Here is a 72,089-nt window from a genome sequence, read left to right on the forward strand (position 1 = left end):
TCTCTGGATTGGGATCCCCTGGAGAAGGAAAAGGCCTTCAGGATTCTGGCCTGGAGAATTGCATGGACTGTATAGTCCACGGGGTTAGAAAGAGTTGGAGACGACTGAGCCACTTTCACTTACATAATTTTGAAAACAAATCAAATTATCTTATAACCATAATTATCTTTTAAAAATGCAAAAAAGCCAAAATACAACCTACACAGTAGACCTCAAACTTATGTCCAAACTATTATAAATGTTTTAGAATCCAATTTCAAGTGTCGAAAATTATTAACAGACGTTTTGTAGTGAAAAGCAGAATTGTGTAGGATGACAGTAACACAAAATGTAATCAAGATCTGAAACAGAAGTTGGTGTTTTTACATAAAGTAGGGGGAAAAAAAACAAAGAAATGTGATCAAGAAATGGAGGTTCATTTTGTACTAAAGATGATGTCCAGAACATTTTAAATATAAAGCAGGCAAATTATGAGAATACTTTTAAAGTTATATAGTCTCATAAGCTATAGTTAATGAAGTGCTTTAGTCGCTAAGTCCTGTCTGACTCTTGTGACCCATGGACTGTAGCCTGCCAGACTCCTCTGTTCATGGGATTCTCCAGGCAAGAATACTGGAGTGGGTTGCCATTTCCTTCTCCAGTTAATGAAGAGATGAGCTTATTTGGATGGTAACTATTGCTGTATATTAGTCTATAAATGGCAATCCACTCCAGTATCCTTGCCTGGAGAATCCCATGGACGGAGGAGCCTGGTAGGCTACAGTCTACAGGGGTCGCAAAGAGTCGGACACGACTGAGCTACTTCACTTTCATTTTCATGCTTATTACACACCAAGACAGTGACCATGTCTGTACATTTGGAATATTATTACGCATAATTTTCACCCTTTGTGGACTGTCTTAATACTCCTTGGTTTTAATTTTTTTATTGCTATTGTTGTTTGACTTAATGAAAGTATTTAACCAAACTTTGAAATACTAAGGCCTTTCATAAGAAATTCAAACTTGTCCAATTAAATATTGACCAATGTCAATATTATACATTTGTAGGCTTTTTATTTCTATTCTAAATATTCTCTGTAGCAAATTTTCCCATTTATTTTCCTTTTCTTATTTTTTCCTGCCCATGGTTTTTCCAAATTTTATAATAGTAATAAGCAATTAAAAATTATTTCTCCTGATATATTTATGTGAATTAACCTTAACTCACATTTAACTTAACTATTATCCACAATGGGCTAGAACATAACATAAAATACAATATGTATAGCAATTAACTTGACTGGTCTATTAAAATATTTGAAGAAAAAAAATCTAAGGTTTTTGTGTCTCTTGTTATTGTTGAGTCACTAAAGTCCTGTTCAACCCCTTGCCTGTCCTCCACTATCTCCCAGAGTTTGCTCAGATTCATGTCCATCGAGTTGGTGATGCTTTCTAACCATTTCATTTTCTGCTGCCCCTTCTCCTTTTACCTCCAATCTTTCCCAGCATCAAAGTTTTTTCCAATGAGTCAGCTCTTTGCATCAGATGGCCAAAGTATTGGAGCTTCAGCATCAGTCCTTCCAATGAATAGTCATGGTTGATTTCCTTTAGGACAGGCTGGTTTGATCTCTTTGCTGTCCAAGGGACTCTCAAAAGAGTCTTCACCAGCACAATTCAAAAGCATCAGTTCTTCAGTGTTCAGCCTTCTTTACGGTACAACTCTCACATTCATACATGACTACTGAAAAAAGCAATCTTTGACCACAGGGACCTTTGTGGGCAAAGTGATATCTCTGCTTTTCAATATGTTATCTAGGTTTGTCTTAGCTTTCCTTCTGAGGAGCAAGCATCTTTTAATTTCATGGCTGGAGTCACCATCTACACTGATATAGAGCCCAAGAAAAAAATCTGTCACTGCCTCCACCTTTTCCTTTTCTATTTGCCATGAAGTGATTCAAATAGATGCCATGATCTTAGTTTTTCAATGTTGAGTTTTAAGCCAGCTTTTTCACTCTCCTCTTTCACCCTCATTAAGAGACTTAGTTTCTCTTCACTTTCTGCCATTAGAGAGGTATTATTTGCATATCTGAGGTTGTTGACATTTCTCCTGGCAATCTTGATAATAGCTTGTTATTCATCCAGCCTGGCATTTTGTATGATATACTGCATATAAATAAACAGGGTAACAATATACAGCTTTGATGTACTCCTTTCCCAATTTTGAACCAGCCAGTTTTTCCATATTCGGTTCAGTATGCCAAACCTGGCATACAGGTTTCTCAGGAGACAGGTTCTGGTATTCCCATCTCTTTAAGAATTTTCCACAGTTTGTTGTGATTCACATAGTCAAAGGCTTTAGTGTAGTCAATGAAGCAGAAATAGAAATGTTTTTCTGGAATTCCCTTGCTTTCTCTAGATCCAACAAATGCTGGTGATTTGATCTCTGGTTCCTCTTTTCCTTAAACTCAGCTTGTATATTTGAAAGTTCTCAGTTCCCGTACTGTTTAGCTTGAAGAATTTTGAGCTTTACCTTGCATGTGAAATGAGTGCAATTGTATGGTAGTATGAACATTCTTTGGCATTGCCCTTCTTTGGGACTGGAATGAAAACTGACATTTTCCAGTCTTGTGGCCACTGCTGAGTTTTCCAAATTTGCTGACATATTGAGTGCAGTACTTTAATAGCATCATCTTTTAGGATTTTAAGTGATTTAGCTGGAATTCCATCACCTCCATTAGCTTTGTTCCTTCTAATGTTTCCTGAGGCCCACTTGACTTCACACTCCAGGATGTCTGGCTCTAGGTGAGTGACTCCACCATTGTGGTTTCCCAGGTCATTAAGATCTCTCTTGCATAGTTCTATGTATTCTTGCCACCTGTTCTTAATCCCTTCTACTTCTGTTAGGTCTTACTCTTTCTGTCCTTTATCATGTCCATCCTTGCATGAAATGTTCTTTTGATATCTCCAATATTCTTGAAGAGATCTCTATAGTCTTTCCCATTCTGTTTTCCTCTATTTCTTTGCATTGTTCATTTAAGGCCTTCTTATCTCTCCTTGCTATTCTCTGGAACTCTGCATTCAGTTGGGTTTATCTTTCCCTTTTTCCCTCGTCTTTCACTTTTCTTCTTTCCTCAGCTATTTGTAAAGTCTCCTCAGACAGCCACTTTGCCTTCATGCATTTCTTTTTCTTTGGGATGATTTTGGTCAATGCCTCCTGTACAATATTAGGAATCTCCATCCATAGTTCTTTAGGCACTCTGTCTAGTAAACTAGCCCTTCTGTTGTGTCCATTAACTAAGTTTTCTGTTTATAGGAACCAACTGCTTAGAGTAAGTTAAACATATGTATGATGAAACATTTGAATTTTACTGAATAAAATTTTAAGTAACATACATTCAAGAAATGCTTTTTCAAATATAATTTCATAATAAAGTTGTTTCTGATGGAGTGCAATTTGACATAAGATGGTGGTTCCATATTAGAGTCAATTCATGAAAGAGATCTAGTTTCTTTAGTTAAAATGAATTTTTATTATTAAAAATATGTATTTTCTGGGAAATTTATTAAACTGAAAAATTAAGGAAAAATCACACTAATTTTAATCACCAGGCCTATTCCCAGTTACAATGGTGATGTTAACAGTTCAGCTATGAAACACAAAACTGAAATCGTATTGCAATTTTTAATGTGCTTATAAATATATTTATTTCCGTGAAACTTGATGAGGTCATCTAAGGAAAGATTATGAATAAAAAAGATGGCGCCTAGAGCAGGAGTCTGTGGTATACAAATATTTAAAGAAAAATTAGAAGAACACCAGAGAAATGTGAAAGAATGGTCCAAGAGATAGGAAGAAAACACAAGATGTTCCACTGAAGGCAATAAAAGACGCGACTTTAAGAATGGATAGTCATCCACCCCTTCATCAAAGTCAAGTCATTCACTAAAGTCAAGTCAGAGAACTGTCCAGTGATTTTACTACATGAAGGTTAATGATGGCTTGTGTTGGTAAACAGCTTTAGAGGATCCCAAGACCAACTCGACCTATGTATCTCATGAGACTCAACTATAAAATTCCTGAGTTAATGAGCTAAACATGCCTTTCACAAAATAAATGTATAGCAATCAACAGTAGCTATTACAAAGCCATTTTGAAGCGATAAAAGCTATAATTAAAATGAAAAATTCATTCTCAATTACACAAAAATTTAGGCATATATATGAAATGTGATGAAATCTTCATAAAGAAAACTGTACAACTTTGCTGAAATTAAAAAAAAAAAAAAAAACTAAATGAGGTATGCCTGATTTCAAACTTGAAAGATTGACTACCTTAAGTTCATTAATTCACATCTATGCAACAAACTTTTTTTGAAGTTTTTTTTGATGGAGACCATATTTTAAAGCCTTTACTGAATTTGTTGCAGTATTGCTTCTGTTTTATGTCTTGGTTTTTTGGCCATGAGGCATGTGGGATCTTAGTTCCCTAACCAGAGATAGAACCTGTACACTCTGCATTGGAAGATGAAGTCTTATCCACTGGACCATCAGGGAAGCCCCTCAAGAAACTTTTGAGTGTTTACTTATATGATTCTAGGCACCTGGTTTGAATCAGCCCATGAGACACATAAAGGTCAAAGCTGGCAATCTTATCTGAACTGGCAGACTTCAATGGGAACATCAGGTACTGTTCACCGTTAAACATCAATTGGGGTTAAATAACAAAGATTTTATTGAAATATCCTTCTATTAATACTTACCCATTTTTATTTGCCTTTTTAAATAAGAATTTTATCAAAAGCCTTATTTTTTTGCATTGAACTACTAAAGTTTGCTATTAGCATATTTCCATACATCAATCCAGTACTGAATTTCATCTCTACTCTATCAGGGTGGATTTTTAAATTACTGTTGAATTCAGTAATGTGGCATTTTATTTAGGATTTCTAAATTTATACAGAAATGCTCATTTTCGGAGGGTATTTTTTTTAATTGAGATGAGTTATTAAAAATGAATTGGGTAGCACTCCAAATTTTAAGTTTTACTTCATGAAAATTTTAAAGAATTCATAGATAAACTGTATTGTTATGACGCCTTGTCAGAAGGTATCTTAGAAGTATTTTCCATTTCTTCCATGGTCCATTTAAGTTTTCCATCTTTACTCAATCATTTCATTTTTCAGGGGAAAATATCCAAGTTTGTTATATACAGTATCTTCTTGTCTATCTAGAGACTCCATCAAGTGTATTACTTTCCCTTTTCCAATTCTAAATGTTTTCTTTTTTCCTCTTGATTAGATTTGCTGGAACAGTAATTCTTTTCCTGACACTGGAGGGCTAGGATAAAGAATCAGTTATTGCATCTACTTGTCAAGTCTGTTCTCTCTTTCAATTCACTGTCTTCTACATTTAATTTTCTTCTGATTTTCTTTCATTTTTGAAAACTCTTTTAGCAAATACTGACTTTATTTCCTTACTGTAAATAAACACATAACATTATAAACTTGCCAATAAGTTTATAATGGCACTCGGAGAAGGCAATAGCAACTCTCTCCAGTACTCTTGCCTGGAAAATCCCATGGCAGGAGGAGCCTGGTGGGCTACAGTCCATGGGGTCGCTAAGAGTCGGGCATGACTGAGCGACTTCACTTTCACTTTTCACTTTCATGCATTGGAGAAGGCAATGGCGACCCACTCCAGTATTCTTGCCTGGAGAATCCCAGGGACAGAGGAGCCTAGTGGGCTGCCGTCTATGGGGTCACACAGTCGGACATGACTGAAGCAACTTAGCAGCAGTAGCAGCAGCAAGTACACTAGTAAGCAGGCTTCAAATATAAGACTGTAAAGCAAGGTTATGATGCTCTTCCAGAGTTGAGATTAGTAAACATTTCTTTGTACTTTATGTTTTATCTTTTAAAGTGTATGTGGCTTGCCCCATTCTACTCCATGTGCGTTACTAGAAAAATAGTTTTTCCAGGTATTAAAGCAAAGTAAGTTGACAACTGCAAAAAGAAGGTGGGTTATGTTTATTCAGTGATTCTCTTACATACCTTCGTGTATTCCTAGGAGTAAATGTATTCAAAATAACTTTGCCTATATCCAACTAGCTTTTATAGGTAGGGTTTGCATTTCAGTCTAAAGTTTTACTTGCACTAATACAATGCTTTCTTGCACAAAGCACAGGGAGGTCCATAGTCCAGATCATATAAAAGTACATCTGACAAAAATGAAAAAATTAGATAACTAGCTTTCACTTTTAGACTGTAATATAGCTCTAGAATTTTATATTGAATATTTGGTGTAAGCAATAACCATTTATGTTTATACTTTTACTTTCAAATGATTAGGTGTCTCCAATTTAAAACTATATTAGCAATTTCTGAATATATTGTGATGCAGAGTTCATGACTTGTATGATTCCTGTTTTTAAGAATTTCTGACACTTTCTGTGGTCTACTAAACAATTTTGTATACATATTCTATCACATTTTAAAAGATCTATTTTGTTTGTAAGATTAAAAATTTTATTAAGTCAAATTTATTAATTATTCCTCATTTTTAGTTACTTCAACTTCTTAAGACTAAGATTTACTTTAAGTAACATTTCACACACTGATTACAATCTGTAATACAAAATGACATTTTAACACTAGATCCTTTTTGTTGCCTTGAATTGTTTGAAATTATAGGTGCTCACCCTGCTTTATGCTTACTTTTGCCTAGTATGACTTTGTATACTCATTTATTCATTTTGAATTCTCTATTCATTGGTTCCTCTATTAAATCACGTGCTAATCAACTACATTTTTAATAAATTTGTAAGAGACTTGGATGTTCTGATATTTTTTCAACTGTCCTAACCTATCTATATATTGGGGCTTCCTAGGTGGCACTAGTGGTAAAGACCCGCCTGCCAACACAGGGAAGTAAGAGGCTCAGTTTCGATCCCTGGGTTAGGAAGATGCCTTGGAGAAGGAAATGGCAACCCACTCCAGTATTCTTGCCTGGAGAATCCCATGGACAGAGGAACCTGGCAGGCTACAGTCCATGGGGCTGCAGAGTCAGACATGGCTGAAGCAACTTAGCAGGCACAACATATTTATCTAGACTAGTCTAGATTTCTTCTGATGTAATGTTTCCCCCAGAAGTCTAAACAATGCTACATTGTTCCCTAATGTTCAGTGTTATATGCAAATGTGATACCAACTAGATTTTGTTTCTTAGTAAACAACTTTTTTCTGGAAATGCTTTTAGAAAACACCCAATTTGGGGTAAACCAAGTAAACACCCAATTCCCAGGTAAATCTTGAACTTTTCACCTTCATTCACAGATCTATCCACTTATTCTTCTTCCTGTTTTTGGAAAATGCCATCTATCAAGAACCAATTCAAATGCTATTTGCTCCAAGGAAAGCTCCTAGGATCCATGCCAGTCAGAATTAACATTTCCTGGGCTTCCCTGGTGGCTCAGACGGTAAAGTGTCTGCCTGCAATGCAGGAGACCTGGGTTCAATTCCTGGGTTGGGAAGATCCCCTGGAGAAGGAAATGGCAATCCACTCCAGCACTCCTGCCTGGAAAATCCCATGGACGGAGGAGCCTGACAAGCTACAGTCCATGGGGTCACAAAGAGTTAGACACCACCGAGCGACTTCACTTTCACTTATCTGAATTTATACCACTGATACACTTCTGTAGCACTGACTAGATCTATAGTGTATCTACCAGACCCTGGAGTCAGACCACCTTGGTTCAAATTCTAATCCTGTGTCTTTCTAGTTGTGTGACCTTCAATAAGTTGTTGTGCTCTCTGTGTAACACATCTGCAAAATGAGAATAACAGCACCTAGCTCCAAAAAAATTTTGATGATTAAATGAGCTGATACCAATAAAGTATCTAAATGATGCTCTAGAATATAGTAAGAGCTATATGAAGCCCTGACATGTATGCACAGGTGTGTTTGTGTAATATGTGTGTTCTACACCATTTGTAATGAGAAAAATTGTCGTGAAAGAGTAAAACATGTGCTACCACAGAGGGAGAAGTATGCAATGGATGGGACAATTAAATGCAATCTGTTTAGACAAGTTTGTGAGATTACTCTGTTTTATGGAAGCAGAAATCAAAGATGGTAACTCAAATTGTCCAAGGTTCAATTAGTTAGAAAGTGAGAGCCCAGACCAAGAGAAATTTTATTTGGAGCTTGCTAAGGCTGTGCCCTCTACATCTGCATTTTCTTTTTACATGAAGGATGAATGAGAATGCAATATCCAAGTTGGAATAAACAGGAACAAGGGTAGGAAACAATATTCCAAGCTTTGGAAACAGATTAAAAAATTAAAGTAAACCTGGAACACTTGGCACCATGTGTCACACAGTAGGCACTTGGCTGAAATGAATTATTAATACAACTTTCAAATATTATTCTTTCAGTTTAGCAATCATTTGCAGTAAATAACCCCTTCTAGCTGAGGCATCTGTTCCATATAACTTGCTCCATTTCCAAGACCTCTGTCTTGAAAGAATGGGAGGAAAGGAGGGAAGGAAGAAGAAAGAAAAAATAGTATTTGTCATTAACTACAGTAAAGAGGTTATATAAAATATTGTGTGTTAGCAAAGTTATACAAACGTTAACTAGGGGGAATTCCCTGGCAGTCCAGTGGTTAGAGCTCCATGCTTCCACTGCAGGGAGACATAAGTTCTACCCTGGTTGGGGAACTAAGATCCTGAATGCCACACAGCATGGCCAAAAAAACAAAAAGCAAAACCAAGAGCAACAACAAAGGTAATTTTTGGATGAACCTTAATTATTAGCAAGAATAACAATTTTACCAACTGACAACTGATTTTGAAACATAGCAAATCTAGTTTCCCAATCTTTGGGACAGAACAAATGCAACTAGCAGAAACATATTAATGTTACTTCTAAGGTCTAAGAACCTAGGTTGCATATAATTCATCAGGTGTATTACTCATCATCTGTGAAACCTTATTAATGTCAGTTTAACTCTCTTGAGTCGGTTTCCTATTTGTACAAAACATTGTTCATGTTTTGGAGGGTTTGTGTAGGGATCTAAAACTCTGTGCCATGTTATTACATAAATATTTAAAAAAAATAACAAAACATGTACATATTCTCAAGCATTTGAATGACTGTCTTTATATTACGTTTAAAACCACAGAAAATGCAGCAGGACCTGTGGAGTCTTCCAGGGAACAGAACTCCTGTATCCCCCATCTCTTATTTATAGAAAAAGCTTTAGTCTCCAAGGCCTTCCCTGAGTTCCAAACAGCAAATTCAATCAGAGAAATGAGACAATATAGAAACAAGCAAAAATAGTCAGACAAGACAATGCTCAAAATACCACACAACTGCACTCATCTTACACACTAGTAAGGTAATGCTCAAAATTCTCCAAGCCAGGCTTCAGCAATATGTGAACCATGAACTTCCTGATGTTCAAGCTGTAATTAGAAAAGGCAGAGGAACCAGAGATCAAATTGCCAACATCCGCTGGATCATGGAAAAAGCAAGAGAGTTCCAGAAAAACATCTATTTCTGCTTTATTGACTATGCCAAAGCCTTTGACTGTGTGGATCACAATAAACTGTGGAAAATTCGGAAAGAGATGGGAATACCAGACCACCTGACCAGCCTCTTGAGAAACCTGTATGCAGGTCAGGAAGCAACAGTTAGAACTAGACATGGAACAACAGACTGGTTCCAAATAGGAAAAGGAGTATGTCAAGGCTGCATATTGTCACCCTGCTTATTTAACTTATACGCAGAGTACATCATGAGAAACACTGGGCTGGAAGAAACACAAGCTGGAATCAAGACTGCAGGGAGAAATATCAATAACCTCAGATATGCAGATGACACCACCCTTATAGCAGAAAGTGAAGAAGAACTAAACAGCATCTTGATGAAAGGGAAAGAGGAGAGTGAAAAAGTTGGCTTAAAGCTCAACATTCAGAAAACGAAGATCATGGCATCCAGTCCCATCACTTCATGGCAAATAGATGGGCAAACAGTGGAAACAGTGGCTGACTTTATTTTTGGGGTCTCCAAAATCATTGCAGATGGTGACTACAGCCATGAAATTAAAAGATGCTTACTCCTTGGAAGGAAAGTTATGACCAACCTAGACAGCATATTAAAAAGCAGAGACATTACTTTTTCAACAAAGGTCCATCTAGTCAAGGCTATGGTTTTTCCAGTAGTCATGTATGGATGTGAGAGTTGGACCATTAAGAAAGCTGAGTACCAAAGAATTGATGCTTTTCAACTGTGGTGTTGGAGAAGACTCTTGAGAGTCCCTTGGACTACAAGGAGATCCAACCAGTCCATCCTAAAGGAGATCAGTCCTGGGTGTTCATTGGAAGGACTGATGTTGAAGCTGAAACTTCAATACTTTGGCCACCTGATGCTGCAAAGAGCTGACTCATTTGAAAAGACCCTGATGCTGGGAAAGATTGGGGGCAGGAGGAGAAGGGGACGACAGAGGATGAGATGGTTGGATGGCATCACCGACTCCATGGACATGAGTTTGGGTAGACTCCGGCAGCTGGTGATGGACAGGGAAGCCTGGTGTGCTGCAGTTTATGGGGTTGCAAAGAGTTGGACATGACTGAGAGACTCAACTGAACTGACGACAAAATAAAACAGTCATAAAACAAAGTCAAAGACCTTTAGTTCCTCCTTGAGGGTTATAGTTAATATTCTGAGACCCCAGCCAGGTTGGAATCAGGTTGATAATGTTGACTCCCAAAATACCACCTGATTATCTCATTACCATCCAATCAGAATAAGGTCCACAATCTGATCAGGCACCCTGCTTCCCTCCTCCTTCCCTAGCATAAAAACTAAAATTCTATCTCAAATTAAAATCATTCTTTAGGACATTAATTTGTCATCTTCTCAGCTTGCTGGCTTTCCAAATAAAGTCATTTTTCCTTGCCCCAACTCCTTGTCTCTCAGATTACTGGCCTATCATGCAGTGAATGGTATGCAGTAAGTGATATGCGCTTACACACAGAAACAAGTAACACCAAGTATTGAAGATTATTCTATTAGTCTCATCAGTTAGCCACATATGAATGAAATTATTTAAATCAACATACTGTATCTAAAATTAAATCTCTTAGTACTTTGAGCAAAATGAAAGGTCTAATCACAGGTTAACATAAAGAAACATTTGTCTCAAAATCAATGTATTTACTATTTAACAGAAGTCTCATTGCCAAAATTCCTTTTATTGTTCCTTCAGTGAAATTTAAGTATTCCCAAAGCAAATGTTTTTTCTTAATTTACCAACAGCTGTGCTTTGTCTTCTTCTGGTCTATTTAGTAGAAAGTGAACTAACTGAAGTAAAACGTCATCATTAAAACCTTTGACATCATTATCTTCAATTGTTTCATAAAGAGGCATACTTTGTGTTCCCCAACATATATTTTTACGAGGGTTGTTTTGATCAGCTTGCGCAGTCAGTGCTAAAGTGTTTAACTGGTAACAGAAAAAGGAGAAGTATTTTCCATCCGTGATCACACCCTGGGAGACAAAAGGTCGAGTAACGTCTGCTTCACTCCAGAATCCTGTAGAAGAAAAGTTATGCTGAAACTCATATACAGAATATATTTTACCAAAACAAAACACGCACACTAGAGGATATAAAATACCTCCTATAAACTGGATATTTTACCTGCCAAATTTCTAAAGATCTCAATGTTTTCGCTATCTTCTCCATCCTAATTCTATATTCCATTTCTGCATCAAGAACTATTTCCTTCCTTCCAGGAGCCACAAAGTTCATGATACACCTTTTCAACAACTTTGGACTTCATCAGATTTCAACCTTAACTCACTTCACCTAAGAAGAGAAGTGAGGTCCATTTATGCAGAGGTCTCCACGTCATTATTCACCAACCCTAAATACGTTCAAATTTCCCTTATACCAGCAGCATCTACCACCCAATAACCGGTACAGACATTTATTTCACCAAATCTACAAAAAAAAAAGCCCTCAGAAAAACCCTTGACTTTCTAAGAACTTCAACCATGTAGTTATCAGATGAATTCTATGTCTTAATTTATAATTCAAAATCGGTTTTATGAGTTGTTTTCATTCTGCCTAGTGTATTTTATGTCATCATAAGGTTCTAGGATATCTGAATATCTTTATTATTCAAATTTTCTGGCTGTTTCTTGGTCCAGGCTGACTAGCTTTAATACTTTTAAATTCAAGGGGCATGCAGTAAGTTGTACATTTTGCCACATATATATATCAACTTTAATGAAGGCAGCCAATAAACAGTATTGTTAAAATACAGAATTAATTATAATATAAAAAGAAGTACTTTATTTTTCATGAATAAACTATGCCATTCTAACATCTTCAATAAAGTTTCCTCTTAATTTTTCTGATTGTCTACTTGTATTCCTACTCTTGTCTAGTTAGTTCTATTATAAAGACATAAGTCAACAATTGTGAGTATGAGGTTAAAAATACATATACAAAGGAAAAAAAAGGTGAGCCTGGCAATAATTAAATCACTGTTAAAACTCCTCCTGGATGTTTATATAAGAGTAGCAGCACCACACTCCAGTACTCTTGCCTAGAGAATCCCATGGACAGAGCCTGGTAGGCTGCAGTCCATGGGTTCGCAAAGAGTCGGACACGACTGAGCGACTTCACTTTCACTTTTCACTTTTATGCACTGGAGAAGGAAAAGGCAACCCACTCCAGTGTTCTTGCCTGGAGAATCCCAGGGACAGGGGAGCCTGGTGGGCTGCCGTCTATGGGGTCACACAGAGTCGGACACGACTGAAGCGACTTAGCAGCAGCAGCAGCAACAACCTAGGTATGCATTCTATTACTTCTGGTTTTGTAACAAAAGTTAAGTGGCTCCCAATGGGCTCTGAAAGTCCTCTGTGACATGCCTCCAGCTCCCTCTATCTCACTCCAGCTCCCTATCTTCATTCTCCCACTCCCTTTCTTCATCAGCCTTCATGATGTTCCTTAAACACTTCAAGTCTGTTCCTACCTCAGAGCTACCTGTCATTCCCTTTGTCTGGAAGTGTCCTTCCTCCAAGTTTATGCAAAGAGGGCTCCTCATCCTCAGGTTTCTGTTCAAATGAAAATCTTTAGAGACCTCCCTTGAATTAACTAACTCTAAACGTCTAAAGTGATTCTACCCCATGCCTCATTTATACCTGTACCCTATGCACATTCTACCCTCCATCTAGTATATTCTCTTCAGAGCATCACCACTAATTGGAAGATTCCCTGAAGAAGGGAATGGCTATCCACTCCACTATTCTTGCCTGGAGAATTCCCATGGACAGAAAAGCCTGATGGGCTACAGTCCATAGGGCCACATAGAGTTGGACATGACTGAAGTGATTAATACTTTCTGAAACACTACATGTTTACTATCTTTTACTATCCCTACTATAATATAAGCTCCAGGAAAGCAGGATCTCTCTCATTCAACACTGTATCTCCAAGGCCAACAGTGCCTGGTACGTAAAAACCATAAGCCATTAACTGAATGAACTGTCTCCCAATCTACACCCTAGATATGGTCCTCAAAGAAATTATACATGATAACTGTGATTTAATCTAAAATTTAATCCATGAAAGCAGTTCATTTTCTAGTTTCAGAAAGCTGTTATCATCCAGAGTTGATTCAGTTAGCTAGTCTTTGAAATATTTGAGAATATCATCAGAAAAAAATGCATTCACACAAAAATGGTCAAAGTAAAAGATGATGGTAACTACCAAAGTGTCACTAACCAACTACAAATGTAAAATATTTAATTATGGATTTTAAAACAATTGCATTGTGTGCTAATGCAAGTTTTCAAAATGTTAAGATTCTACCTACATTTTAACCTAAAGAAAATAATTTGACCTGCTAAATTCTTAAAATGTTTCCCAATAACATTGATGCCATAAAACTAGTTTTACCTTGATACATAGCCTGTGCTCCAGTCCAAGCGAAAAGGCTTGCAATAGCATTAGCTCTAAAAATGACTTCTATCTGATCAGCACAGTTTTGTTTCAAAAGCCTTTCCCTTTTTAATTTGTCAGGTAGCAGATGAAACTGGGTATGTCCATAACAGAGTGGATCTGCTGTCTTTGTTCCTGAAAGCAAAATAAAAACATTTCAGATGAAACGCACAAGTAGGGAATCTAGAAACACGTCCTCAGTATTTACTTCAAATGCATATATCTCTACTCATTATGTGATCAGCACTCAAAATATACGAATAGAAAGCTTGGTTTACTTATTGTTTATAAAAAATTTCACCTGAAAGTAAAATCTGCCAGCTATCATCATCAATCCAAAGAATATATGTAAAATTTATAATTCCCTATTATGTCAGTTTTCTCAAACTCCTTGGTCATCATTGGGCAATTTGTTATTCTCCCGGTCATATTCACCAAAGGATGCAAACATTTCATAACTTTAAAAACTTTCTTTACAATGCTGACATTCTTGATTTTAGTGGAAAGTGTTTTCAACCAAAAGTTCCCCATAATTCACTCTCCAAGACCACCACAGTGATTGATATAGGACTGATAAAACAGTTCTGGAGGACCAGCATACAGCTGCTTTCTTAAAAATGTTTTTCAGTGAGCTAGGAATTAATAAACAGGGAAAAAATAGCCAAAGTGTAAGCTGCATGAGGGCAGAGACTAATTTTTATATTCCTGATGGTTATCATAGTTTGTTATACAAATAAGAGGTTTTTGTTGAAAAAATTCAATCACTACCTCAAATTCAGCTCTATACTTTTTCATTTTTGAAAAAACATACTTTTCCATATAAATAACAAATAAACAAAGCATAACATGTATAACTATTTTTTATGTTTTTTAAATTATGGTAAAAGTCACATTAAAACATACTATTTTAACCATATTTAACTGTATAGTTCAGTGGCACTAAAGGGATTAATCTCCAAAATAAACAATTAGCTCATGCAGCTCAATATCAAAAAACAAATAACCCAATCAAAACATGGACAGAAGACCTAAATAGACATTTCTCCAACAAAGGCATATAGATGGCCAAAAGTCACATGAAAAGATGCTCAGCATCACTGATTATTAGGGAAGCGCAAAAGAAAACTACCATGAGGTACCACTTCATACCAGTCAAAATGGCTATCATCAAAAATACACAACAAATGCTGAAGGTGTGGTGACAGGGCAACTTTCCTACACCGTTGGTGGGAATGTAAATGGATATATTCACTATGGGGAACAGCATGGAGATTCCTTTAAAAATTAAGAACAGAAATACCATGTGACCCAGCAGTCCCACTCCTTAGCACATATCTGGAGAAAACCAGAACTGCAAAAGATACATGAATCCCAATGTTCATAGCAGCACTATTTACAAAACCAGGATGTGCAAGCAACCTAAATATCCTTCAACAAAAGAATGGATAAAGAAAATGTGGTGTGTTAGTGTGTGTATATATATATATATATATACATGTATGTGTGTGCGCATGTGTGTGCAATGGAAAATTAGTCATAAAGAGGAAAAGAAATGTGTCATTTGCATGGACCTAGTGACTTTCAGGCAGAGTAAAGTTAAATCAGAACTATAACTGTTTTTTAACCTTAAATACTGTAATTGAATAGAAACATAAAATTTTAAATGATAAGTTAAAAGAATATTTTCTTTCAATTTTCATGTATATTGCAACCTGAGATGAGTTACATTGCTCATGGACAGGCTGAACTTCTCAGTCATCAAAAATTAATTATGCAAATTTGCACAGGACACTTTGAACACATTTATTAAACGAGAAACTTACCAATAAAGATGGCATTTTCATATTGCCGTTTGAATAATGGGAGTTTGTCTGGCTTACAATTTTTAACAGGGACTTCTACAGGTACAGAATAATCCAGTGGCACAAACTTAAAGAAAAAAGTCATAAGTAAATTCACAGCAACACTAGCATATATTTTACTCACATTCTTAATAGTTAAAAATCTTAAATGATTAAACTCTACCATCTAATGATGGGCCAAATCTAGCCAGCTAACTGTTTTTCCAAATAAAGTTTTACTGGAACACAGTCATGTAAATTCATTTATATATGGTACAGGGCTATTTTTACATGATAAGAACTGAGAATGCAACAGAAACTTATGGCCCCTAAAGCCTAAAATATTTACTATTTGGACCTTTGCAGAAGAAATGTGTCAACCTCTGACATGGACAAACAGATAATATTCAGAATACACTTGCTTTCTCCAAAAGAACTGGATACCTGTAAAATGAATACTTCTAGCTGTAAAAATGCGATTTACAATGAGATAGGATAGTTCACTATAAATTATAATCATAAACTATCATCAGCATTTTTATATTGAGAAAATGAAAAGATTTGTATGGTCCTAAAACCTGATGTCTTAACCTCACTTAAAATTATTACCTGACCTCTGCAGAATATACAGTTAAAAAGCTGAAAAAGCATTTCAGATGAGATGTACTCCAAATACACTTGAAAGGAAAGGGCTCTACCCAAAGCTTTTCACCCTTCCTAACCCATTACCTAGCACAGGGGTCCCCGACTCCTGGGCTGTGGACAGGTACTGGTCCACGGCCTGTCAGGAACCGGGCTGTAAAGCAAGAGGTGCGCAGCAGGTGAGCAAAGCCCTGTCTGTATTTACAGCTGCTCCCCGTGGCTCACAATACTGCTTGAGATCACAAACAACAGTGGTCTTAAAAATATGTTTGAGACAACTTCAAATCTCCATATGTTTAGGCAAGGCAGATTATCAAACCGCCACTTCCATTTTCCATATCAAAAGCCTACTTCCATTTCCAACATCCTATCTTTGTGAAGCAGGGTTTTCTGCAGTGACAGTAGGCAAAACGAAATTACAGACAGGACATAAGCAACATACTTCTGGTGTCACGGTCTCCCATCACCCCGATGGGACTGTCCAGTTGTGGCAAACAAACTCAGGGCTCCCACTGACTCTGCATTATGGTGAGTTCTATAATTATTTGATTATATATCACAACTTAATAATAATAGAAATTAAGTGCACAATAAATGTAACACACTTGAATCATCCTGAAATCATTCCCCACCAACTCCTGCCCCAAGTCCAGGGAAATACTATCTCCCACAAAAACCAGTCCCTGGTGTCAAAAAAGTTAGGGACCACTGACCTAGCATGCTGATACTTCCTCTTCAACTGTCCACAGACACATAAGCAATACATCCTTACCTCAGGGAGTTGTCTGGATATTCGAATCTGGTTGTGTGGTTTATCATTTATTTGGTATCGCACAGCATCAACTCGACCTTTCCGATGACCACCAGGAATAATTTCTTCACCTCGCAACCAGTAGAAGTGAACTGGGCGGTTACAATCTATCAAAAGATATTCAAAACATTTTTATCTGATAATCTGAATAAATCTAGTTATTCTCAGAATACCAGGCTCAGCAATACAGAATTTAAGAACAACTGTGCTAATTGAAAATACACCAAAAGTTACCCTTTGGTATAAATTAAAGTTTGAATTATGTGATAACTTAAACAATCACAACATAAACATAAGGCTTAAACTATTATTCTCTACCTGTGCCACAGTGCATTAAGCGTGGTGACCAAAGAAGTTTCTTTTTTTTTTTTTAATTTATTTTTTTAATTTTATTTTATTTTTAAACTTTACATAATTGTATTACAAAGCCACAGTTATCAAGACAGTATGGTACTGGCACAAAGACAGAAATATAGATCAATGGAACAAAATAGAAAGCCCAGAGATAAATCCACGCACATATGGACACCTTATCTTTGACAAAGGAGGCAAGAATATACAATGGAGAAAAGACAATCTCTTTAACAAGTGGTGCTGGGAAACCTGGTCAACCACTTGTAAAGAATGAAACTAGAACACTTTCTAACACCATACACAAAAATAAACTCAAAATGGATTAAAGATCTCAACGTAAGACCAGAAACTATAAAACTCCTAGAGGAGAACATAGGCAAAACACTCTCTGACATACATCACAGCAGGATCCTCTATGACCCACCTCCCAGAATATTGGAAATAAAAGCAAAAATAAACAAATGGGACCTAATTAAACTTAAAAGCTTCTGCACATCAAAGGAAATTATTAGCAAGGTGAAAAGACAGCCTTCAGAATGGGAGAAAATAATAGCAAATGAAGCAACTGACAAACAACTAATCTCAAAAATATACAAGCAACTCCTACAGCTCAACTCCAGAAAAATAAACAACCCAATCAAAAAATGGGCCAAGGAACTAAATAGACATTTCTCCAAAGAAGACATACAGATGGCTAACAAACACATGAAAAGATGCTCAACATCACTCATTATCAGAGAAATGCAAATCAAAACCACTATGAGGTACCATTTTACACCAGTCAGAAGTTTCTCAGTTAAGAATAAACACAAAATAAGAGCAACAGCAATCTCACTAACCAGATATAAAAAGTTTAGTAAGAGTTACAGCTGTCTCATGAATTACTAATTCAATCTTCACAATAATTCTCAAAGATATGTATAAGTTTTAGTATTAGTCACTCAGTCCTGTCCGACTTTTTGTGACCCCATGGACTGTAGCCCGCCAGGCTCCTCTGTCCATGGGATTCTCTAGGCAAAAATACTGGAGTGGGTTGCCATTTCCACCTCCAGGGGACCTTCCCAACTGTACATAAAGGTTGCCATCATCTCCATTACATACAAGAGGAACCTAGGTCTTGAGCAGATTAAGTCAACTTTCCCAGGCCATCAATCATGAGCAAAAGTCTGTGATGTTTCCCTGGAGACCACTTCATTCCCAACTGGCAGGGAAGTAACAAGCACACTACAAGACTCAGTTGAACATACACCTACAGTTATAGTAACATTAACTCAATAAATATTTATTAAGATACCTACAGGGGTAGCAGATACAAAATAATGAACGCTTCAGAAACACTGATCTTTAAAATACTATCCATTAATTATTTTTCAACCCTGCTTTTAACAGTAAAACAGAAGTTTTACTGTTTATTGGAAACCCAAAATGAATGGGTTTGAAGCCTGTCCTCCAAATCTACTAGCAATAGGTTCTTTGACTAAATGCACTTTATGACTCTGTGCTTTGGGTTTGTTTGGTTTTAATGAATACAGTGCTACCTACTGTAAAGTTATCGCAAGGATTAAATTTGGCACATATAAAATACAGAACAAGGTCAGGCATACAGAAAGTGCTGAATATACGTTAGGTATTTTAATCAATACCATCTTTAATCTTAACAGTTCTATAACCAAGTGGTACTATTATCGTATTCTCACCTTGAAAATAAGGAAAAACTAGGCCAAAATCGGTTTATAAACCGCCAAAAGGTCAGTAACTTGGTGGAAGAGCGAAAAGGCAACCAGAGGTCTGTCCCGCTCTCTAGGAGCCCCTTTTTTTAACCAACACTACTCTTCCATTTGGCTGGACCTTCACTAAGCACTACAGTTAGTAAGTGGAGGCACAGACACGGCAACCCAGTCTCCGGACGCGGCCCCTAGCTAGGAGCGAAAGGACTGGGAAAGAACTGACCAAGCAGAAAGAAATGAAGAGGGGGCAAATTTGGCCCAGAGAGAGACCTTACCAGGCTTCCCAGGTGGCGCTAGTGGTAAAGAACCCGCCTGCCAATACAGAAGACAGGAGAGCCGGCTCCATCCCTGGGAGGGGAAGATCCCCTGGAGCAGGGTACAGCAACCCACTCCAGTATTCTTGGCTGAAAAATTCCATGGACAGAGGAGGCTGGCGAACTACAGGCCATGAGGCAGCAGAGAGTCGGACACTACTGAAGCGACTTGGCACGCAACCACGCACCCACGGTCCCCTACTATCCCCACCTCCCCCGCCCCGAAAGGCGGCCCGAGGCTTACCGAGGGCGGCGGCAGCCAGGACGGGATTGTAAGCGCTGAGCAAGCCGGTGAGGGAAGGTACCAGTTGGTCCAAGAAGGGTGAGGCGACGGCGTAGCGTTCCTGGTAGATGGGCGCACGCTTCTTGCGCCGCAGAAAAAAATGCTCCTGCAGGAGACAGTCACAGACGGCCGCGCGCAGGGCAGCAAGGTCCACAACCTGCGCGGGCTCCCGATCTGGCTGGGCCTGCGGCGGCGGTAGCCCCGAAAGGAACACGGTCTTGGTGAAGCTCTGGTACCAGCGGTCAGCGTTCAGGGCGAAGGTCTGCGGGTAAACTACGTATTTCATGAACTGCATCTTCGTAAGAATTCGCAGCTTCTCGTCCACTGACTTGGCCGCGTGCACCGTGGCCTGCCATCGCTCCACTCGCCGCTGCCGTGCCGCCTTGCTGTCGGCAGTTAGGGAGGCCACGATCGGCGGGTAGCGCGCGACTGGGGCCGCCTTGACATCTGATCCGGTCACTTCTGGAGCCGTGACGGTGGCCTCGGCCGCGGTGTGCAATGACAGCCCTGGACTACGGAGCACAAACCTCCAGCACCTGGTCGCCGCCATCTTTTCCTGGGGTTCGGTCCCAGAGGTCAACTTTAGCAATTGTCCCTGCCTTCTTGCCGTAAGAACCAATCAAAAGGTGGAATCTGAGCCAGTTTGGGGCGGATGATTCTTAGTGGGCTTGAGAAACCTTACGTCATTCACTTCTTAGCCAATCATAGAGCTTCTACAGCTTGGTTTTTTTCGTGAACTTAGGAGTTTGTTGGTGAAAGGAAGAACTCGTGCACCGATAGGTTTTCCGAGATGTGGCGGGGAGGTGTGAAACTTTTAAATAGGGTATGCTGCCGGTGAAGGCAATGGCACCCCACTCCAGCACTCTTGCTTGGAAAATCCCATGGACGGAGGAGCCTGGTGGGCTGCAATCCATGGGGTCGCTAAGAGTCGGACGCGACTGAGCGACTTCCCTTTCACTTTTCACTTTCATGCATTAGAGAAGGAAATGGCAACCCACTCCGGTGTTCTTGCCTGGAGAATCCCAGGGACTGTGGAGCCTGGTGGGCTGCCGTCTATGGGGTCGCACAGAGTCAGACACGACTGAAGCGACTTAGCAGCAGCAGCAGCCTGTTTAGAAACAGGGCAAAATTTTGGCCAGAAACACTTTAGGAACATTCTTGAGCGAAACCTCTTTCCCTTGGCTAAATTTGCTCGTTTCATTTTTGGATATAATAACATCATTTTTCTATTTTAGTTCTTGGGGTTAAGACCTGTTATTGAAAATACTGATCTAACATGTTTTTTGATACATGCTTACTTTTCAAATGATGAAAGCATCCCTCATAGATGACTAGTGCTAATTTTTAGGAAAATAATTCCGTATCAATCTCTATGCTAGTTGATATGTAGTTTAATGATATAATTCACAAAAAGAGGAGTATACTTTTACTTGGGTTTAACTTAAAAAAAAAAAGGAAATAAAAACTATTAAGGAATTGTGTTTAAGTTTTGCATTGTGTTAAAAGCAGTGATTATTTCAACATAAGTTGGTCCCTACTACTCTGTGAGCTCCTTGAAGTAGGGACTGTTTTATTTTTGATTCTTCAGTGGCCAATTAATCTTGCATAGTGGGTACTTACCAAATATCTGCTGAAAAAATTCATTACAATCAGTAAAACTATTAATATAAGGTCATTTCAGGTGACTTATCTACTCGCATTCCTATCTTAATTAGGAGCTGGAATATTTATTTGGATTTACTGCAACAATCCTTGAGGGTATTAAAAACCAAACATTTTGTTACTAAAAGGAAGTTATAATTTGTATTCCTTTAAGCTATAACAGGTGATACAATTTAACTCTATAAAGTTGCGAGTGTATTAAACTGACAGATACCATAAATTAATTATTTTTTTCATTAAGTCTTTAATATTTGAGCAAAGGCTCAAAGGAAGTGAGAAGTGAATCATGACTTGAGAAAAGAGAATTCTGTCAGAAGGAATAGTTGGCACAGAGGCCCTGAGATGGGGATATGCCTGAGATGGGAATATGCCTGGTGGGTTGAAGAATAAGAGGAGGGCAGTGTGGTTGAAGGGAAGTGATGGAGGGGAGAGTAGTAGGAAATGGAATTAGGAAGGAAAGAAGCCAGAATTTATAGGTTCCTAAAGGCAATATCTAGGATCGCTAGGACTCTTAGCTAATACTCAGAGGAGTAAGAATCCAGTGGAGTGTTCCACTCAGAGGGATGCATGGTGTGACTTAGGTTTTTTTTTGTTTGTTTTTTTTTTAAATTACTCTATGCATTAGGCTTTTTAATACCATAAGCTGGGGACCTAACAACAGAAATTTATTTTCTTATGGTTCTAAAGGCTGGAAATTCAAGATGAAGGTGCCAGCATACTTGGGTTCTGGTGAGAGCTCTCTTCCTGGCATGAATTCAACTCCCCACTTGCTGTGTCCTCACATGGTAAAAACTGAGCTCTCCTGGGCCTCTTATTATAAGGAGAGAGGCCTATCATATTAGAGCCCTACCCTTAAGACCATGTTTAACATTAATTTCTTCCAAAAACCTCTCTCTCCAAGTACAGTTACATTGGAGGTTAGAGCATAAACGTAGGAATGCTAGAGAGACACAATTCAGTCCATATCACTCTGACTGATTTGGAAATAGATTATAAAATATCAAATTTGGAAGCAGAGAAATCAATTAGAAGACAGTTTGCCATATTTCAGGCAAAAACTCAGTGACTTTAAGAGACAATAGCAGTGAAGATAGTGGGAGTGATCATAGATCTTGAATTTAATGTAGGTAAGAGAAAGTATCTAAAATTTGGGGCCTAAGCAGTGGAATGAGAAAAGGCCAATGGACAAGAAATGCATTTTTCCTTTAATCTCTCATCTTTTTTTTGGAAGGAGAGAAGGCAGCAGGAAAGTGGATTTAAGATTTGGGGAAGGAATAGAATCTGTGAAACATATATTTATCTATATATGTTTATTTAGTTGACATTCTCCTGGAAGAAAATAGATATTATGATCTTCCCTACTAAGGTTGTTACTGGCCTTAGATTTTAACTATTATAGATAAGGGACTTCCCTGGTGGTCCAGTGGTTAATAATTCACCTTCCAATGCAGGGGAAGCAGGTTTGATCCCTGGTGGGGGAACAAAGAGCCTACATGCTGTGGTGCAACTAAGCCTGCCCTCCACAACAACTGAGCCTTTGCATCCTAGAGTCCACACACCACAGCCAGAGAGATGTCCATGTGCCGCAACCAAGATCCCGCAACTGGGACCTGCTGCAGTCTAATAAATAAATATTAAAAGAATACTAAATAAAGTATTATGGTCAAAAGCCACGGCATTCTCCAATGGCTTTTTGAAACCTGCTTAAGTTGTCACAGTCCTGGTGGTTCTATATATGTGCTTGTGATAAGTTGCTTTAGTTGTGTCTTGACTATTTGCGACCCCACGAACTGCAGCCCACCCACGAGGCTCCTTTGTCTATGGGATTCTCCAGGCAAGAATACTGGAGTGGGTTGCCATGCCCTCCTCCGGGGAAATCTTCCTGACCCAGGATTCAAACTCACGTCTCTTATGTCTCCTGCATTGGCAGGCGGGTTCTTTAGCACAGGGCCACCTGGGATTTCTAGTGAAATTGTGCCTGAACATTTTGTATTGAAATACAAATTATTTAATTAAATTGCTATGTTTTTATTTCCTCCTATATTATAGTGGGGTTATTAGATAGATATAACTTCATGGGTATAGTAGGTTATCTATAAATATTATTCCAGGACAGTAAAGTGAGGGTTATAAATTATTGTTATGAAGAGGGAGCAGCAGGTCTGATACGGTTGAGAAATTTTAACATAGAAAGTCTATATTTATAGTTAGATATGAGGAAAAAAATGAAAATAATGTTCTTTTCCCATAGGTCCAACATATGATACTTCCATGCATCTATGGAAGTATGTTGTCTTCCCTAAACCATTCTCTTTGCTGTTTTGAAATCTCTTGTTTGAGATTCAGGCTCAGCTCCAGCACTTTAACTTTCCTTATTTAGAAAACTAAGTTAATAAAACCCACCTTACAGGTTTGCTGTGGGGATTTAATGATGTGGCATATGTAAAATGATACAAAACATTTGCAAAGTACCAACCAGTTTATGTGTGCCAATGTTTTTAATTCCTTAAGCAACACTCTAAATCAGAGCCTAGATTTTCCCAAGGTAAGGGATCTATTTGCTCATGCTTATTAAGGGCCAGAACTGGCATTAAACCGTGATCTGTGACCATGAAGCCCATGCTCTTTACACCAGTGGTTTTGAAAACTAGAACGATGAGCTCCAGGAATTCTTAAAAGGTGAGAAATCAGCTTGCTAAGCTTATATGCACAATTCAGAAATAATAGGAAATTGAGATATATGAAATTCACTTAACACAATTGTTAAGTGAAGTTGAGATATATGTATCTACTTAACACAAAATGAAAGATTTCAGAATCTTGTGCATTTATTTTGACTAGTCCATGAATTTTCCCATCTCACAAATAAACAATGAGAGAGAAACTGAAATATTTCCTTGTGGCCTCAAAAATATCAGAGATACAGGAGCATAGCAGAGTTTTAAGTTTGAGAAACTACAGAACAGAAGGTCATAATGGACTTCTTAAAAATAATGTTGACTTGATCTCAGACTAAAACCTCAGTTCAGTCGTCCAGTCGTGTCCGACTCTTTGCGACCCCATGAATCACAGCACACCAGGCCTCCCTGTCTATCACCAACTCCCAGAGTTCACACAGACTCACGTCCATTGAGTCAGTGATGCCATCCAGCCATCTCATCCTCTGTCGTCCCCTTCTCCTCCTGCCCCCAATCCCTCCCAGCATCAGAGTCTTTTCCAGTGAGTCAACTTTTCGCATGAGGTGGCCAAAGTACTGGAGTTTCAGCTTCAGCATCATTCCTTCCAAAGAAATCCCAGGGCTGATCTCCTTCAGAATGGACTGGTTGGATCTCCTTGCAATCCAAGGGACTCTCAAGAGTCTTCTCCAACACCACAGTTCAAAAGCATCAATTCTTCAGCATTCAGCCTTCTTCACAGTCCAACTCTCACATCCATACATGACCACAGGAAAAACCATAGCCTTGACTAGACGAACCTTTTTTGGCAAAGTAATGTCTCTGCTTTTCAATATGCTATCTAGGTTGGTCATAACTTTCCTTCCAAGGAGTAAACGTCTTTTAATTTCATGGCTGCAGTCACCATCTGCAGTGATTTTGGAGCCCAAGAAATAAAGTCTGACACTGTTTCCACTGTTTCCACATCTATTTCTCATGAAGTGATGGGACCAGATGCCATGATCTTCATTTTCTGAATGTTGAGCTTTAAGCCAACTTTTTCACTCTCCACTTTCATCTTCATCAAGAGGCTTTTTAGTTCCTCTTCACTTTCTGCCATAAGGGTGGTGTCATCTGCATATCTGAGGTTATTGATATTTCTCCCAGCAGTCTTGATTCCAGCTTGTGTTTCTTCCAGTCCAGCGTTTCTCATGATGTACTCTGCATGGAAGTTAAATAAGCAGGGTGACAATATACAGCCTTGATGTACTCCTTTTCCTATTTGGAACCAGTCTGTTGTTCCATGTCCAGTTCCAACTGTTGCTTCCTGACCTGTATACAAATTTCTCAAGAGGCAGATCAGGTGGTCTGGTATTCCCATCTCTTTGAGAATTTTCCACAGTTTATTGTGATCCACACAGTCAAAGGCTTTGGCATAGTCAATAAAGCAGAAATCGATGTTTTTCTGGAACTCTCTTGCTTTTTCCATGATCCAGCAGATGTTGGCAATTTGATCTCTGGTTCCTCTTCCTTTTCTAAAACCAGCTTGAACATCAGGAAGTTCACGGTCACATATTGCTGAAGCGGTCATAGATTATGCAGGGGAATGGAGAAAGTTGACTCTCATGTATATATTTGTATCATGTGTATATGTCAGCAAATAATCATGTATCTAATTCTACTTCTAAGAAATAAGAGCACTTTAACTTCCATGATCAGGATATAGTCCTCCATTATAGTGAACAATTCTGAGGCATTAGTGTCCTAAAACATATATAACAACAGCAGCAGCAGCAAAATATGGTCATGGCACAGAATAATTCATTAAATGAAAAATAGCCATTGGATCTACCATCCATATCAGTAGCATACTGTTACAAAAGTTTTCCCACAGAATATGTCTTTAGAAAAATCCCACCAAAAATGTTCACCCCTGTGCACTGTCAAATTTTGTAGGAAAAGGTGGGGCATTTTTCTTACTGACTGATATTTCACATCATGATTATAAAACAGCACTGAGCTTTCATGTTACAGTGATTTGTTTTGAAAGATAAGAGTGAATGGATAAATAATCCACAAATTAGACTTCTAAGAACAAAGTGTAAGTTTGTAGTTACTGTTGCTGTGTGTGGTCAAGCAGTACACATGTAAATAGAGGTATAACACTTGTTTTGAGAAACTATATATGCTCATCATATTCATGATTGGAAATTTCAACCACACACACAAAAAAACTATAAAATGAAAACTCTCCTATGATTTTCACTCCCTATGATAGTTTGACTAAAAAGTTGATAGCATTTCAGATTTCGAGTTTTGATCTTCTTGATTAGCTTCTTTTATTGGTATATCTATTGATCAGACTTTGCTCCTTTTCAGTATGTTTTGTTCTTGTTTTAAAAAATTTTTACTCAAGTATAATTGATTTTGGAGAAGGCAATGGCACTCCACTCCAGTACTCTTGCCTGGAAAATCCCATGGACGGAGGAGCCTGGTAGGCTGCAGTCCATGGGGTTACCAAGAGTCGGACACGACTGAGCGACTTCACTTTCACTTTTCACCTTCATGCATTGGAGAAGGAAATGGCAACCCACTCCAGTGTTCTTGCCTGGAGAATCCCAGGGACGGGGGAGCCTGGTGGGCTGCCGTCTCTGGGTTCGCACAGAGTTGGACACGACTGAAGCGACTTAGCAGCATAGTTGATTTATTTATAAATAAATTTTTATTTATTTATATTTATACAATTTGTAATTGTATAAATTACATATAAATTACCATATTTATACAATTTGTAATTGATGTTTACACACATAGAGCCACCACAGAATTGTAATAAACCTTTTAAAATCGTGTTTTTTCTTAAATAATAAATGTCTAAGGTCATTAATTCAGAGACCAATGGACAGCAGTGAAAATCTGTCTTCTTTAGTCCTGCTGCTGCTACTAAGTCATTTCAGTCATGTCTGACTCTGTGCGACCCCATAGATGGCAGCCCACCAGGCTCCCCGGTCCCTGGGATTCTCCGGGCAAGAACACTGGAGTAGGTTGCCATTTCCTTCTCCAATGCTAGTTCTTCCTTTTTCTTCTCCACAGGTAATTACTGTTACCCGTCTCTGTTATATCCTAAAAGGCTCTATTCCTGTGTAAGAATATTGACATACATGTACATGCTTGAAGGGTCAGATATTATCTGTTCTTGTCACTGACTGCTTATTCAAATCTGTTCTGAAGAGCTATTTCTTTCTAGCATCTTGGAGAAAATGTATGACAAGATCTATTATTTTTCTAGTTGACCTCAGATAAATCCTCCAGTCCCTTCTAGTCACAAAAATATGTTAGCCATATAACTCCATGTTCAGTTCAGTACAATAAAAAACAGAAACAACGCTGTCAACTTTATTTGAAACTCTATCCTTTCTCCATCCTTATCTCAAGTTGGCTGTCAGCTATTGGAGAAGGCCTAGGTGGGCTTCCTCTCTTTCTCTCCATCAGCTTCTCCCTGACTCACTAGACTACTCCTGGCAATTCCATGTTTTAAGTTGTGACTCAGACGCCATTGTGTCCCTCCAAGAAACCAGTACTAAGCTCCTCTTGGGAGTCTGATGTTCAGTTTCTAGGTTGGCTTGAGACAGAGGAAAATCACTCCTCCTACCCTCCCACTGATGAGGTTGGGGTGGGAGAGAGTTTCGGTGGATTCTCAGTCTCTCCTGTCCTTTGGATTGGAGGGAAGGTCAGAATTGCTGCATACTTAGCCTGGTACTTACTTGGAGATATGGAGCTACTTAGTAGCATTTAGTGTTCTGGAGCTTCAGCTGAAAACAAGACAGAAATTGTGTGTGTGTGGGGGGGGTGCTTCCCAGATGGCTCAGTGGTAAAGAATCTGCTTGCCAATGCAGGAGAAATAAGACACAGTTTCCGTCCTTGGGTCAGGAAGATCCCCTGGAGACGGGAATGACAACCCACTCCAGTATTCTTGCCTGGGAAATCCCATGGACAGAGGAGCCTGGTGGGCTACAGTCCATGGGGGTTGCAAAGAGTTGGACACACTGAAGTGACTGAGCATGCACACACTGAGCATGTATGCATATGTGTACGTGTGTGTATGTGAAATCATTTTAGATATATCATCAAGGAATCAAATATTCTTATAATTTATGAGCTATAATTCTAATATGAGTATTGATCACACACTGGCATGTATGGTCATTTTCTAAGAATCAAAATATTTGGTTAATCATATCATCCATTTTTGCTTTATTAAGGATGTCCATGGAGAGGCAATCTTCCTAAATAAAAGGCAAGTCTCATAAGAAGAGGCTTTCCTCTCCCCCAGCTCCCAGTACTTTTTTTTTTCCATCCTGGAACACAGATTCAAGAAGCCATAAACCAGGGAGACAAAAGCCCATTTTGAAAAGCATGGAAACAGGAAACAGAAAGATAAGGTGTGGTTGGGACATTCTTACCTTCTTTAAGTCATACACTAGCCCAGATTCTTGTCTCCAGACTTCTTCTTATGTGAAGAAAAGAACCAACAAAATAGGCTCAATGCTGTGCTTTTTTAAGTTGCTCAGTCATATCTGAGTCCTTGTGACCCCATGGACTGGGGCCTGCCAGGCTCCTCTGTCCATGGAATTCTCCAGGCAAGAATACTGGAGTGGGTAGCCATTTCCTTCTCCAAGAGATCTTCCCAAACCAGGGATGGAACCCAGGTCTCCCGTATTGCGGGTGGATTCTTTACCATCTGAGCCACCAGGGAAGCCAAGAATACTGGAGTGGGTAGCCTATCCCTTTTCCAGGGGATCTTCCCAACCCAGGGATTGAACTGAGGTCTCCTGCACTGAAGGGGGATTCCTTACCAGCTAAGCTACCAGGGAAGGTATGCTATAGATATACTCATCTGGAATCATTTCTCCCACTCTTGGCTTCAGATCAGCAGACCGACGATTGCCTCCCACAAAGCTCTTAAAGCTATAAATATTTTCTGTAGATGCTTATATGAGAGACAAATGCTTATGATAATTTTATTTTTTTCTCTTTGGGTAGAGTAAGTTTTAAATAAAAACAGAATCTCATACATAGGAAGAGGCATCTAGATCAATAGATAAAAATTTAACTTTATCCACTTTTTTTCAGTAGCTGTTTTGTTTCCTTTAGTATGCATTTAGCATAATTTATTTAGACAATCTCCTAGATGGACATTCGGGTTAATTCAGTTTTTAAAAATTTCATTTCTTTTTTACATCATGAACAATTATATAATAAATATTTTGAAGTACTAATATTTTTATCTTTCTAGGCTAGACTCTGAAGAGAAGAGTTTCTATGACACAGGTTGAATCCTCTTATTTTTAGACATATTACCAACAATTTATGTTTTTACCGCAGTGCATGAAGCGCACATTTTCTCACATTCTCACCAACACTGCCTTTTAAAAAAGTAATTTTGGCTACTATTTTAATAGATTATATACTTGCTTTAACTGTTACCACGTGTTATAAGGTAAGCTGAGACACATTCAAATTTATTAGAGTTTCGGCAAACATTGGTTTCAGTTGGACAGCACCAAGATGAAAGAGTTTAGGATTGCTCGACTGACAGAAGCCAAGTGAAAGACGTTTTTAGAGATCAGAGACAAAGAAAATAAATTGTCTGATTAGCTACACCTTAGGTGGTTGCTTTATTTGGGGAAGCCTGGTTGGTTCTTTGTGATTAGTTGTTCTTCAGTTTCATTTTCTTGGATTTGAGTGTGTTGACTCTGGCTTAGATTTCGGTTTGCTTTCCTAGGATACAGAGACATTACAGACACCTCAGGCCAACCACCTCCTTGTTTCATTACTTGACACAGACCACAGCTGGGATTGAGCATCTTTTCATATACTTGTTCACCACTTGCATGTATTTTTTATGAATAGGTTTTGCCCTCTTTTGTTCTTTTTCTTTGAAGTTCTTTGTCTATCAACTATTAATCTTGTGTATGTCATGAGGGTTCCAAAATTTTTTGTAATCTGTGATTCAGCTTTTGGCTTATATTTGGAGTCTTGCTACACAAATTTTTTTATCCATTCAAAAATGAGTATCTTCTTTTTTATGAATTCTAGTTTCCTGTTTTGGTAAAGAAGATCCTCTCACCTGTGTGAAAATTTTTATTTTAATCTAATTCATCTGGATTAGTGGTCCTTCAATACGAAAAAGTGTTGTGGAAGTTACAAAGAATAGCCCAACTGGATTATTTACGACAAAATTCAGTAGAAACATTTCCATTATTGTAAAATTAGACATGTATAGGGAGAAGGCAATGGCACCCTATTCCAGTACTGTTGCCTGGAAAATCCCATGGATGGAGGAGCCTGGTAGGCTGCAGTCCATGGGGTCGCTAAGAGTGGGACACGACTGAGCGACTTCACTTTCCCTTTTCACTTTCATGCATTGGAGAAGGAAATGGTGACCCACTCCAGTGTTCTAGCCTGGAGAATCCCGGGGACAGTGGAGCCTGGTGGGCTGCCGTCTATGGGGTCGCACAGAGTCGGACACGACTGAAGTGACTTAGCAGCAGCAGCAGCAGCAGCAGTAAATGCATGTCTTAATTTAAATGTGTATTTGAATTGAGGATGAGGGGTCATTTACATGTGACTACAGATAAGTTGATGTCTCAGGAATTCATAATACTCTAAATGCTGAGACACAGTATGACTATACTAAGATCATACATCATTTTGCTAGATTTTATATGGTCCAGTATCAGTTATGTAGAGATGAGAGTAAATATTGGGCTCAGGTTTTGCTGTTATCTCTGTTGGGCATATAGGGCAAAGGCGCCTTCCAGGTGTACTTTTATCTCTGGTTACTTTGAGCATGTAGCCTCTGATCAGCAGCATATGATGCTAGAAAGAGGAATCATATCTACTTTCCTAGCTTCATTCTACCTTTTTTTCTTTTATCTCCTTTTGTATCTTGGTCATGCCCTCCATTGCATGTGTTCTCAGTTGCTCAGTCCTATCTGATTCTTTTGTCACCCCCACGGACTGTAGCCCACCAGGCTCCTCTGTCCAAGGGATTTCCCAGGCAAGAATATGGAGTGGGTAGCCATTTCCTGCTCCAGGGGATTTTCCCGACCCAGGAATCAAACTCCTGTCTCCTGCATTGCAGGCAGATTCTTTATGGCTGAGCCACATGGGAAGCCCCCATGTCTCTGATATCAATATACAATTCAGGATAGAGTCACTGATGTCATACTGAATATTTTCCATGGGAGAAAACAAATTTATAACTTCTCTATTTTAATGGAAACCTGTTTTAATGACACTTGCATTCTACCAATTTTATTTTCTCAACTACATCATATTCTTTAGTATAATATCCTATACAAAAGGAAACTTAAGGGATAATACCTGAAGTTTATCCCTTGAAATAAGGGATAAACCTTAAGAAAGGCTCTTCTTGATTTGAATAGATTCCTTTTCTCTAAGTGTGATTTCTCAATAATCAAGTAAGTTCCTAACTGAACAGATACCCTAGCAACTTGTCTTTCCTCCCACATACAGTTTTACTTTTCTACTACAATTTCATCATGTTAAATCAACTAAACATTTTAAAGAATCATAAAGGCCCTGAGGCCATGTTCTCTTTGAGTACACATTCAACCACTTATTACTATGAACAAGAAGCACAGGAAATCAGATGTTCTAGCTAAGGAGCTCGATAATGATTAGAAATTTAGAGAATTAAATCTTTGAGACATAAAGAATTAGATTAAATTTTTATCCATTTTTTTTTAAATCCCACTACTGTTGTTGAACATTATTATGCAGTTAGGGAAAGAAAAAGACATAGAAAAAATTAGGATAGGAAATTTTCAGGAAATATTAATTAGCTGATTAATTAAAGAGCTTATTTCTTTATAAATATTGCATTTGTATACATTTTAACAATAATTTGACATGTTGGCACATTACTAGCTTCCATTATTTGGGGTTAAATAAATTTAATCCAGAAAAAAAAAAAGGGAAAGATATCATTTTTTAATAGAGTAAGTTTTTTGTCTAAGAATCTGACCCTAACCCGACAACCTCTGGTTAATTAGACCAACTGCACTGATTGCAACTCTGCACTCTGTAAGTAAGAGAACAGGCATTTCTTGGGATGCTGTGAGCTATCCAGGTTTGGCCTCCTGCAAGGGGTGACTGCTTTTCTGTTAGTGCTTCAGTCTGATACAAAGCTCCAGCCCCTAAAATTGTCTCATCACTTTTTCCTTAGGATTAAAATTCTTCCATGAGAAATTCCTTGCTTTTCTGTCTCTGGAAATTCCTATAGAAATGCACTGTCTCTAGAATGGATGCACTGACATCTCTGCAATAAAAACCCCTTTACCACCAAACACTGGAATACTTAATAAACATTTGTTTTAAAGATAGTTACATAAAAACTTTAAATAATATTTAAATCATAAAAAATTATAGGAATTGTTGCCAACTTCTGTTGTAGTTCCAAACCTTTCTCTATAAATATGAATTTCCTAATTGGGACTCCCAGATAGTTTTTTTGTATAGACACATCCATAATGCATTATATATGATGTCCATTTTTGCATTATTTCATGTTGGGCCAGAGCATATATTTGAAAAGCAACCTTAAATAAAATCTTTCTATGCTTTCATGCCTTTCTTTCCCCTTTTCTTCTGTGTTTTACCACTGTCTCAGACTCATCTAATTTAACAGTAATATTATTTGGGCAACTCAAATCAGATTTTTTAAAACTTTGGATACTTTTATATCTTAATTTTGGGGGTGGTGGGGTAATAAAGATAAAAGTCTTTGGAAGCATGAAAAAATAGCCCATGGAGTAAGGAGGGTCAGGTTGGAGAATATAGTAGAAACTTCTGATTTTTTTTTTTTTTTTTTTTGGTGGCCCCATGAATATGCTGCACTTCTGAGCAGAGAAGGGGAGAAAAGAGTAATAGGGGCAAGCATATTGATTCAGGAGGAAGATACGTGGCTCAACTCCAGTGCACACAAAAACATCAGTAAGTAACATAAATAATATTTTAATAAAATATATTTAAAATATAACCCTGTGTACGAGACAGCAAAAGAGACACTGATGTATAGATCAGTCTTATGGACTCTGTGGGAGAGGGAGAGGGTGGGGAGATTTGGGAGAATAGCATTGAAACATGTATAATATCATGTATGAAACGAGTCGCCAGTCCAGGTTCGATGCACGATACTGGATGCTTGGGGCTGGTGCACTGGGACGACTCAGAGGGAGGGTATGGGGAGGGAGGAGGGAGGAGGGTTCAGGATGGGGAACACAGGTATACCTGTGGCAGATTCATTTCGATATTTGGCAAAACGAATACAATATTGTAAAGTTTAAAAATAAAATAAAATTGAAAAAAAAATATAATACCAAAAAGTTCATGGTGAACAAATATTAAAATTTTAAATAAAGACAGAATCAGCAGAAGTACTCATAATCTACTCCCAGTCTAGAAGTGAAGCCTCTAAGAGGCCATGCATTATTATGCTTCCTTAAATATTAGACTGGTGAGTTTTCTCCTCATCCCACTGTCTGTCTGTCCATAGGTCTGGCTCTTCCTCCCCAACAAAGGCTCCTTAAGGGGATACCAATTTAGTTGAATATATTTTTTATATATAGGGTCAGATTTTAATGTGACTCAGTGTCCTATCAAACTGATTATACCCCAAATATCATTATATATGTATATATATATTTTTTTTTTTTCCTATTTCTGTCATTGAAATATGAACATGTCTGGAATGTGAACTCTGAAATTCAAACATATATTTCAAATGTTCTTTCAACTTATGTAACACAGTATTCCTTAACTCAGGCACATGGCAGTAATCTGTTATATTTAGAACATATGGCTACAGTTGATATATCAAATGTCTTTTGCAAGTGAAGTCATCATCCCAGCTTTATGGAAACTTGTCTACGTTATGACATAGGGGAAAAACAATGACTTTCCTCTCATTATTCATTAGATTTCCCTCAAATTCACATAGACATAAGTTGGCCTAAAAATTAATTTTTCCTAAAATAGCTCAAGTAGTTAAAATAGTCTCAATTTATAAATAGGCATCCAAGTATGATATTAAAAATGGAAAAGTAAATTGTTACCACCTTTCTGGAGAGTACTTTGGTAATATAGTTCAGCCTTCTAAAAATGCTCATTACTTCTGACCCTGAGGAAATAACTCACAATTCAAAGGGAGTGAGCCAGTATAATTTTAGATATTAAAAAAAAAAATATATATATATATATATATATATAACTCTAATGATGACAGTGAGTCAACTGCTGCCTGATTCCCAGGAAAACATTCAGTTCTTCCCAGGTCAAGGAGGGAGCTCATCTTTCATGGAGCTCATCTTTCATCTCCACCATACCCCCCAGCAGATGTAAGTCTGTGTACTCTCTAATTAGGACAGTTTAAAGGTACCAGGACTTTTAGACTTCCTCGTGGGACTGTTCTGTGTGAACCCTTCCATCCAGCTTCATATTTCTCTATCAAGAACAGTTTTCCCAACTGAAAATAGAATTACCATAGGATCCAGCAATCCCACTCCTGGGAATATACCCAGAGAAAACTATAATTCAGAAAGATATGAACATATCCCTATGTTCATAGTGGCACTGTTCACAATAGTAAAACTGTGAAAGCAACTTAAATGTCCATCTACAGATGAATGAATAAAGAAGATATGGTACCTATATATACAATGGAATACTGCATGTGTGCTAAGTCACTTCAGTCCTGTCTGACTCTTTGTGACCCTATGGCCTGTAGTTCAAAAGGCTCCCCTGTCCATGGGGTTCTCCAGGCAAGAATACTGGAGCGGATTGCCACTGCCTCCTCCAGGGGTCTTCCCACCCCAGGGATCAAACCCACATCTCTTATGTCTTCTGCTTTGGCGGGCGGGTTCTTTACCACCTGCACCACCTGGGAAACTCACAGTGGAATACTATTTAGCCATAGAAAGAATGAAATAATGCCACTGGCAGCAATATGGATGCAACTAGAGATTATCACACTAAGTGAAGTCAGGAAAAGAAAGACAAATACCATATGATATCATATCACTTGTATGTGGAATCTAAAATATGTTACAAATGAACCTATGTACATACGAAAGAGAAGCAGACTCACAGACATGGAGAACAGACTTGTGCCTGCTAAGGGGTATGTGGGGAGGGAGAGGGATGAACTGGGAATTTGGGGTTGGTAGATGCTAGCTATTATATTCAGAATAGGTAAACAAGATCCTAATATATAGTACAGGGAACTATATCCAATTTATATCCAATCCAAACTTGATAAACTTCACGATCCATTAAGAAATATATAGAAAAACCTGGGAAGGAGTGCAATAAAATGTAAACAAGTGTCAAAAGTTGGTGATGGAATTATCAGCATTTTTCCTCCCTATAATTTCTAGTTTATCTTCACTGGATGCAGATTGTTTCTTTCTTTTACAAAACAGAACAAAACTTAGAAATTAAAAGTCAGGAAAAGTAGTAACATGTAACCAGAATCTGAATATATGTACCATTTCTTTTTCTATCAGATGGCCAATTGCTTGCTGAATAAATATGATTATGTAGTAAGATTCTAACCCAAAGTAGAATTCTGGGTTAGACTGTATTGATCTTCCATGCCGAAGTCTAATAGTCTGCTCACCCAGGTTCACATTTGGAGAGGATAACTAGAAAATTCAGTTCTAGGAATTGGTGGAAGGAACTATCAGACACCTGAAAAAGTGTTGAGTCAACAGAGAATAAACGGAAAGTAGCCAGGATAGAATCAGGACAGTAGCTAACTTGGATGGATCTCACCTCTTTAAGCACAGATTCAAGGGTCTACACCTTGAGCTGACAAAAAAAAAAAAAAAGTTTCAGAGGCTTCCCAGGAAGACAGGTGGCAGAGGAGAACCAAGATAAAAGGGACAACATTGTGTTTAGCTAATCTGCTCTATATGGATGGGATAATAAACAGAATCTTAGACTTGTGTCCAAGAAGTGTTACTATCATTCCAAATAAGAAAAAAAATGATGTCTTTGTTAAAGGAGCTTCTTCAGTTTATAGCTATACCTGCATGAATCCCTGAGCCCAGCATCTAGGGCTGGCTTGTTCTCAGTAATCAGGACGTGAAGTCTCAATGTAGGATGAAGATTTGGACCTGAAGTTATCCTTTACACTGTAATGACTGCATCTTTACGTAATAAGAGTCTTGGATGCTATAGTAACTGTGCATGTGATCCTTTTGGGGATGGGCAACCATGGCAGAACTTAGAGCTCAGAAATTATTACATATAGGAAAGATAACTTTAATGGCAGCAAAGAATAAGTATGATGAGTCAGAATGGAGGTATTCAAAACATTAATAAAGTTACTGCAATTTCAAGAGAAAAACGATGAGAGTCTGAATTGATGATGAAGTGATGATGGAGATGGTGATACATAGAAGAGAAATTATGGGATATATAATTAACTGAACTTATGTAGGAAATAAAGGAAAGTGAAAAATCTAGAATAGCTACAAGGGAAATGATACTGATGCTGGCATCACTGCCCAAATGTGGAGGGAAGCATGTTTTAATGGGGAGAGATGATAGGTCCATTTTTGGATCTCCTTCTAGCAATTATTGGGGCTTTCCAGGTGGCTCAGTTGTAAAGATTCCTTCTGGTTAAGAATCTGCCTGCTAAAGCAGGAAACAGGGGCTCAATTCCTGTGTTGGGAAGATCCCCTGGAGAAGGAAATGGCAATCCACTCCAGTTTTCTTGCCTGGAGAATTCCATGGACAGAGGAACCTGTTGGGCTATAGTCCATGGGCTCACAAAAGAGTCAAACATGATTTATCTACTAAACAGCTAACAGCAATTAGACATATGACATGGGGGCTCAGGACCAAGGTGTAGGCTGGAAATACTGATGTGGAAGTCAGTAAATGTGTGGTAGGTTTAAATCATGACTGTAAGTGAGATTGACTTGAGACATTATTGAGAATGAGAGGGAATATTTTGACCTTGGTGGACACCAATATTTTAGAGATTGCCAGATTAGAGGATCTTTGCTACAGTAAAGGAGGAGAAACAGCCTTAGAGATAGAAAGAAGGCCAGGAGAGAGAGGTTTTGTAGAAATCATGATAGAGAATCCCAGATAGTGCTAAATGCTGAAGAAAATTTAAGAAACAGCAAATTCCTATTAATTTGAGAACCAAGAAGCTCCTAGTAACATTTTTGAGAATATAAGTATATGTTAACTGAAAATTGGTTTGCTGTGGGCTATGCATGCAAGGATTATACAATACCAAAGAATAAAATTGGGTTATACAATGCCAAAGAATGTTCAAACTACCACACATTGCACTCATCTCACCCACTAACAATGTATTGCACAAAATTCTCCAAGCTAAACTTCAGCAGCACATGAACTGTGAACTTCCAGATGTTCAAGCTGGGATTAGAAAAGTCAGAGGAACCAGAGATCAAATGGCCAACATCTGCTGGATCATCAAAAAAGCAAGAGAGTTCCAGAAAAACATCTATTTCTGCTTTATTGACTATGCCAAAGCCTTTGACTGTGTGGATCACAAGAAACTGGAAAATTCTGAAAGAGATGGGTATACCAGACCACCTGATCTGCCTCCTGAGAAATCTATATGCATGTCAAGAAGCAGCAGTTAGAACTGGACATGGAACAACAGACTGGTTCCAAATCAGGAAAGGAGCATGTCAAGGCTGCATATTGTTACCCTGCTTGTTTAACTTATATGATGCAGAGTACATCATGAGAAATGCTGGGCTGGATGAAGTACAAGCTGCAATCAAGATTGCTGGGAGAAATATCAATAACCTCAGATATGCAGATGATGCCACCTTTATGGCAGAAAGTGAAGAAGAACTAAAAAGCCTCTTGATGAAAGTAAAAGAGAGTGAAAAAGTTGGCTTAAAACTCAACATTCAGAAAACTAAGATCATGGCATCCAGTCCCATCACTTCATGGCAAATAGATGGGGAAACAATGGAAACAGTGAGAGGCTTATATTTTGGGGGCCTCCAAGATCACTGCAGATAGTGACTGCAGCCATGAAATTAAAAGACACTTGCTCCTTGGAAGAAAAGCTTTGACCAATCTAGACAGCATATTAAAAAGCAGAGACATTACTTTGCCAACAAAGTCAAAACTATGGTTTTTCCGGTAGTCGTGTGTGGATGTGAGCATTGGACTATAAAGAAAGCTGCGCATCAAAGAACTGATGCTTTTGAACTGTGGTGTTGGAGAAGACTCTTGAGAATCCCTTGGACTGTGAGGAGATCAAACCAGTTCATCATAAATGAAATCAGTCCTGAATATTCATTGGAAGAACTGTGCTGAAGATGAAACTCCAGTACTTTGGCCACCTGATGCGAAGAACTGACTCATTGGAAAAGACCCTGATGCTGGGAAAGATTGAGGGCAGGAGGAGAAGGGGACGACAGAGGATGAGATGGTTGAATGGCATCACCAACTCAATGGACATGAGTTTGAGTAAGTTCCAGCAGTTAGTGATGGATAGGGAGGCCTGGTGTGCTGCAGTCCATGCAGTTTCAAAGAGTTGGACTTGACTGAGTGACTGAACTGAATACATGCAAGGAAGTGGTGACCTTGAGTCCTTTTAAATTTTTTAATTTAATAATACAAGCAAGATAATATTGATAACACTTTTTTAAAATTTAGAGAACAAAACAAAATAAGCAGCCATGTACTTAGGAAATATCATATTAATAGAACATCACCAGTAGCTTTGAAGCTTTCCCCCTTCACTGTGACCCCACTCTCACCCTACCTTCTCCCTGTCCAGGGGCAGTGAAAGTTATGTTGATAATTCTTTTGTTTGCGGGTGGTGGTGTACCATTAGTGGATATTCTTATATATATTTACTTCCTGAGTGGCAGCCCTGGACATGTGCAGTGAATAACCTGTGTGACCATGCAGGTCAGTCCTGACTACATATTCTTCAGTGTCTCCTGTTTTTGAATTTTAATTAACTAAATAAAGCCATGCTATGTATTTTCTTCTGTGATGGGCTTAATGACTCAACTTTAAGATGCTGAAATTTCTACATTTTGAATTTTATGGTTGTGGCTTGCTTATTTTTGTGTTGCATAGTATCATTTTTTATGGATAGACTTCAATAGGTTAATCCTCCTGTTCTCTTTTTTTTAACATTTACCTTGTTTCTCACTTTTGGCTATTTCAAATAATCCTCCTCCAAACATACCTTCTCTATGGTATATGCTAGAAATTGGAATGATGGGGTTATTTTCAACTTTAGTAGAGTGTCAAATATTTTTCCAAGGAAACTGTTACCACTTACAATTTAGTAGGAATTTATTTTCAGCAACACTTGACATTGTCAGACCAATTTTTGCTCATTTGACATGTGTAAAATAATTTTTATTATTCTAATTTGCATATTCCTGATCACTAATGAATTTGACTGTGTTTAAATATATTTGCTGATCAGTTGTATTTCCTCTGCTATAACATGCCTCTTCAGGAGTTTTCTATCTTTTTTAATGACTTGGAAACACATTTTTCAGTTTGTAGCTTGACTTTTCTCTTTCTTTACTGTATCATTAGATGCCCACTCCAGTACTCTTGCCTGGAAAACCCCATGGATGGAGGACCCTGGTATGCTGCAGTCCATGAGGTCTCGAACAGTTGGACACAACTGAGCGACTTCCCTTTCACTTTTCATGTACATGCATTGGAGAAGGAAATGGCAACCCACTCCAGGGTTCTTGCCTGGAGAATCCCAGGGATGGGGGAGCCTGGTGGGCTGCTGTCTATGGGGTCACACAGAGTCGGACATGACTGAAGCGACTTAGCAGCAGCAGCAGCAGCAGATGAACAAAATTTCTTGACTTCCTTGTGGTCATATTTGTGTTTTGCTTATTTTTTAAAATCTGGTTTAAGTGGCATTTCTCAACCCTGATCTTACAGATATATTATTATTCAAACATTTTATTATTTATTTTTTTACATTTTAGTCTTTAATTCCTCTGGAATTTTTTGTGTACAGTGTGAGATAAGGGTCCATTTTCATGTTTTCCCGTGTGACTAATAAGTCTATTAATCCCCTGTGACTAATAAATAAATAATAAATAGCTGTATTTCTGGGTTTCCTGAGACCAACGTTGAGGCTTTCCTGTAATAACTGCCTTATGGGGTTTCCTGAATGCAACCTTCCTGCCACTTGTTTCCTGCATTAAAACACTTTGTTCTCTAAATACCTAGGCTGAACTCTGTTACAGTATTATTGCAGGAGTAGCTAAGTGTAGGAACTTGAATTTGCTGGCAGTAATCTAGATGATTCTGATTTTATTTTTCTAGCAAACGAGTAGAAAAGACAGCTGGGGATTGTACAGAAGGCTATGCAAAAATTCAAGGAAAGATGGAACATTAAGATTTACAGACTGAGTATTTAGGATAATGCACCGTGGGGTTTAAGTTAGCCAGGAGGATGGTCTATGCTTACATGTGCACACATGACCACACACGTGTATGTACATAGGGGCAGCCCTTAACATTCTCCTGTTTGATTTTTGTACATTATTTAGCAAATATTAATATCCTCCAATTGCCCTTGGTACAATGAATTTGAACTTTAATCATCACAAAAGAGAAGAAACTTTAACCTCTAGTTCAAAAAAAATGGCTGACAAAGATTTTTAGAATTTATCATACTTGGAGACCTCCATGGGGGTTGCAAAGAGTCAGACATGACTGAGTGTCTGAGCACAGAGACTTATACGGACAACTATATTTCATTCAAGGACTTAAATACTCAGATATTGAGTTTATTAGGAAATATCATGACTACAGTGTTGTGTGAAGAGAGGGGTAAAATTTGTATGACTGTGACTTTTATGTTATTCAAAAACATTAGAAATAAAACCACTCATGTCAGTTCCTCCAACAACATGGATTAGATAGGGGTCAATGACCCAGGTGGTCTGATCCTAGGAGCATCTCTTTTTTCAGAATAGTAGATAAGCATATCCATTGAAATCAGATTGTTTAGGTGAAAGTCATGTGTGTGTATGTGTGTGTGTTAGTCGCTCAGTCATGTCCAACTCTTTGTGACCCTATGGACGATCATCCAGGCTCCTCTGTCCATGGGATTCTCCAGGCAAGAATACTGGAGTGGGGTTGCCATTTCCTTCTTGAGGGAATCTAATCTTCCCAACCAGGGATCGAACTTGGATCTCTCAAATTGAAGGCAGATTCTCTACTGTCTGAGCCACCAGGGAAGCCTGATGGTTCTACTATATTTTAGCTTTTCTACCTTGGGAAAGTCACTTAACATTTGTATGTCCTCTTCATTCATCTTTAAAATGGAAATAATAACATATCTACCTGATCAGGATGTTGCTATGCTTAAACCAGATGATACTACTTCACAGTGCTTGGAAGAGTGACAGGTGCATTGTCAATGTCCAGTAAATTTTATCTGTTACTATGATTATCTAGAGGGCTTCTCAGGTGGTACTAGTGGTAAAGAATCGCCCTGGCAATGCAGAAGACATAAGGGATGAGGTTTTGATTCCTGGGTCAGGAAGATCTGCTGGAGGAGGGAATGGCAACCCACTCCAGTATTCTTGCCTAGAAGTCCCATGGACAGAAGATCCTGAGGGCTATAGTCTATGGTGTTGCAGTTAGAGCATTCCTTGGCATTGCCTTTCTTTGGGATTGGAATGAAAACTGACCTTTTCCGGTCCTGTGGCCACTCTTGAGTTTTCCAAATTTGCTGGCATATTGAGTGCAGCACTTTCACAGCATCATCTTTTAGGATTTGAAATAGTTCAACTGGAATTCCATCACCTCCACTAGCTTTGTGCATATAGTGATGTTTCCTAAGGCCCACTTGACTTCACATTCCAAGATGTCTGGCTCTAGGTGAGTGATCACACCATTGCGATTATCATGGTGAAGATCTTTTTTGTACAGTTCTTCTGTGTATTCTTGCTACCTCTTTTTAATATCTTCTGCTTCTGTTAGGTCCATACCATTTCTGTCCTTTATTGAGCCCATCTTTGCATGAGATGTTCCCTTGGTATCTCTAATTTTCTTGGAGATCTCTACTGCTGCTGCTACCGCTGAGTCACTTCAGTCATGTCCGACTCTGTGCGACCCCATAGATGGCAGCCCACCAGGCTCTCCCATCCCTGGGATTCTCCAGGCAAGAACACTGGAGTGGGGTGCCATTTCCTTCTCCAATGCATGAAAGTGAAAAGTGAAAGTGAAGTCACTCAGTCGTGTCCGACTCTTAGTGACCCCATGGACTGCAGCCTACCAGGCTCCTCCGCCCATGGGATTTTCCAGGCAAGAGTACTGGAGTGGGGTGCGATTGCCTTCTCCAGTCTTTCCCATTCTGTTGTTTTCCTCTATTTCTTTGCACTGATCACTGAGGAAGGCTTTATCTCTCCTTGCTATTCTTTGGAACTCTGCATTCAAATGGGTATATCTTTCCTTTTCTCATTTGCTTTTGGCTTCTCTTCTTTCACAGCTATTTTTAAGGCCTCCTCAGACAGCCATTTTGCTTTTTTGCATTTCTTTTTCTTGGGAATGGTCTTGATCTCTTGTCTCCTGTACAGTGTCATGAACATCCGTCCGTAGTTCATCAGGACTCGGTCACTCAAAATTTTCCCAGCCAGGCTTCAACAGTATGTGAATTGTGAACTTCCAGATGTTCAAGCTGCTTTTAGAAAAGGCAGAGGAACCAGAGATCAAATTGCCAACATCTGCTGGATCATCGAAAAAGCAAGAGAATTCCAGAAAAACATCTATTCCTGCTTTATTGACTATGCCAAAGCCTTTGACTGTGTGAATCACCACAAACTGTGGAAAATTCTTAAATGATGGGAATACCAGGCCACCTGACCTGCCTCTTGAGAAATCTGTATGGAGGTTAAGAAGCAACAGTTAGCACTGGACATGGAACAACAGACTGGTTTCAAATCAGGAAAGGAGTATGTCAAGGCTGTATATTGTCACCCTGCTTATTTAACTTCTATGCAGAGTACATCATGAGAAACGTTGGGTGGATGAAGCACAGGATGCAATCAAGATTGCCGGGAGAAATATCAATAACCTTAGATATGCAGGTGACACCACCCTTATGGAAGAAAGTGAAGAAGAACTAGAGAGCCTCTTGATGAAAGTGAAAGAGGAGAGTGAAAAAGTTGGCTTAAAGCTCAACATCCAGAAAACTAAGATCACGGCATCCAGTCCCATCAGTTCAGTTCAGTTTAGTTGCTCAGTCGTGTCCGACTCTTTGCGACCCCATGAATCGCAGCACACCAGGCCTCCCTGTCCATCACCATCTCCCGGAGTTCACTCAGACTCACATCCATCGAGTCAGTGATGCCATCCAGCCATCTCATCCTCTGTCGTCCCCTTCTCCTCCTGCCCCCAATCCCTCCCAGCATCAAAGTCTTTTCCAATGAGTCAACTCTTCACATGAGGTGGCCAAAGTACTGGAGTTTCAGCTTTAGCCTCATTCCTTCCAAAGAAATCCCAGGGCTGATCTCCTTCAGAATGGACTGGTTGGATCTCCTTGTAGTCCAAGGGACTCTCAAGAGTCTTCTCCAACACCACAGTTCAAAAGCATCAATTCTTCGGCGCTCAGCCTTCTTCACAGTCCAACTCTCACATCCATACATGAACACAGGAAAAACCATAGCCTTGCTTCATGGCAAATAGATGTGGAAACAGTGGAAACAGTGGCAGACTTTGTTTTGGGGGACTTCAAAATCACTGCAGATGGTGACTGCAGCCATGAAATTAAAAAAACGCTTACTCCTTGGAAGGAAAGTTATGACCAACCTAGACAGTATATTAAAAAGCAGAGATGTTACTTTGCCAACAAAGGTTCATCTAGTCAAGGCTATGGCTTTTCCAGTAGTCATGTATGGATGTGAGAGTTGGACTGTGAAGAAAGCTGAGTGCGGAAGAATTGATGCTTTTGAACTATGGTGTTGGAGAAGACTCTTGAGAGTCCCTTGGACTGTGGGGAGATCAAACCAGGAAATCAGTCCTCAATATTCATTGGAAGGACTGATGTTGAAGCTGAAACTCCAATACTTTGGCCACCTGATGCACAGAACTGACTCATTTGAAAAGACCCTGATGTTGGGAAAGATTGAAGGTGGGATGAGAAGGGGACAACAGAGGATGAGATGGTTGAATGGCATCACCAACTTGATGGACTTGAGTTTGTATAAACTCCAGGAGTTGGTGATGGACAGGGAGGCCTGGCGTGCTGCAGTCCATCGGGTTGCAAAGAGTCGGATACGACTGAGCAACTGAGCTGAGCTCTACTGATATTAGTGGTAGGGATCAGAAAGATGTAGTTTACATATCCCAATGGCACTGGCACCCCACTCCAGTACTCTTGCCTGGAAAATCCCATGGACAGGGGAGCCTGGTGGGCTGCAGTCCATGGGGTCACTTAGAGTCGGACACAACTGAAGCGACTTAGCAGCAGCAGCAGCAGCAGCAATGAGATTAAAACACTGTTTTCCCTGAGCCTACTCATACCCCTCCCCCACACTCTCTGTCACTCAGCAATTTCTATTTAACATTTGTGGGAAGCTTTTACTTACAACACTCCAACATATACCACTTAGGATCGTAATAGAATACTCTGTAGGGCAGTGATAACAGTGCCTAGTCCTCAAAGTAGCAGTATCAGCAATGCCTGGGAACTTGTGAGAAATATAAATTTGGGGGTCTCACCCCAGGTCTACTAAATCAGGAACTCTGGGTGTAGTACCCAGCAATCCATATTTTAGCAAATATTCTTGGTCATTCTGATGCATGCTAGTATTTGAAAACTGTTCTAGAGTATCATTCTGGGTCATGGCTGAAAAAATAATTGACCTCACATGGTACAAATGGAGAGATTTTTAACTCGTGGTCTACTTAAATAATGTGGGCGGAGTTAAGAGAGCATACTATGCTATGCTAAGCTATGTCACTTCAGTCGTGTCTGACTCTGTGCAACCCCATAGACAGCAGCCCACCAGGCTCCCCCGTCCCTGGGATTCTCCAGGCAAGAACACTGGAGTGGGTTGCCATTTCCTTCTCCAATGCATCAAAGTGAAAAGTCAAAGTGAAGTTGCTCAGTCGTGTCCGACTCTTAGTGACCCCATGGACTGCAGCCTAATGGGCTCTTCCATCCATGGGATTTTCCAAGCAAGAGTACTGGAGTGGGGTGACATCACCTTCTCTGAAGACAGCATACTGGGGACCAGCAACAGCAAACAGACACGCCTGCCTCAAGTTGCAAAGGGGCCAAGGGAGAAAGCGCATTACCTGAGCCCAGAGAGACCTGTCCCCTGAAGGAGGAATCGCCTGATGGTACCTGTCATCATGGGACATCCAGGTATAAAACAGTGGGGACACTGAGAAGAAATACCTCAGCCTCTCTCTCTTCATGCCCTTTATCCAAACCCAGGTGGAAACTAACCAGTCAGGGAGCCCAGGGGAGGCAGTCCTCGGGGCTCGGCTTCCCAGAGCATGAAGTGCGGCAGAGAATAGATTTGGAAGCCGGGTGCAGATGGAGAGTAAATAGTGCATATCGTGTGGAGACTGATCTAAAAGGAAGACAGAAGTGGGAGTTGAGGGCATCAGAAATGTAGGCTGAAATGGGGAAGAGAAATCAGAGTTCTCCTATACTGAGAAGAATTGGAATAATAGACATTGGTTTAGGAAGAGATTTTAGTTTTGTTGAACAAATATTGTTGAGTGCATGTCTTATGCTGGACACTGAGCTACCCTGGGTACTGGGGATTCATTTTTGAACAAAACTAGTAAAGCTGTTTGTCTCCTGAAGCTTAAATGCAGTCCCAGAGAGATAGAAAATAAACAAATATGTAATAGTCACATGCTGGATAAGTACTCTATAGGATAATAAAGTAGGGTAAGAGGACAGAGTGGTGGTAGAGGCTGATCTTTTATGGAAGCTGATCAGGAAGGAGTTGGTTGACAAGGGACAGTTGAACAGAAAACTGGAGGGAATCAAGGAGTGAACCATGAAGATATCTGAGGAAAGGGAGTTCCAGTCAGAACAGCAAGTGTAAAAGTTTTTAGGTGAAGAGGAGAGGGAGGAAGGAAGGAAGGAACAGGAGGTGAGACTCAGATATTAATAACATCAAAGGGAACAGGAGGTGCTTCCACTGTGTTTATAACTTCATAATGAAATTGTCTTATTTACATGGGAAAGATCCAAGGAGAGGAATTCGGGGATGTGGTATCCAGGGGTAAGCCCTAAGATTTTCTTTAAAGAAATAAAATTTTTATTAATTCCATTTGCAGAACAATATAAATTCACTACGTGCTTCCCAGGTGGCGCTAGTGGTGAAGAACCCGCCTATCAATGCAGGAGACTTAAGAGACACAGGTTAGATTCCTGGATTGGAAGATTCCCTGAAGGAGAATGAGACAACCCATTCCAGTATTCTTGTCTGGAGAATCCCATGGACAGAGGAGCCTGGCAGGCTGCAGTCCATAGGGTCTCACAGAGTCGGACACTGAAGTGACTTAGCATGCATGTATGCATGAATTTACTACATAAGGTCTGGAACATTTAGAAATGATAAGATGTTTCATTTTTGTTTGTTTTTTGTTTATTATTTTTGGAAAGGTTACTATGCCCCACCCAATAAGTCCAACAGAGAAGGCAATGGCACCCCACTCCAGTACTCTTGCCTGGAAAATCCCATGGACAGAGGAGCCTCGTAGGCTGCAGTCCATGAGGTCACTAAGAGTCGGACACGACTGATTGACTTCACTTTGACTTTTCACTTTCATGCATTGGAGAAGGAAATGGCAACCCACTCCAGTATTCTTGCCTGGAGAATCCCAGGGACGGGGGAGCCTGGCGGGCTGCCGTCTATGGGGTCGCACAGAGTCGGACACGACTGAAGCGACTTAGCAGCAGCAGCAATATGTCCAATGACCTTTCATAACTTGAGGGTATTTTCTAATTTAAATAAACTTAAAAATTTTTAGAATAGTTTAAAATTTACAGAACTGTTGCAAAGATGTTATAGAATCCTATTTCCATATACCCTTCAACCAATTTCTCCTGATTTTTTGCATTTTATATGACCACAGTATATATATCACAACTAAGAAACTACCATTAGTATGTAACTAGAGACCTGTCTTTATTTGGATTTCTCTGGTTGTCCAGAATATCCTCTTTTTGTTCCAAGATCCCATCCAGGATATCACATTACATTTAATTGTCCTGTCACCTTAGCCTTCCCTAGTCTGTGGTAGCTTCCCAGATTTTCCTTGTTTCTGATGACTTGGCTAGTTTTGAGAAGTACGGGTCAGTTTTTGGAAACTGCCTCTAACGTTGTGTTTGTTTGATATTTTCTTCATGGTTAGACTGGGATTGTAGGTTTTGAGGAAGAAGACCACAGAGGTAAAATGCATTCTCCATTAAATTATATCAAGAATACATGCTATCAACATGAATTATGCTTCTGTGATCTTAGGTAATTTAACAGTTAAAGATCTACATAGGGAATAAGTACCACAGAAATATTTGCAAGTGGAAGGAGAAATTGGATATTTTTGCAGTAAAACAAAAGGGCGTATATCTGTAGTTTGTACACATACACACACACACAGTCTTTTTATAAAAGAGTAAAAACTGACCACAAGATGTCACTGTTAACTTTTGTATAGGCAAGAAGGGTGCCTTGAAGAACACTTAGATTTTGCAGGGCATATGTGGTTAAAATTTATTATTTCAAAAACTTTGACAATAAGTGACCACCCCACCCCACACCCAAATGTTTCAGCTTTACAAAGCCACCAGAATGTTTTGAGTTTGGATGTTAATTTTTTCCTTGAGTTTTGCAAACTATTTTCCCTTGAATTCACACCCAAGTCTATTTATTTGGAAACTTAATTTAAAGCAATATTTTTTTAATGAAGTTGAATGCTCTGTTCTTAAATAGAAAACAAATCCCCTGGAATCACTCTGATTTTATATTATTTTTTAACCAGTAACAATAGCTTTATTTGAACTAATAAACATTTCCTCCAGAAAAGATTTAATAGAAGATGAAAAAAGTACATCATACAAGATGCTTTATGTGATTAAAACTGGTTCCATTCTCAGACAATAGTTTAGAAATGGAAGTATTAAATTAGTATCTCTTATTTTTTACTACATGATTTAAGACATTACTCTGCAGGTGAAGTAGAAAGAAATCTATTTTCAACACACTATTTTCCAGTGTATCTACATTTAAACCTTCCTGAATGTAACGGTTTTGATTTCCAAAGCAGACCTCATAGCTCTAACTTTGTTATGGTTTTGCTGTTTTACTCACTCTGGTTTCTCTATAGTTCTTTTTTTAAAGATTTTATTGGAGTATAGCTGATTCACAATGTTGTATTAGTTTGTTATACATAGCCGTGCTGCTGCTACTGCTAAGTCGCTTCAGTCATGTCCGACTCTGTGCGACCCCATAGACGGCCGCCCACCAGGCTCTGCCGTCCCTGGGCTTCTCCAGACAAGAGCACTGGAGTGGGCTGCCATTATACATCCACCCTTTTTAGACTTTTCCCCATATAGGCCATTGCAGAGTATTGGGTAGAGTTCTCTGTGCTATACAGTGCCCTCATGCTCGTGGTCATTTGCTCACTTGTGTCTGACTCTTTGCAACCCCATGAACTGTAGCCCTCCAGGCAAGAAAACTGGAGTGGCCAACCATTCCCTTCTCCAGGAGATCTTCCTGACCCAGGGATCAAATTCAAATCTCCTGCATTATAGGCAGATTCTTTACTGTCTGAACCACCAGGAAAGCCCATGCTATACAGTAGGTCCTTATTATTTATTTCATATAGAGTCGTGTGTATATGTCAATCCCAGTCTCCCAGTTTATCCCTCCATATAGCCCTTTACTTACCTTTTGTTTTTCTTCTGCCTCTGAAGGGACCTTTCATTTTTTTCTCCATTCATAAGTTCACATTATGGCAGCCTCTCCCACTGTCTTAGAGTAATAATGACTAGAAAGTACTTCCTAGTTGAACCAGGTATATACTTCTCTAAGTTTTTACCCATTGATCCTAGTTCTGTCCTTGGAAACCATGCGGAGCTAAGTTTTCTCCTTCTCCTACATAGCAGCCTTTCAGATACTTGGTGACCATTGTCATTTAACTCTCCAAGCTTCTCTCTTATTCTCCTAAGCTCATCCAGACTTTCTGACCGTTTTAATGTTAGTACTACTTTTAGGTCCCTATCATCTCGCTACTCTCCCCTGATACTACAGACTTACAATAGTCCTAAAATATGGTGTGTGTGTGTGTGTGTGTGTGTGAAGTCACTTCAGTTGTGTCTGACTCTTTGCAGCCCTATGGACTGTAGCCTGCCAGGCTCATCTGTCCACGGGATTCTTCAGGCAAATATACTGGAGTGAGCTGCCACTTGCTCCTCCAGGGAATCTTCCCAATCCAGGCATAAAATCCAGATCTCTTAGTCTCCTGTATCGGCAGGCAGTTCTCCATCACGAGTGCCACCTGGGAAGCCTTAAAATGTGACTCCCAGAGCTAAAAGTTTATATATCAGACATGTTGGAGAAGCAAAGAGTACATCAGGACATTGATTTTCAAAGTTTATTTTGGTAGCTTAATGACATCACTCACTTTATTAATCAACGCTTTGTAAACTCTCTATTAATGAAATATTGCCACCTAGGTTCCTACTGTTCTGGTAAGTAAGGGGTGTGTGTGTGTGTGTGTCTCTTATCTACCTGTCCATCCTTTCCTCAACCTTACTCCTTCTGACATTTAGGTTATGTCTGATTAAGCTAGAAAAAGGAGTTTACCCTTCCTACTTCATTTCTTCTTTTAATAACACAGGCCAAGATGTGTATGTTTGAGATATGACCATATATAAATATATCCAATGAATTCTTATTCATGTGGAATCTATTTGTATGATTATCAACAGCACAGAAAAATGGAAAATCATGTTTTCTGGGGTGGATGTCTTGTAATAATGCAGCCAAGGCAGACCAGCTCTACTGGATTTGAAACCCTAAATGTTTGAATTATCATCCAGACTTAAAACTCACAACCTAAGTTAACCTATGAATTCACCAACTCTTTTGGACTATATCACCTAATCTTGAATGGCTATTGAGGAACAGAAAACAATGGGATAGAAATATAATGAAGTGGCTTAGAATGTAAAAATAAGAAACAGATGGGCTGGTTTCATCTGTTGGACAGATGGACTCCCACTTCCTACTTATGACGTTCTGGGCATCTCACATATGTGGTCCTCAGTGTTACTGTAAGGGTTAATTTAGATGGGGTATATGGGCTCTCAGCATAGCACCTGGTCCACAAGACACACTCAGTAAAATACAGCTATTATGATTAATAACAAACAGTTCTCAAATAAGTGTGTACTTTCTGTGTACATATAATTGACACATATTTAAAGAAGCATGTTGATGGATTTACAGTGATACAAGAATACCCGGCCCCTTCTGTGATCGATAGTCAGTGCTTATGAAAAAACTGTCAACATTTAGAAAATTGGCTTCATGTGACGGAACAGAACTATCCCACACAGAATTAACTTCTAACAGAAGCTTCATCAGCAGTCTAACCAGCTGACCTTGCTCCGGTATTTAGTGCGGCCATGATAGTGTTCAGCTCTGGCTTGTTTGGCCAACAAACTTTAGTCTGCATAAGATTATGAGCAGTGAGGGGCTAAGTCACCTTTTATTTCTCTCCTCACTCCGTCTTGACACTAATTCTGGATTGTCTTTTTAATTTGGTGGAGGAAAATCAAAACTTCCTTATAATATAGCACATATTATTCCCTTAATATTTTAGAAATGGTTGTGTTGAAATCAGGGTCTCTGTATTTGTTCCGTTAAATGAGGACAGTTTGGGGTATTTCAAAAGGCTTTCACCATTAGCTCATTCCATCCCATGGGGGCATTTAAGTAGCCAGCTCAGTTCAGCAGAAAGTCAGATGAGAAATTTCTCAATACTCTGTTATAAACTAAAGATTTGCTCACTTTTCTCCCATGTCCAATATCCACAGTTACCAATCTTTCCACAAAATTCGTCGTCAGGGCTTGAGTCTTACACTATTTTACCCCAACACAATTTGGCTCTAGCACAGTGATGATTTTCTCTTCATTGATAATTTAGTGATTTGTTCCCTTTGATCTGTATCAGAATAATTATACTAAATTGTCATCATTACTACTATGTCATCAATACTAGTAGACATACTGTTATCATTTATGCATATTTTGAATGATCAGGCAAGCAGATTGACCTATTGACTCAAAAGCTCTATGACACTACTAAATTTCAGAAAAATTTATGGACTCCTGTGGCAGCTTAACTTATATAAGTTCTATATTCACAAATATTTTGTCATATTATTTATACAAACATTCAGACCAGAGTGCTGTTTTAGACATTTGCAAGATCTATAGGATTTTCTCTCCTTTCTTTTGATCTTACTCTTTAAAAAGCAACAATAACAACAACAACAACAAAAAAAAACCTTTATTTTGTTGTATATAAAACCAGAACATTTTTTACATAGATAATTTGGACCTCAAAGATATGTTCTTAACTTAGGGAATCTCAAACTCAAATTCATAGTCCTATTTTCTGGTCTAAGAACATTTTTTCTCTTTTAATTTTTCCCTTTAATGGTGTGTGCATTTGCAGTAATACTTAGAGTGCACTTATAAGTAACAAGCACAATCTTATTAAGGTTTCTGTAATTTAATTTCAATGATATTGATTATATCTGAAGGATACATTATTCTTGATTTTTCTGATACACAGGAGTAAACCCCCACTCTCTGGGCTTTTCCCTCAGAGGATAGTTAAGGTCAGAGATGATGCATGTTCCAGGACATTGTCAGGAAGGGGAGGGAAAGGTCCTTTTAAAAAACTGTCCCCTTCACTTGTCTTTTTCATATCTTGGAGATGTTGGGGGAACTATTAGCCAACAAAACTGCTGGCTCTGACCCTGCATATCTTCTCCCTGGAGCTCAGCACAGTCTGGGCATGGGGACAGAATCTCTGTGGGGGCTGGTGGAAGTTCACCACTCAACAGTGTGGTCATAGATCATACATGTTCCAGGAAAACACCACAGAGCCCTGGACCCATCCATTAGATGGCCTCAGACTCTCAATCGGTCATCCTGGACATAATGAAATAATATAGATTCTAAAACACGATGCCTCTGCAACCCAATGAATCACTGAACAATTTATATTGTAATGTTACTCAGTTTTTAAACTTGATCAACAAGTACATAGTCTATGTAAAAATTTAAGCAGTAGGCTATGACAATGCCAGCAGCTGGTCACTGACCTTGTCTTTGTTAACGCCCCTCAGTGAACACAGAGGCAAATATAGTTTTAGTCCCCTCCCCATTCCAGTCCCTCTGCCACAAACTCACCTTTAACCAGCACTTAATTCTCTATCAAAATATTTTTCCAGGATGTGAAAAGAACCAACTTCCAGGCAAGAGAGAAAAAGAGAATGACTGATTCTAGTTAATGACTTCCAGATAAGAATTTGCTTATTTTCCTAATGGCCTACTGAGTTCTGCTAAGCTATCATGTCACAAACAGAAAGATAACTTTAATGGGAGAACTCTCCAAGGATCCCAAGGCATATAGCCACAGCACCTTTGTGTACATAAAATATTTTTTAAAATAAATAAAGGGTAGCTGCAAGCAAGTAGAACCTAAGAAGAATATAACTAAGTATTCAAAGAAACTATTTTCACAACATATAAAATCAACAAAAGACTAAGCACCTATATTTTCAGTCCACTATAAAAAGAAAAAAAGTTCTTTATTTAAGAGAGTGTGGAGAAAGAGGTGAGTGTAATGAAAATTTTTTTTTCACTTGCAGGCACGATTGAGAATTCCAGCCTAGGGTTGTTTCATTCAGCCTTCCCTTTGCTGCTTTTCTGCCATAATTACCTGAGGTACATCTCCTAGAGTAGCCACTAATATGAAACCCCTGCTAAACAAAATGTAAACACTGAACAAACAGTAATGATGGTCTTTAGTTCACCACAGAAGTCTGACCACATCAGACACGAATGAGTAGGTGGTTTTAAGAATACTGTCAAATAACAGAAAATAATCTGTTGCCGAAAATAACATTGAGCAGTGGAAAAAGAGATCCCCAAATTATCTCATCCTCATAATAATAAATGAAATAAGGTAAGATATTAATAAAAACATAATAGCAGACCCAAGGCTATCATTCAAGGAAAACATTTTGGTATGCTTTATTATAATTAACAGTTATAGAGAGGAAAAAGCAAAATATTGGGAGGAATTGTGGTTACAATTTTCAGAACTGCCCTTGCATGGAGGGTATATTTCCTGCCTCTAGGGAAGCATTTACTTTTCACTTCATTTTTATCAATCTATAAATGATACTCAGGGAGAAAAAAAGAGGTAAATATGTCTTTACTTTAAAGAGATATTTGGTTTAATGTTTATAAAGTCATTTCGTTGTTTATAAATTAAAAAAGTATTATTACAGCATTTGTGGTATTTAAACCTATAATTAAAGTGACCGAATATTTTCCATAACTCCCCCTTATATTCAGTCCTTTATAATTTTTTTGCAAGTTCATAATCTGAAGCTAAAACTTTCCATGTTTTATACATTAGTAAATATATATTGCCTGTAATCACTTACACATTATTCAAAAAAGACCGAATACCAGTAATCTGTCTTGGATAATTTGAGTCACTGATGTTTCTAGATAAAGGAAAAGAATTCTATATTTAATTTTCAATTAGAGCTTAAAATCAAATGTAACATTCAGGGGACCAAATGAAGTTTATATAAAGTTAAAAAATAATATAATAATGATTGAATAGATTTAAAACCATGGTCTTAACATGTTCTGTTGCAAATTTTACCTTAGAAACATACTTTTGATTTTTGGACCAGTTCCTCTTTATTGAAAACTAGAATATAATAATTAATTTGATATTTAGAGAAAGGTTGTATTTCTAGGACCAGGGTAGATTACAAAATTTTCCATTATATTATACTTTTTAAAATTATTTAAAAGAAACAAATTCTGTGGACTTTTGAGATGAATTATGCTATCATAAATATATGCTGCAACAAAATTCAATCATAGATTATGACATCTTAGTTTCTGCTCTTCAACACTTGGCCAATGAATAGTATGAGGCAAAGGGTACAGGATGAGGGTGGAGAGGAGAAAGATGAAATCTCAATAATCAATTTTTTTTTTAAGATCCAGTAACCAGAAAGTGCCATTGGCTACTGATCCTCTACATTACAAATGAAAGGAAACAAGCTGATGCGGACTTGTTTTGTTTTGTTTTTATAACACTCAGAGGTTTGGTAAAGGTAGTGGCATATTTTGCACACCTAAACTGAGAGCACAGGTCATTCATCATACATTTCTTGAGAACATTTGTTGTCCCACTGGATCAGGCCAACAAAGTGCCCAAAGAATTAGATAGAGAGTTGTTTCAGAGAGTTGAGGGAAACAGAAAGCAATATCAATACACAGTAATGATGATGAAGGTTACCTCGAATATAAATTCACAAGGTTTTGGAATTACTAGGGGAAAAAGTTACAGCGCTCTAAAAAATTGGCGAGGCCAGTTTAGAGAATGCTGAGCTAGCTCAAAGCTTTTCCTCAAACTTTAACTCTGCCTTCCAGTCAGTCTTCAAAAGCTTTAGTATTTAATGTTATCCCGTATCTCACAATGCAGTTCATGGGCTGGCAACATTGGCATTTACTGGAAGCTTGTTCATGTACAAATTTGGGGGGCTCCAATCCAGACCTACTGTGTAAGAATCTGCATTTTAAAGAGGTTGTTAGGTGATTCATATGCATATTGGAATTTGAGAGGCATTATCCTAGATTCTGTCTTCTTAATAATTGTCAAACCCAGCTAAATGCAGAAGCTGGATTTCCCTTTATGTTTGAACTTTGGAAAGACACAACCTCAAAGAGCACCTCCGGGATTGTGGTGTATTTAATTAGAGAAAATGGGCCCAAGATAACCTTTGACTCTAGTTCCCCATGGTGTGCATGTAAATGGAATCAGTTCACAAGCTCCTGTTTGCATTTTAAAGTGATAATAGGTAGCCTGGAGATCTGAAGACACATGTAATTGAGACTGGGAAAGTATTTAGTTCCCTTTTGACCAAAGACTGTGAGATGATCATGGGCCATAGCAGCAGATGCTACAGACAGAATAGTACATCACTAGGCAAGACTAGAAAGAACTGAGAGGGTAGCTCATGAAACAGAGGCCCCTCTCATCCCACTCTTATAATTTTTTCCTTTTAATTCTCACTTTGAAGGCAGATGGAGAAGGGGACGACAGAGGACAAGATGATTGGATGGCATCACCAACTTAATGGACCTGAATTTGAGCAAGCTCTGGGAGATGGTAAAGGGCAGGGAAGCCTGGTGTGCTGCAGTCCATGGGGTCACAAAGAGTCAGACATGACTGAGTGACTGAATAACATATGTCTACCAAAGTGAGGTGAAAGAGAAAGGTGATGGGGGAATAGGAAAAACAGGGTAGCTGGAGAGCCTTTGATTTACCTAGCTAACCTGAAAGAAACTAAGTTCTAAACTGGAAAAATCTAGGTTGCTTTACAGGCCTGAGTCTGTAAATTTTATTGTTTTTGTTTGTTTTTTCACCTATTAACATATTTGGGGCTAAAATAAAATTATTACTTCATAGAAAATAAATTGCACTTTGGCACATCTAAGATAATATTAAAAATCTAAAGCACAATATAAATATGAAATATCTTTCCTTAGAATCCTTTAGTGGCTTCTTATGACTTCTGAATTATAAATTGGCATGTACCATTTCATTTGGTATTTGGCTACAGCTCTAGCATCATTTTCTGAAACCAGCAATGGAGATTGGGGAAAAAACATTAAAGAAATAAAAGAAAATTTCCATGCAAGTTCTAATCCAGCAGACCTGTTTTGGGTGTATATGTCTGTCTGTTTGTCTGACTGTGAAATACATATGACATCACCCCTTTATCAGTTAATTCTGAACAAAATCATGTTGTGGTTAAAAGCCATCCCAAAACTGAATGGGAGGGAAAAATAGAAGGCCCAGTGTATAACTTACATCAGAATCATATAAACATTTGTTAAAAATTCAAATCATTGCTCTTGCAGCTGCCTCCCCCTCACCCCTACCCTCGCTGTCCTATCTCCTCACCCCACCCCTACCCCCATCCGCACCCCCAGGTTCCCTCAGCCCAGCCCAGTTCCCAGGAGGAAGAAGTTCCTGTATAAAGAAGAGCATCTGACAGAAAAATGTGGCTCTGAGAGTGAGAGTTCAGTTCAGTTCAGTTGCTCAGTCACATCCAACTCTTTGTGACCCCATGGAGTGCAGCACACCAAGTTTCCCTGTCTATCACCAACTCCCGGAGCTTGCTTAAACTCATGTCCATCAAGTCTGTGATGACATCCAACCATCTCATCCTCTGTCATCCCAATTCTCCTCCTGCTTTCAATCTTTTCCAGCATCAGGGCCTTTTCCATTGAATCAGTTCTTCGCATCAGGTGGCCAAAGTATTGGAGTTTCAGCTTCAGCATCAGCCCTTTCATTGAATATTCAAGACTGATTTCCTTTAGGATGGACTGATTTGATCTCCTTGCAGTCCAAGGGACTCTCAAGAGTCTTCTCCCACACCACAGTTCAAAAGCATCAATTCTTTGGTGCTCTGCTTTCTTTATAGCCCAACTCTCACATCCATACATGACTACTGGAAAAACCATAGCTTTGACTAGATGGACCTTTGTCGGCAAAGTAATGTCTCTGCTTTTTAATATGCTATCTAGGTTGGTCATAGCTTTTCTTTCAAAGAGCAAACATCTGAGAGTGAGACAATACCAAAGAAATACCTGGACCAATTCTGGTGATAGTAGAAAAGGTTCCCAAAGCTCGGATACGATACCTGGACAAAAAGAAGTACCTGCTGCCTTCTGATCTTACAGTTGGTCAGTTCTACTTCTTGATCCGGAAATGAATTTGTCTCTGAGCTGAGAAGGCCTCATTTTTCTTTGCTGTCAGTGTAATTCCACTTGGCAGTGCCCTGATGGGTCATTTATACCAAGAATATCATGAAAACGCCTGCTTTCTGTACGTTGCCTAGAGTTATGAAGTGTCCACGGTCCGTGAAGCTGCTGCCCCTAAGATGAGGGGGTCCTATTCTACAAAGAGAGATGTAGCCCCCTTTCCTTGATTTACTCATCCCTGAGGCTCAAACACCACCTCCCTTCTTCAGGACCTACTTCCTAATGTTTGAGACTCTCTTTGAGCCCCTCTTAACAGGAAGGTTAGTGTGGAAGATGGCCTCTGGTGCCTCTCCTTTCTTCCCTTTTCTCTATTACCTTTCCTATTCTGCCAGATACTTCTTGATTGTCAGTCTCTGTCACTTCCAGTGATTGTTTTGGTTTCTGTTCCCTTTCCAACTGCCTAAGGAGATCAGAACCCAAATAATCCCTCCTTCTTACTACTTTCTTTTTTGGAGGGGTAGATAGAAGGGACTGAAATTGTCAGGGGAGGCAGGTAAAAGACACCTCAAAAAAGAGGAAACCACCAAAAAAATTCAAATTATTGAAACTGGCTTTATACACTGAATCACTTATTCCCACTTAGCTGCATGCTGTTGAAGGCTGTCTAAGCTGGGCTTGTTTGGATGGTTCTACTGATCATAACTGGAGTCACTCATGCTTCTAAAGCCAGATTGGTTCAGCAGGGGATGATTCTGCCCCACGTTTGATAGCCTCCTTATGGGCTTCCCTGGTGACTCAGACGGTAAAGCGTCTGTCTACAATGTGGGAGACCCGGGTTCAATCCCTGGGTTGGGAAGATCCCCTGAAGAAGGAAATGGCAATCCACTCCAGGACTATTGCCTGAAAGATCCCATGGACAGAGGAGCCTGGTAGGTTACAGGCCATGGGGTCGCAGAGTCGGACACGACTGAACAACTTCACTTTCTTTCTTTCACTTTATGGGACCAGAAGGCTAGCCCAAGTGTGTCCTCCTTGTGTGTGTGTTCTGAAATGCAGGGCCAATCATGCTACAGTTTACAAACTTCTCTTTATGTCACAATTGCTAATACCCCACTGACCAAAGATTGATATTAAAAAAGAAAAAAATCTGAGTAAGTCTGCTCTACCAACCATAGGAAAGCAGTGAATGTTACATGCCAAAGATACAGATTTACAATTCAGTTACATGGATAAAGAATGGACAAGTAATCCACTCTACCACAAATCTTTTAAAGATAGCTGACCATCCATCATAAAGAAGTTCTTGGAGTTAGTAACAGTCAGAGATGTAAAACCTGACCCAGTGGTGGTTAATTTCTCCATAATGTGACCTTTTCACAGAATCAAGTCCTTTTCAAGTTTTCTTGTAGAAAAACTTAATTTACAATTGTAAAATTGATCACAAAATTATGGGTTAAAATTTACATATTCACAAATTTAGTTGTATCACTTTCATGTTCTACCGAGGGGACAATAAACTACAACCCACAGGCCAAATATGGCCAGCCTCTGATTTTGTCAATAAAGTTTTATTGGAACACAACCCCTCTCATTCCCTCACTTCTGTCTATGGCTGTTTTTAATGCTACAACGGTAGAGCTGGGTAGTTGTGACAGGGGTGACAGGGATCTATTGCCCGCTTATTTACTGAAAAGCTGAATTATTATCTCACTCTTTATAGAAGACTAGACATTTATTCCTATCATATTTTAAAGCACATGTACCAGTTAATTTCTCTTAGATGTCACCGAAGATCTATTTCCTTTCAAAAAGAAAAAAGTTTTAATAACTAACAGAACCAGGATCTGAATGCACATCTGGCTGACTGGAAAGCCAATGCTCTTTCCAATACATTACACTGTTTCTGCAGTATTTGCTCTGTTTTGAGGAATGCTACTCATGATATGTGAGGGAGAATAGAATAACCTATGTATCAAAGTCATGATCTGAATCATGTGAAAACATGTTAAGCATTCAAACTCTTGAAATAAAATCTCTATGCTTGGGAGCTGGACATCTGAATTTTAACAAATGTTATAAGTGATCCTTTCTCACACTGACAACAAAGAGCACAGGTATTAGCGGAGGAAACAGCTTGTGATTGATGTTGGATTTGAGTTGATGGATTTGAGGAGAGCTGAAAAGCCCGAAATCATTTTGGTCTTCAAGGGCCCATGGTGAAATAAATCTGGGAAGGACATGGGGCAACCTTATTCCTGACACAGCTGTCTGCAGTTTTTTAAGGGTACAAGAGAGGATGACAAGAGTTCTTGATGCTACATGTAAAGAAACGTGAAGGTTAGTGATGGGTGTGAGCTGCATTGCTGCTCAAGAGGTCATAGACGTCATTTGAATAGATGGTCATACCAGAGAAAGAGTGATGATTTTAAATCTTTGACTTGTCAAAGAGAGTCAGGGCTATCCTTTGAAGAGGGAAAGGAGTTTGGGGCAACCTACCCAAATGTCTTCAAACCTCATGTCAATAGAAAATACTAGGAGAAGATGAGACCAATCAATGCCAGAGTGAAGCCAGGGGCATCTCTCACTGATACCTAAGTCCCCTATGCCTCTACCTTACCCCCCAAAGTGGGGAGTAAGTGTTTAAAAAGGGGAAAAGATTAGCTTTCTTTGAGCCAGAACCTGCCAACTTACTCTAAGACTGGAGGAGGCAAGATTTTAGCCTGCAGTACCTCAGGGAAGGAGATAATCCTTGAACTGAATTGACATTATTTTTTTTTAACAATGCAAAGAAATATATCTATACTGAAACAAACAGAAATCTCTGCTAATAACTGGAAGTAATGGAGAGAGACGATTCCCCATGGGTCCCTTTCTGCAATTCCTACAAATAGAGGCACTGACTGCCTTTGCAATAACTGTCTTTAAAAGGACAGCTGTGTAATGAATAGCCTTGGAAAACAGATATAGTGTCTTTTTCTGAGCAAAAGGCCAGTATAATAAAATTAATGTCTTTCTCCAGAGCAACAGCAAGCAGGTTTACTGCCCATGGTAAAAGTTTTGGGTCCCATTAGCTTGGAGTTATTTTCTTGTAACATAATCTGCTGTATGTGCAAGTGTAATATGGCCCCCTTCATCCTGTGAGAATTGACATGTGTGCAACTAACACAAAAATGCTCATCCCCTGGTCACAAACTATTGCTGAGAGTAATAACCTATCTTCTAGCTCTAATCGAAGAGGCTTATGCCTTCTACTAGTGTCAACAAAACTGTGGTAGGCTAATTTGTCTCATATTTTTCACAGTTTTTGGTAAGGAATACATAAGAATATATGTCAGGAAACGTGGGGCTTGTGCACTGCTGGTGGGAATGTTAACTGGTACAAACCTTATGGAAAACAGTATGGAGACTTCTCCAAAAAAAAAAAAAGAACTACAGTATGATCCAGCAATTCCACTTCAAGATATTTATTTGAAGGAAACAAAAACACCAACTAAGAAATATATAAATCCCATGTTGATTGTAGCATTATTTACAATAGCCAAGACAGAAAAACAACTAAGTTCCATTGACAAATGAGTGGAGATATATATATATATATATATATATATATATATAGTTAATGTATATATAATGCATACAATATAATATATAATATGTCTAATATATTTAATGTATATACTATATAATATATATATTATCCAGCCATAACAAATAGGGAAATCCTGCCATTTGCAACAATATGGATGAAAGGCATTATGCCTTGAAGGCATTATGCTAAGTGAAATAAGTCAGACAGAGAACCGCAAATAACACATGATCTCAGTTGCATGTGAAACTGCAACAAGCCAACAAACAAAAAGACTGAAATCATAGATACAGAGAACAGATTAGTGGTTGCCAAAGGTAGGAGTGAGGGGTAGATAAAATGGGTAAAAGTGGTCAGGGTACATACTTCCAGTTATAAAATAACTCACGGGTCTACAAAGTCTGTTCTCTATGTCTGTGTCTCTATTTCTGCTCTGTAACTAGGTTTTTCAGTAGCATTTTTCTAGATTCCATATATTTCCATAAATATATGATATTTCTAACTTCCTTCCTTCCTTATAACAGGCTCTAGTTCATCCACCACACTGGAACACAGTGGGGAAAGGAGAGGGTAGGATGAATTGAGAGAGTAGCATTGAAACATATAAATTACCATATGTAAAATAGATAGCTAGTAGGAAGTGGCTATATGATACAGAGAGCTCAACCAGGTTCCCTGTGACAACCTAGAGGGGTGGGAGGGAGTTTCAAGAGGGGACATATGTATACCTATAGCTGACTCATGTTGATTTGTGGCAGAAACCAACATAATATTTTAAAGCAATTATATTTAATTCTTCTAAAGTCTGATGGACAGGGAGGCCTGGCATGCTGCAATTCATGGGGTTGCAAAGAGTCTGACATGACTGAGCGACTGAACTGAACTGAACTGAAAGTCTGCTCAAAAGTTCAACATTTCCTTCCTTAGTACATCTCTCTTGAAATATTTTATCAAAGACAGTTTTAAAAAGGTACATTATACTTTTAACATTCTGCCTGAAAATCACCTTCTCTAGACCACAGATATATTAAGCCCTTTTTACATCTTCCAATTTATAGCCAGTAACCATCTTGCCAATTGTTCCACCAACATGTAACACAAATCTCCTCCAGGTTACAAGAGCACTCATCCCTACACTTCAAGCCCCACCAGTGGTGCCACTGTCCATGATTTAGGTTATTCTTACATCAGCATCCACCATTTTAGATATCAACTTCTAGTTTGGTTATCTATTTATTTCTGCAAAACACACAGTCCCAAAACTCAAGATCCTTGACTTAATTGCACTGGCAAAATGCCTTTTTCTGTAAAAGGTAACATTAATAAATTCTGGAGAACAGGATCTGAATATATTTGTGGACTATTATATCACCCTACCACAGAGATACTAAATTTTACATACTACATTAAAATTACACATACTATACTACATTATCATTTTTCTCTCTCCCTTGCTCGATTAAAGGAGATTGTCAAGTTTTGAACAGCATAAGGGATAGTAGCAGAAACAGAAAGCAGAAATAAACTGTGTTTTCTGGCCTCACCTGGGAAGCAACAGGATCCCATTGTGAAAGGAAGATGAATGCATTCACATTCCTTTTCTCAAGCCTGGCATAGAAGCAAAAGATATGAAGTGGTTTTGCAAACAAGGGAATAGACGACCAAACAGTAATGTCAATGAACGTTCCCCAAGGCTTGACTCTGGGTGGGTGGGTGGTGGGGGCGGGGCGGCGGAAAAAACAAAGAAAAAACTTTGGAAGTAGGAAACACTCAAGAATGATGAGAATTGAAATTTTAGTCTCAGGGTCAGAAAAGAAGTAGAAAATTTTAAAATAACACTTATTTCTCTCATGTCTGGGTTTGAGGATGTAAGTTTACCCTTGCTTTCTCTTTCTCTTCATGTCTGTGTGTATGTGTGTTAAAAAAATGACAATAATTTTGGTCCATAAACGTCTTGGAATAAGAGCATAAAAATACCCTTAAAAAACTATGTGTCACCCACTTTAATGAGTATTACTTGTAAATGAGCATGTCAATTAAGTTACTGTTGTTTTCATTCTTATAAATAGTGAGGTGTTTATTGAGTCCCAGAAACAAAGGTAAGATTTTTTCCCACTAGACTTTAAGTATCTTAATTCCATAATTTCTTCTTAAGATTATCCATCAAAGTATTACGTTGACATTTTCCAAGCTGTTACTTTGGGGCTTCCCAGTTGGCGCTAGTCGTAAAGAACCTGCCTGTCAATGCAGGGGACATAAGAGACCATGGGTTCCACCCCTGGGTTGGGCAGATCCCCTGGAGGAGGGCAGGAAAACCCACTCCAGTATTCTTGCCTGGAGAATCCCATGGACAGAGGAGCCTGGTGGTTTACAGTCTAAGGAGTCGCAAAGAGTCCGACACAACTGAAGCAACTTAGCATGCACTTCAGATCAGATCAGATCAGATCAGTCGCTCAGTCATGTCTGACTCTTTGCGACCCCATGAATTGCAGCAGGCCAGGCCTCCCTGTCCATCACCAACTCCCGGAGTTCACTCAGACTCATGTCCATCGAGTCAGTGATGCCATCCAGCCATCTCATCCTCTGGCGTCCCCTTCTCCTCTTGCCCCCAACCCCTCCCAGCATCAGAGTCTTTTCCAATGAGTCAGCTCTTCGCATCAGGTGGCCAAAGTACTGGAGTTTTAGCTTTAACATCATTCCTTCCAAAGAAATCCCAGTGCTGATCTCCTTCAGAATGGACTGGTTGGATCTCCTTGCAGTCCAAGGGACTCTCAAGAGTCTTCTCCAACACCACAGTTCAAAAGCATCAATTCTTCAGTGCTCAGCCTTCTTCACAGTCCAACTCTCACATCCATACATGACCACAGGAAAAACCATAGCCTTGACTAGACGGACCTTTGTTGGCAAAGTAATGTCTCTGCTTTTGAATATGCTATCTAGGTCGGTCATAACTTTCCTTCCAAGGAGTAAGCGTCTTTTAATTTCATGGCTGCAGTCACCATCTGCAGTGATTTTGCAGCCCAGAAAAATAAAGTCTGACACTGTTTCCCCATCTATTTCCCATGAAGTGATGGGACCGGATGCCATGATCTTCGTTTTCTGAATGTTGAGCTTTAAGCCAACTTTTTCACTCTCCACTTTCACTTTCATCAAGAGGCTTTTGAGTTCCTCTTCACTTTCTGCCATAAGGGTGGTGTCATCTGCATATCTGAGGTTATTGATATTTCTCCCGGCAGTCTTGATTCCAGCTTGTGTTTCTTCCAGTCCAGCGTTTCTCATGATGTACTCTGCATATAAGTTAAATAAACTGGGTGACAATATACAGCCTTGACATACTCCTTTTCCTATTTGGAACCAGTCTGTTGTTCCATGTCCAGTTCTACCTGTTGCTTCCTGACCTGTATACAAATTTCTCAAGAGGCAGATCAAGCGGTTGGTATTCCCATCTCTTTCAGAATTATCCACAGTTTATTGTGATCCACACAGTCAAAGGCTTTGGCATAGTCAATAAAGCAGAGATAGATGTTTTTCTGGAACTCTCTTGCTTTTTCCATGATCCAGCGGATGTTGGCAATTTGATCTTTGGTTCCTCTGCCTTTTCTAAAACCAGCTTGAACATCAGGAAGTTCACGGTTCACATATTGCTGAAGCCTGGCTTGGAGAATTTTGAGCATTACTTTACTAGCATGTGAGATGCATGCAATTGTGTGGTAGTTTGAGCATTCTTTGGCATTGCCTTTCTTTGGGATTGGAATGAAAACTGACCTTTGCCAGTCCTGTGGCCACTGCTGAGTTTTCCAAATTTGCTGGCATATTGAGTGCAGCACTTTCACAGCATCATCTTTCAGGATTTGGAATAGCTCAACTGGAATTCTATCACCTCCACTAGCTTTGTTTGTAGTGATGCTTTCTAAGGCCCACTTGACTTCACATTCCAGGATGTCTGGCTCTAGGTCAGTGATCACACCACAATGATTATCTGGGTTGTGAAGATCTTTTTTGTACAGTTCTTCTGTGTATTCTTGCCATCTCTTCTTAATATCTTCTGCTTCTGTTAGGTCCATACCATTTCTCTCCTTTATCGAGCCCATCTTTGCATGAAATGTTCCTTTGGTATCTCTAATTTTCTTGAAGAGATCTCTAGTCTTTCTCATTCTGTTGTTTTCCTCTATTTCTTTGCATTGATCACTGAGGAAGGCTTTCTTATATCTCTTCTTGCTATTCTTTGGAACTCTGCATTCAGATGTTTATATCTTTCCTTTTCTCCTTTGCTTTTCGCTTCTCTTCTTTTCACAGCTATTCGTAAGGCCTCCCCAGACAGCCATTTTGCTTTTTTTGCATTTCTTTTCCATGGGGATGGTCTTGATCCCTGTCTCTTGTAGGGAGACATAAATATCTCTATAGATTCTTAGTTTGACTTACTGCTTATTAAGACTTCTAATCTTTAAACAACTTCTTTTTCCTCTGAGAGTAACTGAATTATGAAAAAATAGCTATGTAATTGATTTCAAGAAGGATGGCCAAGAGTCCTTTCCAGAGAGGATAACTTCATTTTCAGATGGTTTCTACATAAATTGTTCCATGTAATTTTCACAAGAACATTAGATAGCAAGGTAGGCATTTCCATGTCCATCTCACTAAATTAATTCTTTCAGAAACTCATGTGGGCTACTGTGGAAATTAGAAATAGAAATGAGAAGAAACCAAAACATTCCAAGTGTTCAATAGATGGCAGCCATCATTGCTATTATTTGGTGCCTGTGAGAAGTGGGGGTCAAAGTGATTATGGCTCACCCCAGGTCCTCTGACTCATAATACAAAATTTCATCCTCAGGGCCTCACAGAGATTCCCAGCTAATTTTTCCCTTCAAAGAAAGGGGTTTGATTTAACAGTAGAACAACAACAGGAATAATCTCACAGATTGTATTCCACCTGCAGGACCTCAGCCTTTTAAGCTCACGGGTTACTTGTGGACAAAAAGTGTCTGCCAAGTCCCTGATCCTCTCAACCTCCCACACTCTCAGTGTTTATCTTTAAAAGAGAAAAAAAGAATCCCTTAGAAAAGGTCTTAGTCCTCTTTTCTCAAAGGTGGGGGAAAAACACATTTTGAAACTAGCCTGCTGTCAAAGTTCACGCCTTGATTTGTGAAGCCTAGTCTTGAAAAAGTACTAAATCAAAGTAAAATGGATTTACATTTGTAAACTTTGTTTCCACTTAATGGGATTAGAAAGACCACTCACATTAAACAAACAAAAACATCAGTTCAGCAGTAAGACAGAATAGTAAATTAACCATACACAAGCTCTGAAACTGAGGAAGGCTTTCTTATCTCTCCTTGCTATTCTTTGGAACTCTGTGTTCAAATGGGTATATCTTTCCTTTTCTCCTTTCCTTTTAGCTTCTCTTTTCTCAGCTATCTGTAAGGCCTCCTCAGACAACCATTTTGCCTTTTTTGCATTTCTTTTTCTTGGGGATGGTCTTGATCACTGCCTCCTGTACAATGTCATGAACTTGCGTCCATAGTTCTTCAGGCACTCAGTCAGATCCAATCCCTGAATCTATTTGTCACTTCCACTGTAGAATCATTAGAGATTTGATTTAGGTCATACCTGAATAGTCTGGTAGTTTTCCCTACTTTCTTCAATTTAAGTCTGAATTTGGCAATAAGGAGTTCATGATCTGAGCGACAGTCAGTTCCCAGTCTTGTTTTTGCTGACTGTATAGAGCTTCTCCATCATTTTGGTATTGACCATCTGGTGATGTCCATGGTATTGACCATCTGGTGATGTCCATGTGTAAAGTCTTCTCTTGTGTTGTTGGAAGAGGGTGTTTGCTATAACCAGTGCATTCTCTTGGCAAAATTCTGTTATCCTTTTCCCTGCTTCATTTTGTATTCCAAGGCCAAATTTGCCTGTTACTCCAGGCATCTCTAGACTTCCTACTTTTGCATTGCAGTCCCCTATAATGAAAAGGATATCTTTTTTGGGTGTTAGTTCTAGAAGGTCTTGTAGGTCTTCATAGAACCGTTCAACTTCAGTTTCTTCAGCATTACTGGTCAGGGCATAGACTTGGATTACTGTGATATTGAATTGATGCTTTTGAACTGGGGTGTTGGAGAAGACTCTTGAGAGTCACTTGGACTGCTAGGAGATCCAACCAGTCTATCCTAAAGGAAATCAGTCCTGAATATTCATTGGAAGGACTGATTCTGAAGCTGAAACTCCAATACTTTGGCCACCTGATATGAAGAACTCACTCACTAGAAAAGACACTGATAATGGGAAAGATTGAAGGCAGGAGGAGAAGGGGACGACAGAGGATGAGACGGTTGGATGGCATCACTAACTCGATGGACATGAGTTTGAGTAAGCCTCCTGGAGTTGGTGATGGACAGGGAAACCTGGCATGCTGCAGTCCACGGGGTTGCAAAGAGTCAGACATGACTGAGCAACTGAACTGAACTGACTGAAGCTCTGAAACTCAGTGTGAAGTTAGGTCTAGAAATTTGAAGGTAATTTGAAGAATCAGAGACTTCCAGTCCCTATTTATAAGTTTTCACATCTACACTTTACCTGAGCCACATATGTTGCTGGAGAATGAGAAGAGCTACAAAGAGAGTGATAGACAGTGAAGTTATTGGAGAACAGTTAGACAGGTCTTCTAAAGATCTCCAGCTGTGAAGATTTCACACATGAAGATTTAAACTCACATGTGGGCAGCCACATGACGGTTGAAAATCTTTTCAATATGCACATTTCCCAGAATATACAGCAATAAAAAGAAGTTTTCTTAAAACCATCTTAACCCAAATAAATTAGCTTTGAATATTTCAGGCAATAAGAACCTGAAAATAATTATTTTTATGACCCAGTGTCTGCTCACACGTCTACCACATTTTGCAATCTTTTAATTGCATCTGTTTACATTTTTTTTAATCTGTCCCCAAAGAAATCTCAGTGTTCAATTCAGTTTCTGGCCTGGGTTCCCATTGGCATCAGATTTCTACATGGGAAAATCAAGCAATGGGCATAAAGTTAAAACTGCAAAGGGTATGATTTTTATCGATTTGTTTTGTCTTTGTGGCTTTGCCCACTTAACATCCCGACTAAATTTGTAAATTCAAGCAGTAGCCTCATTTGAATTGAGAGCAAGAAGGATCATGCCAGGGCTTGAGCAGTCACAGGGCAGGTGGTGGGGGGTGGCGGTGGGGCAAGTACTGTTGATAAAATAGGAAAAGAGGCTATATTGTTCCAAAGCCTCAACCAAAAAAGTTCCACTAAGAGAAAAATTATCACAGATGCTGTAGGTCAGGATCAAAAAGGAGACTGGGCAACTGGATTTGAGCACCGTGGATAGGTACTTGGCCAAAAGAGGCTTGGACATAAATCAATAGAGCTGAACAACAAGAAGTTATCTGGGCATAAAGTCTTGAGGGATCAGAAAAAAATGTGAGCTGATGCCGAGCAAAGTCTCTGTCTCACAAAAGCTTTTTTCAAAGAACAGCTATGAAATATCAAGAGGAGTTTTAGGTGTAACTGATGTTCTAGCAAACCTACTAAAGGTTATACATCCAGATGCGTATTGTCATGCATATGAACCACCAAACAGTTCATCCTTAATTTTTTATGCTGCTGTTAACAGCTCAGTTTTGAAACTCCTATTGCTTTCACCCCTCCTTAAAAACCTCACAGTGTGATCAATGGTATTCATGAAGAAGGCAAGCAGACGTTATGCTTATGTTTGCCAACTCTGCTTCCAAAATCTCACCCTGACATTCACCGTTACTTCAAGATGAAAATAATGAATTAGCTATTACCTATTGTAGCAATCATATATTTTCAAATAAATATGTGAAATTGCTGCCTTATTTTCATTCTCAGATCACTCTCACTCTCAGGGGCCTAGTGAGACTTGATGTAGCATTCCAGGCATGGTATATTTAAATCTTAGTGTTAGAATATTAGAAATTTGCCAATAGTTGCCAACGTTTATATGGGACTGTGTCTCACTGATGTGATATAAGTAACTTCAGTGAATGCATTACTGAAAACATTTACTTTTCACAATCTTCTCTTGGATGTCCTAAATTCCATTGATTGGACTGTCATTGTTCCTCTATAACTTGCACACTGGCAGAATTCTTTCCCAGGACTATAAAGAGAAAGCCAGTTGATGCACATAATTCTTAGCCCAATAGCTTTTGAATAAGTGCCAGGGAATTCCAAGAAAACATCTACATCTGCTTCATTGACTATGCTAAAGCCTTTGACTGTGTGGATCACAACAAACTGTGGAAAATTCTTAAAGAGACAGGAATACCAGATCACCTTTCCTGTCTCCTGAGAAACCTGCATGCAGAAAAAGAAGCAATGGTTACAAGTGAACAAGGAACAGTGGACTGGTTTAAAACTGGGAAAAGAATACATCAAGGTTGTATATTATCACCCTGCTTATTTAATGAAGAGTAAATCATATGAAAAACCAGGCTGAATCTCAAGCTGAAATCAAGATTGCTGGGAGAAATATCAACAATCTCAGATATACAGGTGATACCACTCATGGCAGAAAGTGAAGAGGAACTAAACAGCCTCTTGATAAAGGTGAAAGAGAAGAGTGAAAAAGCTGTCTTAAAACTCAACATTCAAAAAACTGTTATCAGCCTCTGGTCCCATCACTTCATGGCAAATAGATGGGGGAAAAGTGGAAAGAGTAATGGATTTAATTTTCTTGGGCTCCAAATCACTGCAGACAGTAACTGCAGCCATGAAATTGAAAGACGTTTGCTCCTTGGAAGAAAAGTTATGACCAACCTAGACAGCATGTTAAAAAGCAGAGACATTACTTTGCTGACAAAGGTCCATCTAGTCAAAGCTATGGTTTTTCCAGTAGTCATGTATGGAAGTAAGAGTTGAACCATAAAACAGGCTGAGAGCTGAAGAATCTATGCTTTCGAATTGTGGTGTTGAAGAAGACTGTTGAGAGTCCTTGGACTGCAAGGAGATCAAATGAGTCAGTCCTAAAGGAAATCAATCCTGAATATTCATTGTAAGAACTGACGCTGAAGCTAAAGCTCCAATACTTTGGCCACCTGATGCAAAGAACTGACTCATTGGAAAAGACCCTGATGCTGGGAAAGATTGAGGGCAAGAGGAGAAGGGGTGACACGGGATGAGATGGTTGGATGGTATCACTGATTCAATGGATATGAGTTTGAGCAAACTCCGGAAGATAGTGAAGGACAGGGAAGATTGGTGTGCTACAATTCATGGGGTTGCAAAGAGTCAGACACAGCTCAGCGACCGAACAAGTGCCGGTGAGGTGCTGCTGTTCTGAAATAGGATTGCCTGTACTTCACTGGTGAATTTTGCAGCACTCTCCATAAACGATGCTTTCAAAACCTAACAGTATTCATTGTTCTGAGTTCTTTCCCATGAATATCTTTCCATTTAACACTTTGTAAAGATTATACCTTCTAGGATGTTATACAATCTCTGTAGACAACTTTCTCACTAGATGTATACAAAACACACATTCCTAACTAGTTGTGTTCTATTTTTTATAGTCTCCAAATAGATATAGAAAGAGAGACAGTCATGTTAGTAATAGTCATTGGTTTGGTAAGAGAGAAGAGGAATCTCAAAATATGGTACTTAGATATTAGAGAATTCCCTAGTTTCTGGATTGATGAAGATTTATTTCTGAATTAGGAAAAGCAACAAAGAGAGGATATTTTATCTACTTTTAATTGGGCAAGTAAGGTTGGAATAACTATTGCAATTTTTGATACAATTCTCTTAGCTCTGCAGTTTATGAACATTCCTTATAGATACTGGTAATGGGTTTATTGTCAGTCCTGTTTTACAGTGTTCTGACTTTGGTGATTTTCCTTTGCCTTCACAGATAGTTTTGGGCACAGTTGAAACCAGCTGGATCACAGGCTGCAAACCATATGTCACTTTATACCAGAGACCTCTTTTTCCTCTGGACCTGCTTGCAATTACTCCCATCTTCTGATTTCCTGATTTTTGGCACCTCCATTCAATTTCTACGTCAGCTGCTCACCCATTTGCTTTAGTGAACATCTCTTTCCAAGTTTCTTGGACTTAGGTTCTGTACACACTGCTGGGATAAATTCATTCTACTGGTTATGGTGACATCTTACCCATCTCTTCCCTTGATACCTCTCCAGCTTCTGTAGTTACACAATCACTAAATGTATTTGTCCCCAAATTACAGAGTAGTAATGATTACTTTGTAATACCACAGTCCATGTGTAGTCCTTGAATAGGTGAGTTTGTCTTTCTGAAGGATAAGTATTATATTGTTATTATTTATTTATTAGTGCTTTTGTGTATACTCTATGATCTTTTGTCATTAAATACAATTTCTCCATTAGTCAGTCAGTTCAGTCGCTCAGTCGGGTCTGACTCTGCGACCCCATGGACTGCAGCACACTAGGCTTCCCTGTCCATCATCAGCTCCCAGAGCTTGCTCAAACTCATGTTCATCAAATCAGTGATACCATCCAACCATCTCATCCTCTGTCATCCCCTTCTCCTCCTGCCTTCGATCTTTCCTAGCATCAGGGTCTTTTCCAAGGAGTCAGTTCTTTGCATCAGGTGGCCAAAGTATTGGAGCTTCAGCTTCAGCATCAGTCCTTTCAATGAATATTTAGCACTGATTTCCTTTAGGATTAACTGGTTGGATCTCCTTGCAGTCCTAGGGACTCTCAAGAGTCTTCAACACCACAGTTCAAAAACATCAATTTTTCAGCTCTCAGCTTTCTTTATGGTCAACTGTCACACCCAAACATGACTACTGGAAAAAGCATATAGCTTTGACTATACAGAACTTTGTCAGCAAAGTACTGTTTCTGCTTTTTAATACGATGTCTAGGTTTGTCATAGCTTTTTTTCCCAAGGAGCAAGTGTCTTTTAATTTCATGGCTACAGTCACCATGTGCAGTGATTTTGGAGCCCAAGAAAATAAATATTTCCCCATCCATTTGCTATGAAGTGACGGTACTGGATGCCATGATCTTAGTTTTTTGAATGTTGAGT

At 39.0% G+C, this 72,089-nt stretch overlaps 1 protein-coding gene and 1 long non-coding RNA gene across 2 annotated transcripts; one reads left to right on the forward strand and one right to left on the reverse strand.

Moving 5' to 3' along the window:
- Window positions 1-11,216: 11,216 nt before the first annotated feature.
- On the reverse strand, window positions 11,217-20,522 carry MRPS30 (mitochondrial ribosomal protein S30). The gene is made up of 5 exons (NM_001079595.1): window positions 19,927-20,522; window positions 17,249-17,394; window positions 15,817-15,922; window positions 13,952-14,128; window positions 11,217-11,576 (listed from the first exon to the last, which is right to left on the reverse strand). The coding sequence occupies exons 1-5, from the start codon at window positions 20,513-20,515 to the stop codon at window positions 11,287-11,289; spliced, it is 1,308 nt and encodes a 435-aa protein (NP_001073063.1). The 5' UTR covers window positions 20,516-20,522; the 3' UTR covers window positions 11,217-11,286.
- Window positions 20,523-30,655: 10,133 nt separating this feature from the next.
- Window positions 30,656-39,364, forward strand: LOC132343228 (uncharacterized). Its single transcript, XR_009491956.1, has 2 exons — window positions 30,656-33,302; window positions 37,719-39,364. It is a non-coding gene; the product is annotated as an uncharacterized lncRNA (long non-coding RNA).
- Window positions 39,365-72,089: the final 32,725 nt, after the last annotated feature.

The sequence above is a fragment of the Bos taurus genome, chromosome 20 (genome assembly GCF_002263795.3).
Source record: "Bos taurus isolate L1 Dominette 01449 registration number 42190680 breed Hereford chromosome 20, ARS-UCD2.0, whole genome shotgun sequence".
NCBI lineage: Eukaryota > Metazoa > Chordata > Mammalia > Artiodactyla > Bovidae > Bos > Bos taurus.

Excerpts from the sequence above, each read along its gene's own strand:
- MRPS30 (NM_001079595.1), bottom strand. The coding sequence starts at position 20,515 with ATGGCGGCGACCAGGTGCTGGAGGTTTGTGCTCCGTAGTCCAGGGCTG. Across the intron at positions 17,395-19,926 it reads CCTGGCTGCCGCCGCCCTCG|ATTGTAACCGCCCAGTTCAC; the intron begins GTAAGCCTCGGG and ends ATCTTTTGATAG. Across the intron at positions 14,129-15,816 it reads TGAAAATGCCATCTTTATTG|GAACAAAGACAGCAGATCCA; the intron begins GTAAGTTTCTCG and ends TTTTGCTTTCAG.